The 72,089-nt window shown below is 36.7% G+C and overlaps 3 protein-coding genes and 1 non-coding gene across 4 annotated transcripts; all 4 read right to left on the bottom strand.

Moving 5' to 3' along the window:
• Window positions 1–7,102: 7,102 nt before the first annotated feature.
• Window positions 7,103–7,675, bottom strand: LOC107820541 (large ribosomal subunit protein P2-like). The gene has a single exon (XM_016646839.2). The coding sequence runs from the start codon at window positions 7,611–7,613 to the stop codon at window positions 7,275–7,277; it is 339 nt and encodes a 112-aa protein (XP_016502325.1). The 5' UTR covers window positions 7,614–7,675; the 3' UTR covers window positions 7,103–7,274.
• Window positions 7,676–36,896: 29,221 nt separating this feature from the next.
• LOC107771680 (protein MULTIPOLAR SPINDLE 1-like) lies at window positions 36,897–45,503 on the bottom strand. The gene is made up of 11 exons (XM_016591111.2): window positions 45,292–45,503; window positions 45,120–45,177; window positions 44,457–44,603; window positions 44,296–44,355; window positions 43,928–44,013; window positions 43,767–43,821; window positions 43,070–43,183; window positions 40,632–40,824; window positions 39,276–39,346; window positions 38,802–39,016; window positions 36,897–37,124 (listed from the first exon to the last, which is right to left on the bottom strand). The coding sequence occupies exons 1-10, from the start codon at window positions 45,481–45,483 to the stop codon at window positions 38,832–38,834; spliced, it is 1,161 nt and encodes a 386-aa protein (XP_016446597.2). The 5' UTR covers window positions 45,484–45,503; the 3' UTR covers window positions 36,897–37,124; window positions 38,802–38,831.
• A 1,866-nt stretch (window positions 45,504–47,369) lies between these two features.
• LOC107771688 (eukaryotic translation initiation factor-like) lies at window positions 47,370–54,987 on the bottom strand. Its single transcript, XM_016591120.2, has 9 exons — window positions 54,590–54,987; window positions 51,676–51,747; window positions 51,416–51,511; window positions 51,001–51,183; window positions 50,405–50,502; window positions 49,735–49,822; window positions 49,275–49,625; window positions 48,924–49,166; window positions 47,370–48,835 (listed from the first exon to the last, which is right to left on the bottom strand). Exons 1-9 carry the CDS (start codon window positions 54,743–54,745, stop codon window positions 47,783–47,785), a joined length of 2,340 nt encoding a protein of 779 aa, XP_016446606.1. The 5' UTR covers window positions 54,746–54,987; the 3' UTR covers window positions 47,370–47,782.
• LOC142173169 (small nucleolar RNA snoR103) lies at window positions 52,588–52,694 on the bottom strand. Its single transcript, XR_012702600.1, has one exon. It is a non-coding gene; the product is annotated as a small nucleolar RNA snoR103 (small nucleolar RNA).
• Window positions 54,988–72,089: the final 17,102 nt, after the last annotated feature.

The following is a 72,089-nucleotide window of genomic DNA, read 5'->3' as shown; positions in this document are numbered from 1 at the left end:
GCGATGCTTCCTTATGGTTGCCTCTATTATGACTGCTTAAATCTATCTTTCCTTCTCCATTTTAATAGTTAAACTTAGTATTTACCGACAGTTCTATTTAATTTAATAGTTTATCCAAGAGTTACTTAATGAATCGGTTTGGATAGATATTACTAATGATGAAGCAATTTCTTTCATATGTCTGTCATCAAAGCTTGCTTTTGTAATCCATATTTATGTATTATTTTTTAACTTGAAGTAGTTGTATGACCACATCTTTTTTCAGTGGAAGTAGCTCTTTATTTGCTTTTTCATTTCAACTTATTTTCCTTCACTGAGTATCTTCAATTGATTTTGCTTAAGACTCAGAAGAACTCTTGCATTTGATAAACTAATGTCCTTTCTTAGAAGCATTTTTGGAAGTAACAAATATTACTTTGAGTAGTTTCAAATCTGATTTAACTTGAATAATTTTTTGAACGCTAAAAGTCTGTTTTGTGTGATCTAAATGAAAAAAATTAGTGTTTCTCCTTACAGTTACATGTAATGCACTTTTTCAGTTAGCCAGAGTAACAAAATAAAATACTTTTAGATAAGCCCTTAATATATATTTGACTAAGAGAATCATGTATTTACCTCTTCTCTACCCAAAGATATATGTATAAATATATTTTAAACTGAACATTTTGCTTAAATATTTTTCTATTTCTTCTTTTCCGAAAGAATTTTTGATAGTGTAAAATGTTATTTATCCAAGCTTCAATTTTTGTATTGTGATTTCTTCAAACATAGATAATTAATTTTTATTGCATAAGTGAAGTGTTTTAACCTCTTCTGTGTCAGCTTATAGGACAATTCTAATTATGTTTTTCGCGATCGCGTGAAGCGCGTCATTTTCACTAGTTTATTAGTAATCAAGAGCCTTTAAATAGGTAGAAAGATGGTAAATTTGTTAATGTTATGAAACATTTATTTTACCAACCAAACAAATAATTGGTCAATGACAGAAATCTCATCAATTGATAAATGATGATGAACGATTACAATTATAGATTTATTAGTACAGAAGTTGCACAAATCTACAATGTCACTCGTCTTTTTTACTCTTTAAAAAAAATCGCAATGGACAAATATGTAATTTAAGTTACTTTTCCAATATTTAGGACTTTAAAATCAAGTAATTTTTTTTTTTATTATTGCCTAATATTAGGAGTTCGAGATCAACTAAATAAGGATAAAATATATTAAGAAAAAAGAAGAGAATATAAAAAGTAAAAAGTGAGTTTTTTTTTCAATGGACAAAAAATATTATATATTCGTGTAAATTTTTGTGCCTATATCGTACAAGGAGAATTTTTTCGTGCAAGATCAATTTTGATCCTTTATTTTCCTTTCCATACAAAAATATTCTCTTGGTTGTTTAAATTATATTTTATTAAATTGTTTCAAACCTATAATTATTTCATGTGTTAATTTTCCTAATATTTACCTATTTAGGATTTTCAAATCAGTTTTATTTATCGAATATGTATTATCTGAACCATGTCGGAAGTCTTAATATGTAAAATTTAAAATTAATTAAAATTTTAATAATCTTTTACAAATATCCTTAAGCAAATATTTAATTTATTTTGATATAAATTTCTATTTTTTAATAATTTATTCTTCTTATATATAAATATATTTATTAATTGACGCGACACACATGCAACGCACGTACACTAAAACTAGTTAAAATAAAAGTATGAGATAGTCACAAAACACAAACCGAAGCTTTAAAAAAAACACAATAAAAATAAAACCGGAAGAAAAAAAAAGTGCATTCAACATGACGATAGAATTGGAACGATGCACAAAAGATTAAAATGACCATGTACAAGGATGACTCGTGCAAATCAAAAAGTAGTCCAAAACTTTTATAATAAAAAGAAATCCAACATGAACAGATAGTAAATCTAAATAAGAACTAAATAAAAATTACCATTATAGAAAAAAGTTAAACCCTAATTTTGATTCTAATCCCCGACAAATTCAGCCCATCCCGCCTATTTGTCAACCCTAGTCACACCCTAAAAGCAGATTTTTGTTTGGTAAATCTACAGTAATTAGAGCCCGTTTGACCATAAAAAAAAATTTACTTTTTTTCAAAAAATTTTACTTTTTTTTTCGAAATTAGTGTTTGGCCATACAATTTTTATTTGTCACTTGAAGATAAATTTTGGAATTTTTTTAAAAATTTTAAAAACTTCAAAAAGCTATTTTTTCAAAATTTTCAGTCAAATCACAAAAATTCAATAACAACCTAAAATTATATTCATGTCCAAACACAATTCTAATTTTCAAATACCATTTTCACTTATAAAAAAAAATCACTTTTTTCCAGAATTTTACAATTCTCATGTCCAAACCCCACTAAATTACATATGGTATGAGCTGAACTAACATATATATGGTACTTGAATGATGTAACTGAAAACATGTACGTTGTTCTTGCCAATGGAATTTATATCATGAATACTCAAAATCTTTTCTTTTTTAATCTGTTTTTTAAGCTTTATACTGCGACATTATCAAAATACACACCAAAAACGAAAACAAAGAAAAAGTAAAACAGAAGTACGATAAACAGGAATAGCATGCATTATATATCATATTAAAGTCATGACTCTCAAGCAAGGAAGATATTAAAATAATTAGTACTACTATGCGAAGGTGCTATTATGGAGTAATATAGAATTACTCGTATCCTTTCGATTAAAAGAGAAGAAAAGTATGAAATAATCACAGAAGACAAACCCAGAAAACACACACACACACGCAGTAAAAATAAAAAGAGAAGAAAACAATTCAGGGGCGAAATCAACTGTTGAAATTTATGAGTTTGGAATTAATACTGAATTCTAATTTATTAATTTGTATATAATTAAATGGATTTCTTGAGGTTTGGACCAAAAAGATCGGCAAATTATTAAGTGGCAGCTCTTTCTACGGATTCATCTGCTGACGAGGATTCTGATGTTTCGAGTGGAGATAGTTATGCTGATGATATAAGGTTCGGCTGAACCCACAACAGAAAGATAACGATATAAAAAGAAAAGTAGCATAACCATACGCAAGGATAACACACATAAATCCAAAAATAGTCAAACTTTTATTTAAAAGAAACATCGATCCAACATAAACAGATTATAAACCTAAACATAACATCAAATCAAAATTACTACTTAGAGAAAAGAAAATCATACTAAATTTGATTCTAATCCAAAAATAAACAAAGGATCAACTTCACCAACAATATATCAATTCTTCTATCCAAAGATATCAAAAACAAACTCCTCCTCAGACTCTTCTTTCTCTTCCACTTTCTTTTCCTCCATCTCTTCCGCCACCGCCGCAGCAGCGGCAGCAGCAGCACCACCACCACCACCAGCGGCAACCGCAACACCACCACCACCGGAAGGCACCGAAGCAACCATCTCTCTACCAGAAGCAATAAGTTCAGCAAGGTTTTTTCCTTTAACTTGAGATTAGAAAAGTTCGATTTTTTCATTATCAGCTTCTGCACCAACAGAAGAGAGAATTGCCTTCAAATCCTCCGCCGTGGGACTGGCGTTTCCGCCCAATGCTGCGATCACCTTCATATTTTTTCTCTGAGAAGAAAAGAATGGTTACGTGAGTTACATTAGAGCGGATTACTAGGACAATTGAGATTCTTGTTATACTCTTCCACTATAGACTTAACTCATATGTACACACTAATAATGTAAAAGCTATCGGCATGTACTTTAACCTATTGTATCAAGTTATGTATACTTGTGTGCAGAACCTTTTACACTCAAGATATGTAGAAATTAAACTCAATATCTATCTAGCAAATTGTATAGCCGTCAAAATATAAAAAAATAAACTCATCAGAAGTCAAGAAGTAAAAGGGGTGTCATTATATAATATATATATATACATATTTTAAAAACCTTACCGAGCTAAACATTATAATTTTCGGACGATGGGTATTACTTTCTTACACTATACTCTTTCTATTGCCACAATGGGTACAGAAGCAAATGAATATAATGGGCAAGAATAACTTAGCTCACACTTTGCAAAAACTCAAATGTCTAGGGCTAATTCTAAATCTAATGCTTTTCGTATTGTTTCTCGAACACGTAAGCTTTAAATTAAGAACTACCCTTGATCGGGAGACATTTGAGTTCTTGCAAACTGTGAGCTAAGTTGTTCTTGCCCATTATTGCTTGGATAAATAACTAAAATAACAACATTCCCTCTCTTTTTCCTTGTGCGGGTGTAGAGTATGTTGTAGGTGAGGGTTTTGCTTTCATCACATAAATTAGAAAGGGAAAATACAACTTTTTTTATTGAGATACTCACATTGGTATTAGCACAATCTTTATTAGAATCTTCATCAAATAGTTCAGCTTCAACTTCTAGTTTGAGTTTAAGAATATTGTCCCTCAGTTCCAGCAGCTGATCTCCAGTCTACATTGATAAAAGAAGAGTCAAGAAACATATCTTACAAAAATTAGTTTTTAAATTCAATCTCAATAAAAACGAGGCATTATCAAGTAGTAAACGTTACAAGCATCAAGAACACATACATATTTAAGAAAACGTCCAAATAAAGAGAGTTGGTCATCAAAAAGATAGTTGAAGATGAAATGCAAAAGCCCAAATATGAAAGAGAATGGTGTAATTAATAAAGATTAAGAATTTGACAGCTGATCTTAATAGACTCCAAAATAGTTTTTTCATTAGCGACATAGTAGAATCCTGTAGGTGTTAGTTGATCTCAATCACAAGAAACAGCAGCTCCCTTTTGAGCATATTTCTGAGATATAAATAATAATGCAAAGAAAAGGAAAGGTTTTGCTTCTGCCTCGAGCTCTTAAACAGCAAGTGGCATTTACAGCAAATTCACCTGGAAAAATGAAAAGGCAACAGGTCTCGTTCTTTTCCCATTCCATATTTAATGTGTATATGCTTCTACTAATTAATGGTAAAGTTGCTGATTATGGCCAATATTTTGGTCAGTCGAGTACATCTCACGTAAGAATACGCCTTAGACTTTGTTGACAATATTCTTTGAGACCCAAAAATATTGTATTATGTGGTGGATATTATTTACACAAGTTGTATCTTTATTTTTACAACTAAGAGGCCAAGACTTTTTTTGCCTATAAAAGGAAAGGTCATTAGTTCATTTTATACACACCAACAAGACTTGAGTCTTCATTTCTTATTTCTTCTCCTCCTTCAGTAATTGAGATTATTTTGTAAGAGAGTTGAGTGTTCGGAAACACTTGTGTGATCCCCTTTCTTTGGAGTGATCTTATGAGATTATTCTCCCGGGGGTATTTGAGATTAATTAGAGTATTTACTCTAATTTTGTACGCTCTTTTGTACTCTTGTTGCTATAGTGAATTTGTTACTCTCCGCTTGTGGACGTAAGGTAACACTGACCGAACCACGTTAAATTAGTGTCTTTTTTATATGCTTTAATTGTCGTTGTTATTAACTAGCATTGTCTTTGTTATTGTCATTATAATATTGTTTGGCTAAATTCCGCACTACCCGAGTTCCCGATCCTAACACCATGCCATGTGACCAGAAGGTCACGGGTTCGAGCCATAGAAATAGTCTTGCAGAATGAAGAGTAAGGCTGCATACAACAAACCATTTGTGGCCCGACCCTTCTCCGGACCATTGCCCATGCTTATATCAATTAATGGAGAAAAGAAACGGCAGAATCAGCTGGTTAATCCTTTGTACGTGACTGTTCAATATGTGGTGTTATACCATTCATAATATGGTTTAGTGATGGGTTTGTTTAACATCAAACACCGATCTGTGCCTAAGTTTTATTTTTCTTGGTTTACCTATTGGGCATGTTATTATAATGTACATGCTTCAAATGTCCAGTTTTTAGTGTATTAATATTGGAGTCAATTTCTAGTTCCAATAAATCGCACTTACTAACTACTATTTATAGATAAAATGTGAATTATAAGTAGCATTCTGGAAATGCGTTTATCTTCTGAACAATATTTGACTCACTTTCGGATAATTCATTGCCTCCTTTTTCTTAGTCCTCAACAATCCTAAAAAGATAACTTTTGTATTTATGTTGAGCTTTTAAAAAAAAAAAAATTCTGAGTTACTCAGATAAAAGGTTAAATTTTGGTGCTAGCTCATCAAGCTAGCTATTAGTACTATTTTACAGCTTACAAAGACTGTAGAAAAAAACATGTAGAGGGAGTTAGCATTAATACAGTAATACCTCCTACACACTCGGTATTTATTTGAAATCTTCATTTGGTAGGAAAGGGTCGTCTGTATTTTATGCCATGATTGAAAACTAATTTAAGACAAAATCAAAAACAGGGTGTAGCTTATTTGAAAGTTTGTTAAGTATCGTTTCATAATGTATTTTATTGTATTATTTTGATGAATATACAACGTTTGAATATATTGTTTGTTGTCGTTGTTGTTGTCGTTTATGATACCACGCTTAGTAATATGAAAAATAAACTTACAATATTACAAAGAAAAAGTATGTACATGATAGAATTATTATATAAAAAGGTAGAATAAAGGATAAAATAAGTTTATTTAATAATAAAAAAAGAGCAATATGGAAAGAAAAAAAGTAAGGTAACAACACGACCACACCAAATCATCAATTGTTACATAAAGTGACACTAACGATGGACGTTTTTAACAAGATGATATAATAAATTTTAAGTAAGAATTAAAACATTATATGTAAAGTAACAATATGATATGATACAATACTAACACAATAGATAACAACCATCCAAACTAGTTGCAGACAGTAAAAACTAGGGCGGCATTTGCTACTTGCATGATTGACTTGTCATGTTCAATACTCAATAGCTATGTTACTCGGACTCTCCAAAAGTGATCCCGTATCCGTGCTGGATCCTCCAAAAATGCACTAAATTTGGAGGATCTGACAGGCACCCAACAATATTTTTGAAGAGTTCGAGTAACATAGCTCATCAGTGTCCATGTCCAACATGACAAGATAAAATTAGAACGACACATAAAAAGTAGCATAACCATACGCAAGGATAACACACAAAAATTGAAAAATAGTCAAATTTTTATTTAAAAGAAACATCCAACATAAACAGATTGTAAACCTAAACATAACATCAAATCAAAATTACTACTTAGAGAAAAGAAAATCATACTAAATTTAATTCCAATTCAATAATAAACAAAGGATCAACTTCACCAACAATATATCAATTCATCTAACCAAAGAGATCAAAACCAAACTCCTCCTCAGACTCTTCTTTCTCTTCCACTTTCTTTTCCTCCTTCGCTTCCGCCACCGCAGCAGCAGCGGCACCACCTCCACCACCAGCGGCAACCGCAACACCACCGCCACCAGAAGGCACCGAAGCAATCATCTCTCTACCGGCGGCAATAAGTTCAGCAAGGTCTTTTCCTTTAACTTGTGATAATAACAGTTCAATTTTTTCATTATCAGCTTCTGCACCAACAGAAGAGAGAATTGCCTTCAAATCCTCCGCCGTGGGACTGGCGTTTCCGCCCAGTGCGCCCAACAAGTAGGCGGCGATCACCTTCATCTTTTTTTCTATGAGAAGAAAAGAATGGTTTTCTAGGGTTTTGAGTTTGGAAAATATGAAGTATAGGCTCTTGTAGTTTCTTTATATACACGTAATAACGTAAGGGGTATTAATAATAATTAAAATAAAATCCGAATATAACTAGGTTAGGAGAGAGGTTTTCCTTTTTCTTTGTTCCTTCCAGGACAAGTAATAAGAAATTGCTACTTTTTTACCAAATTAACGCAAGAAATTTTATAAAATTTAATCATTAGTCCATCATATATAAAAAAAATTAATTAAAGGAGCACATAAAATAAGGAAAATAGTACTAGCTTTATTTGTTCAAACGATTTTGCCAGTATTTAGTTGTCAAGGTATAAATTAATTATTTGGTCATTTTTAGTACCAAAGTTATTTCTTGGAAAATAAAAGGACAGAACATATAAATATAGGTTAAAAGTATTTATAGTATGCAGTGATCTTTAATTGATGCCACATCCAGTCCTTACATGAGAAATACGTATTTGATCTTTGTTAAATTGGCCTTTAACAACATACACCATGAACTTTTACGTTGGAGTTTTAGCTTTACTAGTTTTAATGTACGCGCGTTGTGCGTGTACCTATATCAATAATTATATAATTTAAAAATAATACATTATTAAATAATATAATTGAGTTATAAAATAAAATTTTAAAAAGTGTACGTTTTTGAAAAATAAATCATGTTAATGACATATAGATAGATAAAGAAAAAAGTCTTGATTTTGAATAAGAAATTCATAATCAATTTGAATACGAAAAATATTGTCCATCACTGATTTTATCAAAATGTTAAGTGACACGACTCTGGTTTGTTCAAAGCTCACTATAAACTAACATCTAAACATTAGTAGAATTAATGAGATAGTCTTAATTACTTTTCCTCGCCTAATAATTATACAAAGCTTTTCAAATATACTTTTATATTAATTGTGATTAATGAACTATTATAGTCATTCAATCTTTGAGCTTGTCACCTATATCTTAATCAAACTTTTAAGAATAGATTATATCTCCGTATTTAAATATCTGGCATTTGACCAAAATCTTATAGTATTTTTTTCTCTTACTATTAAATATTCCCTCAAGTATTTCTTCATATCAAAGTTCCAAAAAGATATGTTCCTTTTTCTTCTCCTTTCAAAAAAAATTGTCACGACCCGAAATTTCCACCTTTGGACCGTGATGGCGCCTAACATTTTATTTGCTAGGTAAGCCAACGTTAGAATAATATTAACCATTTTTAAATAATTTTTAAATTTATTAATAACAAAGAAACAAATGTGAATGTAAGGTTTGAAATATAGTGAATAATCCATAAAAATAACGGTGTCTAAATACCATCCCAGAATTTGGTGTCACAAGTGTATGAACTTCTAGAATAATACAAATAAGGGTCTGAATAAAATAAAGCTGTCTGAAAAAAACCACACAGCTAAAGTAAAGTAGACGGGGACTTCAGAACTGCGGATGCCGTGCAGTTATACCTCAAGTCTCCTTTGATAGCTGAAATCCAAGCAAGTCTATGGTACGCCGTTGGGACCAACTCCGTAATATACACAAGAAGTGCAGAGTGTAGTATCAGTACAACCAACCCCATGTACTGGTAAGTGCTGAGCCTAACCTCGATGAAGTGGTGACGAGGCTAAGGCGGTTCACTTACATTAACTTGTACGCAATATTAGTAACAACAATAAATAATAGAAATAAATCAGATAACTCATTTATAATAATTGAAGCCAACTTAGCAGTCATAATTCATTTATCATTTTCATCAATTTTCGTTGCAGCGTGCAACCCGCTCTCACAATATATTCATATTCAATTCTGTTGCGGCGTGCAATCCGCTCCTCCAATATATTCATTTTAATCAAGTATATTGCGGCGTGCAATTCGATCCTCCAATATGGACTTTTAATAAGTCTGTTGCGGCGTGCAATTCGATCCTCCAATATGGACTTTTAATAAATCTGTTGCGGCGTGCAACCCGATCTTTCAATATGAACTTTTAATAAGTCTGTTGCGGCGTGCAACCCGATCCTCCAATATATTCATTTACTAATTCTTATAGAAGAAATTTTCTCAATAAATACAATAATTAATATAAAATTATAAGACAACAAGAATACAATAATTATGATTTAATTATGAAACAAACAATGACAAATAGCAAGTTATTATGAAAATCAGGGAGAAAATAGGCAGTTTAATACTTAATATGTTAAATGTCAAATAACAATTAAGACACATAATTCAAATAGCATGTAACAATTAATGCAGGAATTCAAGAATTAATATTTGACAAACAATAGGAGAGAAATAATTATTATAATAATTAATTCATAATTTAAAACGATTTATGATTTTTCAAGTAATTATGCAAACAATTAATTTGACGACGTATAGACACTCGTCACATCGCCTATACATCATTCACATGCATTTCACATAACAAATAGTTTAAGGGTTCTATTCCCTCAAGTAAAGGTTAACCACGGCACTTACCTCGCTTTGCAAATTCCAATCAATTACTCGACCACGGATTTTTCTTTTAAATTTGTCTCCAAAAGCTTCAAATCTATTCATAAAAATTTCAATATACTCAATACGAATCACAGGAATTAATTCCATATGAATTTACTAATTTTCCGGATAAAAATCTAAAATTCATTAAAATATTCAATAGTGGGACCCACATCTCAAATCTAGGAAAAACTTACGAAATCCGAACATCCGTTCCGATACGAGTCCAACCATACGAAATTTATCAAATTCCGATGTCATATAAATCCGAAATAAATGATGAATATAGACTTAGATTTATGAAATACAATCACTATATGATAAAGAACACTTACCCAGTTCGAAATCGTGAAAAACTCCTTTGAAATTGCCCCTAAACCGAGTTCTAATTGAGGGTTTGTGAAAAATAGGAAAAATACTGTTTTGGTTCTATTTTAAGTCACAGGCGTCAGGCCTTCTTCGCATTCACGAAGGGCCTGTCGCGTTCGCGATGAGTAGTAGCCCATGGCTTTCGCGTTCGCGAAGGCTTTTTCCCCCTGGCCTTCGCGTTCGCGTGCCAGTGCCCGCGCTCACGTAGAAGGACGATTGACCCCTCCTCCAGGCCTCTAAAGCTTCGCGTTCGCGTTGAGCTGGTCGTGTTCGCAAAGGGTAAAGTCCCCATAGCTTCGCGTTCGCGACCCAATCTTCACGTTCGCGAAGAAGGAAAATTCAGCCAGCCCAGTTTGCTCTTCGCGTTCGCGAGACTACATTCGCGAACACGATGAAGGAAATACCAGAAGCCTAAAGTTGCAGAAAACCAGATTTTTCTAAGTTCAAAATCATCCTGTATCCTATCTGAAACTCACCCGAGCCCTCGGGGATCCAAACCAAACATGCACACAAATCCTAAAACATCATACAAACTTGCTCGCGATATCAAATCGCCAAAACAACACCTAGAACTACGAATCGGACGCCAAATCAAAGGAAATTTTCAAGAAAACTTTAAAACTTATATTTTTACAACCGGACGTCCGAATCACGTCAAATCAACTCCGATTATCACCAAATTCGGAAGACAAGTCATAAATATTATTATGGACCTTTACCGGGCTCCGGAACCAAAATATGGACCAGGGGTCAATAAATCCAACATCAGTAATTTCTTAAAAATCATTAAGCTTTCAAGCTTTTAAGTTTTCATCAAAATTCTATATCTCGGGTTAGGGACCTCGGAATTCGATTTCGGGCATACGCCCAAGTCCCAAATCACTATACGGACCTACCGTAACTGTCAAAATACGGATCCGGGTTTGTTTGCTCAAAATGTTGACCAAAGTCAACTCAATTGAGTTTTAAAGCTCTATTTCACATTTTAATCTATTTTTCACGTAAAAACTTTCCGGAAAATTATACTGACTACGCACGTAAGTCGAGGAATGATAAATGGTGCTTTTTGAGGTCTTAGAATACAGAATTACTTATTAAATTTAAAGATGATATTTTGGATCATCACATTCTTCACCTCTAAAACAAACGTTCGTCCTCGAACGGAGTTAGAAAAAAATACCTGAGCTGGTGAATAAGTGTGGATATTTACTCCACATGTCCGACTCGGACTCACAAGTAGATGCCTTTACCGGCTGACCTCTCCATTGTATCCGAACTGAAGGATAACTCTTAGACCTTAACTGTCGGACCTGCCGGGCTAGAATAGCCACCGGCTCCTCCTCTTAAGTCAAATCTTTGTCCAATTGGACTGAGCTGAAATCTAACACATGGGACGGATCACCATGATATTTCCGGAGCATAGACACATGGAACACCGAATGAACCACTAATAAACTAGGTGGTAATGCAAGCATGTAGGCTACTTCACCCACCCTTTCAAGAATTTCAAAGGGTCCGATATACCTAGGGCTCAACTTGCCCTTCTTTCCGAACCTCATTACACCTTTCATAGGTGAAACTCGGAGCAATATTCTTTCTCCAACCATGAATGCAATATCACGAACTTTATGGTCGGCATAACTCTTTTGCCTAGACTGATCTGTGTGAAGTCGATCCTGAATAATCTTGACCTTATCCAAGGCATCAATTACCAAATTGGTACCCAATAACCGACCCTCTCCCGGTTTAAACCAGACAACTGGCGAACGGCATCGCCTTCCATATAATGCCTCATATGGCTCGACTGGTAGCTATTATTATAAGCAAACTCCACAAGTGGAAGAAATGATCCCAAGAACCTCCAAAGTCTATAACACAAGCGCGAAGCATATTCTCCAATATCGGAATAGTGCGCTCTAACTGTCCATCTATCTGTGGATGAAATGTTGTACTCAATTCCACCTGCGTGCCTAACTCACGCTGTACAGCCCTCCATAAATATGAGGTAAACTGCGTACCTCGATCTGAAATAATAGACACGGGCACACCGTGAAGGCGGACAATCTCACGAATGTAAATTTTAGTTAACCTTTCTGAAGAATAGGTAACTGCCACTGGAATGAAATATGCTGATTTGGTTAACCTGTCCACAATGACCCAAATTGCGTCAAATTTTCTCTGAGTCCGTGGGAGTCCAACAACAAAATCCATAGTGATACGCTCCCATTTCCATTCAGGAATTTCTAACTTCTGAAGCAAACCACCAGGTCTCTGATGCTCGTACTTAACTTGCTGACAATTCAGACACCGAGCTACATGTGCAACTATATCCTTTTTCATTCTCCTCCACCAATAATGTTGCCGCAAATCTTGATACATTTTGGCGGTACCTGGATGAATAGAATACCTGGAACTGTGTGCCTCTTCAAGAATTAATTCACGAAGCCCATCCACATTAGGCACACAAATACGACCCTGTATTCTCAAAACTCCATCTTCCCCCACAGTAACCTGTTTGGCATCACCGTGCCGCACCGTGTCCTTAAGGACAAGTAAATGAGGATCATCATACTACCTCTTGCTGATGCGCTCATATAAAGAAGATCGAGCTACTGTGCAAGCTAGAACCCGACTAGGTTCTGAAATATCTAACCTCACGAACTGATTAGCCAAAGTCTGAACATATGCAGCTAAAGGCCTCTCACCAACTGGAATATACGCAAGACTGCCCATACTCACAGCCTTTCTACTCAAAGCATCGGCCACCACATTGGCCTTTCCGGGGTGATATAAAATGGTGATATCATAGTCTTTCAACAACTCCAACCATCTTCATCTGCCTCAAACTAAGATCTTTTTGTTTGAACAGGTACTGAAGGCTACGATGATCAGTAAATACCTCACACGAGACACCGTAGAGGTAATGCCTCCAAATCTTCAGCGCATGAACAATGGCTGCCAGTTCTAAGTCATGAACAGGATAATTCTTCTCGTGAACCTTCAACTGTCGCGACGCATATGCAATTACCCTGCCATCTTGCATTAATACTGCACCAAGCCCAATGTGAGATGCATTACAATATACTGTATACGATCCTAAACCTGTGGGTAATACCAATATTGGCGCCGTAGTCAAAGCAGTCTTGAGCTTCTAAAAGCTCAACTCACACTCGTCTGACCATCTGAATAGGACACCCTTCTGGGTTAGTCTGGTCAATATGCTTGCTATAGATGAAAACCCTTCCACGAATCGACGATAACAACCTGCCAAACCCAGGAAACTACGGATCTCTGTAACTGAAGTAGGTCTAGGCCAATTCTGAACAACCTCTATCTTCTTAGGATCCACCTTTATGCCTTCTGCTGATACAACATGCCCCAAAAAGGCAACTGAGTCTAACCAAAAATCACATTTTGAAAATTTGGCATATAACTAATTATTCTTCAAAGTCTGAAGCACACTCCGAAGATGCTGCTCATGTTCCTCTCAACTGCTAGAGTAAATCAAGATATCATCAATGAATACAACCACAAAAGAATCCAAATAGGGCTTGAACACCTGATTCATCAGATCCATAAATGCTGCTCGGGCATTTGTTAACCCAAATGACATCACTAGGAATTCGTAATGCCCACATTGAGTCCTAAAAGCTATCTTAGGGATATCATATGCCCTAATCTTCAACTGATGGTAACCAGACCTCAAATCAATCTTCGAAAATACCTTGGCACCCTGAAGCCGATCAAATAAGTCATTAATTCTTGGCAACGGATATTTGTTTTTGATAGTGGTCTTATTCAACTACCGATAATCTATACACATCCGCATAGAGTCATCTTTCTTCTTTATAAATAATATTGGTGCACCCCAGGGCGAGATACTGGGTCTAATAAATCCCTGATCAAGAAAGTCTTGTAACTGCTCTTTCAATTCTTTTAACTCCGGCGGGGCCATACGGTATGGTGGAATAGAAATGGGCTGAGTGCCCGGAGCCAAATCAATACAGAAGTCAAGAGTGCCCGGAGCCAAATCAATACAGAAGTCAATATCTCTGTCGGGTGGCATCCCCGGCAGATCTGCAGGAAATACTTCTGGAAATTCACGAACAACTGGTACTAAGTCCATAGAAGGAACATTCGCACTGGGATCGCGAATATAAGCCAAATAGGCTAGACACTCTTTCTCTACCATACGCCGAGCTTTCATATAAGAAATAACCCTGCTAGCAGAATGACCAGGAGTTCCTTTCCACTCTAACCAAGGTAACCCCGGCATAGCTAGGGTCACTGTCTTGGCATGACAATCCAATATAGCATGATAAGGGGACAACCAATCCATACCCAAGATGACATCAAAATCTACCATATCAAAAAGTAGAAGATCCATACTAGTCTCAACATTACCAATAGTAACCACACACGAACGATAGACATGATCTACTACAACAGAATCTCCCACCGGTGTAGATACACATACAGAAGCACTCAGAGAATCACAAGGCACAACCAAATATGAAGCAAAATAGGAGGACACATAGGAATAAGTAGATCTTGGATCAAATAAAACTGAAGCATCTCTATGGCAAACTGGAATAATACCTTTGATCACAGCATCAGATGACTCGGCCTCAGGTCTAGCTGGAAAAGCATAAAATCGGGGCTGGGCCCCACCACTCTGAACTGCGTCCCTGGGACGGGCTCTAAATGGCTGGCCTCCACCTCTAATGATCTGACCTCCACCTCTAATGGCCTGACCTCTACCTCTAATGGCCAGACCTTCACCTCTAGCTGCCTGACCCCTACCTCTAGCTAGCTGAACAGTCGGGGAAACAACTGGTGCCGGTATGATGGCACGAGAATCTTGCCGAGATCTGTTACTCGCCAATCTAGGGCAATACCTCATGTTGTGACCAATGTTTCCACACTCATAACACTCATCCTGATGCCGTGGCTGCTGAAGCTAAAGCTGACCCAAATGGGACGGATAACCGCTGTAGCAACTGTGGAGTGGTGATGCACTGATAGGAGCTGAATGTGCATTGAATGCTAGCTGCCGATAGTAAGGCATAATAGGACTGTGACTGCCTGAAACACCGGGAGATGCATGAAGTGCTGAATGAAATGATCTGGGAGGATGACCCCTACCAAAATTACCCATGCCTCCAAACGAGGCACCACTGAAACCACCGAACTGACGAGGACTCTTATTAGACTTTTGCCCTTTCTCCTGTGCAAGAACCATCTCGATCCTTCTCGCGACATTAGCAGCCTCCTGAAAAGAAATCTAACTTCCGGTCTCCTGCTATCTGAAGCCTAATAGGGTGAGTGAGTCCCTCAATAAACCTCCTCACTCTCTCTCCCTTAGTAGGTAGTAAAAGGAGAGCATGACGGGCCAAATACACAAGACGGGACTCATACTGAGTAACAGGCATACTGCCCTGCTGTAGACGCTCGAATTGCTTGCGGAATTCCTCTCTCAGTGTGATAGGAAGGAACTTCTCCAGAAATAGCTGAGAGAACTGCTCCCTAGTAAGTGTAGGCGATCCAACTGGTCTGGTCAATGTATAATCTCTCCACCACCTCTTGGCGGAACCCGTCATCTGAAATACAGCAAAATCAACCCCATTGGTCTCAACTATACCCATGTTCTGCAGCACCTCGTGACAGCGTTCAAGATAATCATGTGGGTCCTCAGAAGGTGTACCACTAAAGTGAACTGGAAAGAGCTTAGTAAACTTATCCAGTCTCAATAAGGCCTCAAAAGACATGACGGGCCTATCATCGGTCTGTGCCGCAACAACTGGCTGAACTATCCCAACTGGCGGGGCTGCTGGAGCCTGATTCTGGGGAGCCACCTACTCCGGAGTGGGAGTAGTGGGAGTTTGTGCTCCTCCCCCAGCCTGTGAGACGGCCGGTGCCACTGGAAATGTACCATTCTGGGCCACGCCCTCCATAAGACTTACCAAACGGACTAGAGCGTCCTGAAGTACTGGAGTGGCTATGAATCCTTCCGGGACCTGAACTGGTCCAACTGGTACATTCTGAATAGGAACCTCCTCCTGAAGGTCCACCTGAGGTTCTATAACAGGTGCAGTTGCTCGAGCTCTGGACTGAGCTCTACCTCGGCCTCTAGCACGACCTCGGCCTCGACCTCTACCCTTGGCCATAGTTGCCACCGGGGGCTCTGGTCCTTGTCCATCGGTAGAGGTATTACGTGTTCTCACCATCTACGAGAGAATAAGAGTAGAATGATTCAATCATCGATGATAGAATAAAATCGCACGACAGAATAAGAAAGAAGTGATATTGTTCCTAAACTTCATAGCCTCTGAGAGATAAGTACAGACGTCTCCGTACCGATCCTTCAGACTCTACTAAGCTTGCTCGTGACTCGTGAGACCTATGTAACCTAGTGCTCTGATACCAACTGTCACGACCCGAAATTCCCACCTTCAGACCGTGATAGCGCCTAATATTTCATTTGCTAGGCAAGCCAACGTTAGAATAATATTAGCTATTTTTAAACAATTTTTAAATTTATTAATAACAAAGAAACAAATACGAAAGTAAAGTTTAAAATATAGTGAATAATCCATAAAAATAACGGTGTCTAAATACCATCCCAGAATTTGGTGTCACAAGTGCACAAGCTTCTAAAATAACATAAATAAGGGTCTGAAAAAAAATAAAGCTGTCTGAAAATAAACACACGGCTAAAGTAAAGTAGACGGGGACTTTAGAACTACGGACGCCTTGCAGTTATACCTTAAGTCTTCTCTGATAGCTAAAATCCGAGCAAGTCTATGGTACGTCGCTGAGACCAACTCCGTAATCTGCACAAGAAGTGCAGAGTGTAGTATCAGTACAACCGACCCCATGTACTGGTAAGTGCTGAGCCTAACCTCGACGAAGTAGTGACGAAGCTAAGGTGATTCACTTACATTAACTTGTACGCAATATTAGTAACAACAAAAAGTAATAGAACTAAATCAGATAACTCATTTATAATAATTGAAGCCAACTCAGCAGTCATCCATTTATCATTTCCATCAATTTCCGTTGCAGCGTGCAACCCGCTCTCACAATATACTCATATTCAATTCTGTTGCGGCGTGCAACTCGCTCCTCAAATATATTCATTTTAATCAAGTATGTTGCGGCGTGTAACCCGATCCCCCAATATCAACTTTTAAATAAGTGTGTTGCGGCGTACAACCCGATCCTCCAATATGGACTTTTAATAAGTCTCTTGCGGCGTGCAACCCGATCCTCCAATATGGACTTTTAATAAGTCTGTTGCGGCGTACAACCCGATCCTCCAATATGGACTTTTAATAAGTCTGTTGCGGCTTGCAACCCGATCCTTCAATATATTCATTTCAATCAATTCTGTTGCGGCGTGCAACCCGCTCCTCCAATATATTCATTTACCAATTCTTATAGAAGAAATTTTCTCAATAAATGCAATAATTAATATAAAATTATAAGACAACAAGCATACAATAATTATGATTTAATTATGAAACAAAAAATGATAAATAGCAAGTTATTATGGAAATCACGGAGAAAATAGGCAGTTTAATATTTAATATGCTAAATGTCAAATAACAATTAATACACATAATTCAAATAGCATGTAACAATTAATGCAGGAATTCAAAAATTAATATTTGACAAACAATAGGAGAGAAACAATTATTATAATAATTAATTCATAATTTAAAACGATTTATGATTTTTCAAGTAATTATGCAAACAATTAATTTGACGACGTATAGACACTCGTCACCTCGCCTATACGTCGTTCACATGCATTTCAAGTAACAAATAGTTTAAGGGTTCTATTCCCTCAAGTCAAGGTTAACCACGATATTTACCTCGCTTTGTAAATTCCAATAAATTACTCGACCACAGTTTTTCCTTTTAAATTTCTCTCCAAAAACTTCAAATATATTCATAAACAATTCAATATACTCAATACGAATCATAGGCATTAATTCCGTATGAATTTACTAATTTTTCGGATAAAAATCTGAAATTTATTAAAATATTTGACAGTAGGACCCACGTCTCAAATAGTGGAAAAACTTACGAAATCCGAATACCCATTCTGATACGAGTCCAACCATACAAAATTAATCAAATTCCGATGTCAAATGGACCTTCAAATCATAAATTTTCGTTTTTGGAAGATTTTATAAAAATTCCAATTTCTTCCATCTAAATTCGAAATAAATGATGAATATAGACTTAGATTTATGAAATACAATCACTATATGATAAAGAATACTTACCTAGTTCGAAATCGTGAAAAACTCCTTTGAAATTGCCCCTAAACCGAGTTCTAATTGAGGTTTTGTGAAAAAAAGGAAAAATCCTGTTTTGGTTCTGTTTTAAGTCAGAGACGTTAGGCCTTTGGCCTGTCGCGTTCGCGATGAATAGTAGCCCGTGGCTTTCGCGTTCATGAAGGCTTTTTCCCCCTGGCCTTCGCGTTCGCGTGCCAGTGCTCGCGCTCGCGTAGAAGGACGACTGACCCCTCCTCCGGGCCTCTAAAGCTTCGCGTTCGCGAAGGGTAAAGTCCCCATAGCTTCGCGTTCGTGACCCAATCTTCGCGTTCGCGAAGAAGGAAAATTCAGCCATCCCAGTTTGTTCTTCGCGCTCACGAGAGTACATTCGCAAACGCGATGAAGGAAATACGAGAAGCCTGAAGTTGCAGAAAACGAGATTTTTCTAAGTTCAAAATCATCTTGTATCCTATCCGAAACTCACTCGAACCCTCGAGGCTCCAAACCAAACATGCACACAAGTCCTAAAATATCATATGAACTTGCTCGCGCGATCAAATCGCCAAAATAACACCTGAAACTACGAATCAAACGCCAAATCAAAGGAAATTTTCAAAAAAAATTTAAAACTTATATTTTTACAACCGTACGTCTGAATCATGTCAAATCAACTCCGATCCTCACCAAATTTGACAGACAAGTCATAAATATTATGTTGGACCTTTACCGGGATCCGAAACCAAAATACGGACCCGGGGTCAATAAATCCAACATTAGTAATTTCTTAAAAATCATTAAGCTTTCAAGCTTTTAATTTTTCATCAAAATTCCATATCTCGGGTAAGGGACATCGGAATTAGATTTTGGGCATACGTCCAAGTCCCAAATTATGATACGGACCTACAAAAATTATCAAAATAATGATATGTATCTGTTTGCTCAAAATATTGACCAAAGTCAACTCAATTGAGTTTTAAAGCTCTATTTCACATTTTAATCTATTTTTCACATAAAAACTTTTCGAAAAATTATACGGACTGTGCACGCAAGTCGAAGAATGATAAATGATATTTTTCAAGGTCTTAGAACACAAAATTACTTATTAAATGTAAAAATAACATTTTGGGTCATCACAAAAATACAAATTCTCTTTTGTGTTTTTGGTTATTAACTAATATTGTAGTAATAAATTTTAAATTGTTAACGCTAATGATAGTAATATCTAAAAAGAGATCTATATACCGTATATATTTACAAAGAAAATGGCACAGATCCTGAGAACCTAAAATATCATCAAATGTAGAAGGAGTGTCGACTGATATATCGATTTTAGTAACAATTAGTCCTTACTTATTTTTGTGTAAACTTTCTCATTTGAAGTATTCTTGTTCATTATTATATCCAAACTCATTTATCTCGTTTGAATCGGCAATATAGTACTTTTGATTGGATTTATCATTCGAAACATGAGATAATATACCTTAACATTCCCATTCTTTAATTCAAAAAAATATTGTTAAAATAGGATGCAACTTAGTTCATTTGTATTTAATATTCATGATTGTTATAGCAATATTTTTTTTGTTAATTTTAGAGTGATAAATATTAAAAAATAACTAAATGACAAAATTATATTTAACGTGTATGATATAATATACATGTTATCCATCATTAATTATTTAACTTTTATATTAAAATTATAAATCACCTTAAGACTTTCTGCGCATGTGAAATATTCAAATTCAATACTCAAGATGGTTCAAACAAAATCGGAAAAGAATTGACATGTTTGATGATTCTCACGTGGTTAGTAGTTAGTACTACAACATTAAAATGAAGAAAAAATTTCTAAAGTGTTAAAAACTTGAAAACATTTAAGGAAAATACTTACACAATTTAAATATGAAAAACAATTATATAAGTAAAATAAAACTCAATTTTAGATTCCTTAATATTAAGAGTTTCTACCTAGTTCAAATAAGGAAGAATTTAATAAATAAAAATTAGTTGATTTTTAAAGTCTTAAATATTAGGAATATAAGTAAATTACAATTATAAATTTGTCCAATTTAAAATCTATTTTTAAAGGGCAAAAAGGCGAACGACATTTCGCTAAGGGCCTTCGTGCTTTTAATATAGTACTAGTCTTACACTATCTCAATAAGAAAGAATTTTAAAATACTATATAAATAATATATTAAAATATTATATTTGGGTGATAAAATAAAAGTTAATTTTTTCTAAAATGATGAATCTTCATATAAGTTCTCAATCATGTGTCAATATATTCAACTAAAAATTTATTTTAATTTTTAATTCAATCATTTTAAATTCATAAGTTATCATGCTTCTTTTCAAATTCAGCAGTCACATATAATCCTTCAAAACTTAAGAATTTTTTGATTTTCTTTTTTCGAAAAGTTATTCCCTTATTCATTTTTTATTTAATAATAACTATTATATGAATTATTTCCAACAAATTAGAAAAAAATAAATTATTGTATCTCATGGTATAATCAAATTACATAAATTATACGAAGAAAAGGAATTCAGAAAAAGAAAAGAAAATAAACAATAATAAACCTAAAACTTTTTAACCAAAAAAAAAAAAAAAAAAAAACTCCTCAAGCACTCTTACACAAAAAGTTTTATAACAAAAAGATAATTATATGATTTTCCATATCAAAGTCCTAATATTAGGCTATTAATTAAATGATTGTCCCTAAATATTAAAAAAATAATTAATGACTATTCCTACATATTAGGAAAATAACTAAAATTACTACCCTGGCCAATATAAAATATACTCTTAAAGGGTAAAAAAGGCGAATGACATTTCGCTAAGGACCTTCATGCTTTTAATATAGTATAGATATAGATATATGGAATAAATATATAAGATTTCTTTATTCCTAGGATTTTAAATAATATTAACAAAAACTCTACTAATTTGTTAATGATCCTCTTGACTTTCATCAATGACAATCAAACTACAGTCACACTTCTCTATTACAGCATCCTTATATAACAGCACTTCACTATAAAAGCCAAGTTTTTTCTAAACCAAATTTCATGTTCTGTTATACTATATGTTTAACAGCAATTCGCTATACATTCTAAAAATATCTGGAAAAAATGATGTTATAGAGAGATTTGACTGTATTTACATAAAGGTAAGGTAGATAGGACCCACGCATGGTTTTAAGATAATAGATAAAAACAAAAATAAATAAACAAGAACCGGCAAAAATTCAAGTAAAATGAAATATATGCAAGAGGGAAAGTTGAGAACATGATTTTACGCTTGTGATATACTGTAGTAAACGGATGGCTTTACTCTTGCAATATATTTTAGTAATCCATTCAAAACTCAAAGAAGAGTATTTACCACATGATACCAACATTATATACATCCACTTTTCCTCTTTCTCAATACCGTTTTAGCGTCTACAAATATTCTCAAAATAAGTTTTTCTCGACAACAACAACAGTGAGGGTAGTGTGTACGCAGACCTTACCCTATCCTGGGATAGAGAGACTGTTTCCGATAGACCACTGGCTCCCTCCCTCCAAAAACTCCTCACCTTGCTCTTGAGGTAACTCGAACTCACAACCTCTTGATTGGAAGTGGAGGGTGCTCACCACTAGAGCAATTCATTCTTGTCATTGATTGATAGTACTAAAGGGTGATCAATTTAATCTGGAACCACAAGCATCAATACTCAATAGTGTCTCTAGTTGAATGAACATAACTAAGAAAACAAGAAGAAAAACAAAAAGAAGAATTAACCCAAATAGCAGCCCATCCAATCGATTAAACTAAAAATAGTCCGTGGAGGTATAATGTATTTATAGTTTATGTATTATATGTGTATAATTATGTATAAACAATATATAATCTATGTATATGACTAGAAAAAGTAAACAATAAATATGACTGGCTATTTAGGTAAATAGATAGAAATAGATGAGACTTTTTGGGCTTGTAAAGTGGCAAAATATAGCTCTAATTATAAAACTAAAAAAATCATTTCTTTTAATTTATTTTGATATTCAAAAAGGGCAAAATACTACTTGCACTTTGTACGAGCCTCCTCTTTTGTAGGGGATATTAACTGGTCCTACTAATCCGAGTTCGCTCCATAGAAAACTTAGTAGTGTGGAAGGTTTTAATGCTTACAACTAAAAGGGAACCTTTACTATTCCACCACATCCACCATCGGTATTCAGTGATCAATGTTACATTGTTACTTTCAATATAATATTTATTTTGATTGTTACTTAAATTTTATTATATTGTATCGTTAAATCCGTCGAAATTACTATTTTTTATAACGAGGGATTTGGTGTGATGACATCGTTACCTTGCTTTTTTCTCTATCTTGCCCTTCCTTATTATTAAATAATTACATTTTATCTTTTACCCTACTTTTTTATATAATAATTTTATTCTATATCCTATTTTTTCTTAGTAATGTTGCAAGTTTATTCTTCATATTGTTGGTGCATGGCATCATGAAACGTCGACAAACGATACAATCTATTCAAACGTTGCATTCATCAATTAATACAATACAATACAGTATAGTACATTATGAAACGACATGTAACAACCACCCAAACATGCTGTAACATTTGAAGACGCTCTGCTATGGGACGAAGGAACCTAATTTTGTGGTTTTTGGTGGGAATAGTTTTACTATGTGGGGCTCATATTGAAGAAAGCAAAAAAAGAAAAGAAGAAAAATGGGACGGGAGGTGCCTAACTTTGTTGACAACTTTGTTGAAGAAAAATGGGATAGGTGCCTAACTTTATTGAAAAACTATAGGACTAAATCAACAACAAGCCATCTTCTTTGTAGTAGTTAGATGGAAACTCTTACTATAAATAGAGGCATTCATTCTTCATTTCAATCACACCAAATAAAAGAGAAGCAATAGAAGTTAGAGAGAGTAATCCACATATTGTAGTCTGTGAGATATATAGGGAGTGTGAATAATATTGTACTAAGGTGTTTTTAAATAAAAAGTGTTATTTCTTTAAAAATTATAGTAGTCTCTTGACACTACTAAGTTGTAATATTATAGTGGTTATATTGCTCCGCTCGGGTATTGTGTTTTACCCATTAAAAGAGTTAGCGTCGTTGTTACTCTCTTGTGTTATTATTATTTGTCGTGGATATTATTCCTGGGCGGGATTATTATTCTTCTCAATAACATGGTATCAGAGCCATGGCGAATAATGGTCCGCTATCTTTTCAGTTCTCCCGTCTCACAAAAGATAATTATGAGAAATGGTGTCTACGTATGAAAGCCATTCTTGGCTATCAGGATGTATGGAAAATCGTAGACAGAGGATATGCAAAACCCGATAATGAGGAAGTTCTGCCTCAAAATAAAAAGGAGGTCTTGGCAAAGACGAGGAAGAAGGATCAACAAGCCCTCACGCTCATCCACCAATGTTTGGATGATGCCATATTTGAGAAGGTGGCAGATGCTACCACCTCAAAGGAAGCTTGAGGGATTTTACAAACTTCTCTTTAAGGAGTTGACAAGGTGAGGAAGGTAAAACTTCAAACTCTAAGGGCTAATTTTGAAGTTTTAAAAATGAAAGAATCTGAATGCATTTCGGATTATTGTTCAAAAATGAAGGCTGTTGTAAATCAACTAAGAAGATACGGGGAGGACATACAAGATGTCCGTGTGGTAGAAAAGATCCTTCGCACTTTAACACCTAAATTTGATTTTGTGGTGTGTGCTATTGAGGAGTCTAACGATTTAGACTCTATGATGGTAGAGCAATTGGAGGGATCTTTACAGGCCCATGAAGAAAAGATCAAAAGGAGACAAGAAGTACTATTGAAGCAACTTCTTAAAACTCAAGCATCCTTCAAGGATTATGGAGGTGAAAAGAGCTATCGAGGGAATAGACGGGGACGAGGCCGTGGCGGTCATGGTAGAGGAAGAAGTAATGGTAAAAACTTCAAAACATTCAGAGGTCGTGGTCGTGGACATATTGGAGGAAGATGATGTAGCTACTACCAAGAAAATAATGAAAAAAGGTATGACAAATCAAAAATTGAGTGTTATAATTATCATAAATTTGGCCATTACTCTTGGAAATGTCGTAGCAATGCTGAAGAAAAAGCTAACCTTGTTGACGACAACAAAGAAGAAGTTGAGTCAACGTTGTTGATGGCACTCAAGAAAGAAGACAGGGATGATTGTAACTCATGGTATTTGGACAATGGAGCAAGCAATCATATGTGTGGATGCAAAGAGAAGTTTGTGGAGATCAATAAAATGGTGAGAGGTAATGTGTTCTTTGGAGATACCTCAAAGATTCAAATCGAAGTGATAGATACGATTCATCTCCTATAAAAATGGTGACCACAAGTTAATCCAAGATGTTTATTATGTCCCAAAATTAAAAAGTAATATTTTGAGTCTGTGCAAACTTCTTGAAAAGGAATATGACATCCACATGAAAAATATGCATCTTTGGCTTAGATATTCAAGTGGAATTCTAATTGCTAAAGTGCATATGGCAAAGAATAGATTATTTTCTCTGAACTTTAAAACAATTGATGTAAAGTGTTTGAAGGCTAATGTGCAAGATGAATCATGGTGTTCGGCACATGCGATTTGGGCACTTGAATTTTGAAGCGCTCAAATCAATGGGAGAAAAGAACATGATGCATGGGATACCATCAATCAACCATCACAATCAATTGTGTGAAGCTTGTCTTCTTGAAAAACATGCAAGGAGGAATTTTCCGAAGGAGTCCATGTCAAGAGCAATCATGATACTCCAACTTGTTCATACTGATGTGTGTGAATCAATCAATCCACCTTCTTTTGGTAAAAGTAAATATTTTCTTCTCTTCATTGATGACTTTAGTAGAAATACTTGGGTTTATTTATTGAACCAAAAATCTGAAGCTTTTGCTACTTTTAAAAATTTTAAAGTAATTGTGGGAAAAGAAGGCCATGAAATAAAAGCTTTACGACCCGATAAAGGAGGCGAATTCACTTCAAAAGAATTTAATAACTTTTGTCAGTCTCATGGAATTTCTCGTCCTCTAACGGTACCTTATTCACCCCAACAAAATAGAGTTGCAGAGAGAAAGAATCGAACGATTCTTAATATGACTAGATATATGTTGAAAGCTAAAAGTATACGTAAGGAATTTTGGGCCGAAGCTGTTTCTTGTGCAGTTTATTTGAACAACAGGTCTCCAACAAGGAATGTTAGAGATCAAACCCCTCAAGAAGTATGGAGTGGAAGAGAGCCAAGTGTCAAGCACTTGAGAATCTTTGGGAGCATAGCCTATGCTCATGTGCCACATCAAGGGAGAGCGAAACTTGACGATCGAAGTGTCAAGCATGTGTTTGTTGACTATGATACGAGTTAGAAAGGCTACAAGTTATACAACCCAAGCAGCGGCAAGGTGGTGGTAAGTGGCGATGTTGAATTTGATGATGAATTGCCATGGAACTACGAATCTCAGGAAGAAACTTTATATGATTTTATTCCATACTTTGGTGATGAAGAAGAACCAGAGACCGTGGAACCTGTGCAGGATACAATTCCACCTCCTTCTCCAACTAATGTTACATCTCCCTCTTCTCAAGAAAGTTCAAACGAACAGCCGCAAAGGACAAAGAGTATTCAAGAACTCTATGAGGACACAGAAGAAGTTACTAATTTTAATTTTTTATATTGTCTCTTTGCTGACAGTGAAGCAATGAACTTTGAAACAGACAAAAAGTGGAGACAATCCATTGAGGAGGAGATCAAGTCAATAGAGATGAACAACACTTGGGAGTTAACAACTCTTCCCAAGGGTCATCGAGAAATTAGAGTTAAATGGGTATACAAGACAAAGAAGAATGGTGATGGAGATGTGGAGAAACACAAAGCATAACGTGTGGCTAAGGGCTACAAGTAAAGGCAAGGCATTGACTATGAAGAAGTTTATGCACATGTTGCCCGCATGGAGACGATTCATTTGCTCATCTCTTTGGTGGCGCAAATGAAGTGGAAGATCCATCAGCTAGATGTCAAGTCAGCTTTTTTGAATAGCTATCTTGAAGAAGAAGTCTATATTGAACAACCATTGGGCTTTGTGGTCAAAAACCATGTAGATAAAGTGTTGCGGTTGAAGAAAGCTTTATATGGATTAAAGCAAGCCCCACGAGCATGGAATAGTTGCATCGACAAGTATTTTCAAGACAATGGGTTTACTTGTTGTCTCCATGAATATGCTCTTTACCTTAAAGTTCATACTAATGGAGATGTCTTACTTGTTTGTCTTTATGTTGATGATCTTATTTTCACGGGTAATAACCCAAGTTTGTTTGAAGCTTTTAAGAAAGATATGTCTCGTGAGTTCGAGATGACATACGTAGGGCTCATGTCATACTACTTGGGCCTAGAAGTGAAGCAGATTGAGGATGAAATTTTTATCTCTCAAGAAAGCTATACAAAAGAGATATTGAAGAAATTCAACATGCTCGATTACAATCCCGTGAACACACCGATGGAGAGTAGGACAAAATTGTCCAAGTTTGATGAAGGAGAAAAAGTAGATCCCATATTTTTCAAAAGTCTTGTGGGAAATTTGAGGTACTTGTCTTGTACTAGGCCAGATATACTCTTTGGGTTGAAGTAGTGAGTCGTTTCATGTAAGCTCCTACCTCCACTCACTTGAAGGTCACTAGAAGAATTCTTCGTTACCTAAAAGGTACGGTTGACTTTGGGTTATTTATTCTTCTTCTAATGATTTCAACCTTATGGGATTTTGTGACAGTGATTATGCGTGAGATATTGATGATAGAAAAAGCACAACTGACTTTGTGTTTTTCTTGGGTGATTCTGTTATTTCTTGGAGTTCAAAAAAATAGTCCATAGTTACTCTCGACTTATGAAGCTGAATATATAGCAGCAGCATCATGTACCTGTCATATTATTTGGTTATTTGGCTAAGAAGATTATTGAAGGAGCTCAATTTGCCACAAATTAAAGCTACAGAGATTTGTATTGATAACAAATCTGCACAGGCACTCGCCAAGAATCCGGCGTATCATGATCGAAACAAGCATATAGATACAAGATATCACTTCATCAGAGAGTGCATTGCCAAGAAGGAAGTCAAACTCAAATATGTGAAATCTCATGATCAAGCTGCATATATCTTTACAAAGCCTCTTAAGTCTGAGGATTTTCAGAGATTGAGATCAAGTTTTGGAATGAAAAAGAAAAAGAAAAATTGAGGAAAAGATTTGTGGGGCTCATATTGAAGGAAAAAAAAATGGGATGGGAGGTGCCTAACTTTGTTGACAACTTTGTTGAAGAAAAAATGGGATAGGTGCCTAACTTTGTTGAAATATTATAGGACTAAATCAACAACAAGTCATCTTCTTTGTAGTAGTTGGATGGCAACTCTTACTATAAATAGAGACATCCATTCTTCATTTCAATCACACCAAATAAGAGAGAAGCAATAGAAGTTAGAGAGAGTAATCCACAGATTGTAGTCTGTGAGATAAATAGTGAGTGTGAGTTATATTGTAGTGAGGGATTTTTAAATAAAGAGTGTTATTTCTTTCAAAATTGTAGTAGTCTTTTGACACTACTAAGTTGTAATATTATAGTGGTTATATTGCTCTGCTCGTGTATTGTATTTTACTTCATTAAAAGAGTTGGTGTCGTTGTTACTTTCTTGTGTTATTATTATTTGCCGTGGATATTATTCCTGGGCGAGATTATTATTTTTCCCAACATACTATTGGATTCAAAGTTCAAAAAAGGCTTGTCTCACACCTGCTGTGTTCTCCTCTATTGCCTTTTTCTTCGACTCCAAACAATTCAAGGGTTTGAAACGGGTAACCAGGTCCTCTGAAAGACTTTCTGTCTCTCTTCCTTTTTAACTTCTTGGTTTGAGTTCTAAATCCATTTTACCATATGGTGTAATGTACTCGTTTTGAGTTGGATATGATGGCAAAAGGAAAGGCAATAGCTTCCATAAGTTTGTTGAAAAAGCCGAGGCAATAGCTTCCATAAGTTTGTTTTAATTTGCTGACTTGTCCTAATCTTAAGCAATTATTGAACATTACTGGACCAAGAGTTACTGGAGGAGATCCTTTCCCCTTTATCGCAGAGATGTGACCTTCAACAGTGGTTTTCTCGACTTTGCTACATGTGACTCTGTATCAAGTGTAACATACCAAAATAAGGGCGCGTTATCGTTGCCTAAAGACTTCAATATTTTTTTGCATCACGATTTATGTTGATTATAGAGCAACAATAATTGTCCATATGAGCGAATTGCCAACAATCAATTCACAATTTGTTATTTGCATAGAAAATATGTAGATATTCGTTTGAATATGAGTTTCTTGCATAATAATGGATCAAAAACAACAATCCGGTAAAATCCTAGGGTAGAGTGTATGCAGACATTACCCGTCCCAGAGGAGTAACATGCTGTTTTCGGAAGACCCTCGGTTCAAAAAGAAGAAAAGATAATAATGGATCATAGATTAACAAAATTAATTAATCTGCAAACTAGTAAAACAAAGCGCTAAATTATGGTTTACGGTGTCTCTTTTCTTTTTTACTGGAAATGGATACGACTGTAATGAAGCTCATTATTTATTTTTATCAAAAATCAACTATGCTGATATACAGTTCTGATTCTCCATTCTTTTCGCTTTTCCTTCTTGGCTCCACTTCGGTCAAAGAGTTAAAAACGTGGACCAAAGAAGAACTTATGTGCCAAAACCGAAAAAAGATACGTTTCTGTGTACTGTCAGAACCGATTGAGTCAGTCGTACGGACTGATCGAGACGGCAATACTTCAATCGGAAAGTATCTACGTAAAGTCAGGTCGAGGTCCGAAGAAAGGGCTTCAGGATTCGAGCTCCAAGTCCGATCAAGGATCAGTTCGGTATCATTATCGGGCCCATGACCAAATCGAACCACGAGGCAAAAGGTTGTCGGAGATGCACAGACCGACTAACACCCACCCCGAATATCAAGACTCCGAGTCAGGATCGAGCTCGAGTCAAGGCCAATGGCTCGACCCGATATCGAGTTCGAGTCAGTATCGAAGCTCACAGACAAGGTCGTTACAGCCGCACTAAGGGAGAGAATCCTGACGGAAAGTAGGGAAAAGACAATACATCATGGGCTCTCCACTACATATTTTTTTATTGTATATAAAGTAAGATCCCTCTACTATAAGATGGGGATGGATTGTAAGCAGAGACACATTGTAACAAAAGATTTCTTCTCATATTGAAAGATATCCCCTTGTGTTTATTTCCCTTTATCTTATTCGTTCTTCTCCTCACTATTCTCATTCTCATAGTCAAGAATACACATATTTCTATTTCTCTATACGACTTGTATCAAATTATATTACATATCCTTAGAACCATACATAAATTTAACTCTATCCAATTTTTCGGGTAAACAGTTTGGCGCTCACTGTGGGGCTAAGGGTAACAATGGTTGTTTGATATAAATCTGCAATACACACCAGTTTACAATTTCAAATCAACAATGGCAAACCCTCGATTGATGGCTTTACCTACCGACCACGAAGCTGGCCTTCAAGATGAAACCAACAACTTGACACCCAGGGCCGGAAGGGGAATTAACGATGTCACCGAAGCTCGAGTCGAAGTACCGCTAGATATCAATTCACAAGTGGCTCTTGAGGCGAACCAACGTTCCGAACCGGAAAAAAGCATTCAGGGCGGTACTCGATCCATAGCTCGAGACACCCATAACATGGAGGAGATCGGAGTCAGCTTACGGATGATCTTCGAGATGTTACAAGCCCAGCAAATAGCGATAGCTTAGTTGCAGAGCCAAACTCAGATACAAAGCAGGCCGGAGCCCAATCCACTTCGAGAAATCACCCACAGAACGGAACCAGCCATAGTGAAGCAAGAATCGGGGACTACTCCCGAAATTACTAAATTACTCAACGAACTCACAAAACGAGTCGAAGCCAACGATAAAAAAGTAGAAACATATAATTCCAGGGTCGATCAGATCCCGGGAGTTCCACCAATGATAAAAGGGCTAGATTCGAAAAAATTCATTCAAAAACATTTTCCCTCGAGTGCAGCCCCAAAACCAATCCCCAAAAAATTCTGTATACCCGAAATACCCAAATACAACGGAACGATTGACCCCAACGAGCACGTCACTTCTTACACGTGTGCCATCAAGGGCAATGATTTGGAAGATGATGAGATCGAATCTGTATTATTGAAAAAATTCGGTGAAACCCTATCAAAAGGGGCAATGATATGGTATCATAATTTACCATCTAACTCTATTGATTCTTTTGCTATGCTTGCAGATTGCTTCGTAAAAGTACATGCCGGAGCCATAAAGATCGAAACCAGAAAGTTGGACATGTTCAAGGTAATACAAAAGGATAACGAGATACTAAGGGAATTTGTATCTCGTTTTCAAATGGAACGAATGGATCTGCCGCCAGTCACAGACGATTGGGTTGTTCAAGCTTTCACTCAAGTCTAAACGAGCAGAGCTCGATGGCTTCACGGTGGCTGAAGCAAAATCTGATCAAGTACCCAGCTATTACTTGGACCGATGTGCACAATCGATATCAATCCAAAATAAGAGTCGAAGATGACCAATTGATTTCTAGGTCCGTTACGAAAAGAACTACCAAGCAAAGGTCGACCAGAGATCGATACCAGCCATATAGCGGAAATGATACAACTGCTGAGTATCTGAGGCCTCTTTAAAATCAACCTCGTATACTGGGGGGCTTTATCATTGAACGCATCTGTGATGATTATCATGTTCGGTGCAAAGGAAGTTACTTCGTTATTTCATGACAAACAGTCTCTAAACAGGAAACGTTATAAGAGCCAAATGGTCAAAACGAACCATGTTTATATAGTTGGCCCGAGCCCTGACGCAAAACATGAACACATGTATAATGACTTGCAAAGAAAGCCCTCTTCTTTACCGATATTCTATGTTCAAGATTTATTATGCAAACAAGATCGAGTTCGACTGTTAGGCCTACGGGCTACTTTTATTTCGAGTTCGAGCAAGCACTCACTCGACCATTAAGCCTACGGGCTACTTTGACCATTACGCCTACGGGCTACTTTTATTTTGTATTCGAGCAAGCACTCACTCGACTATTATGCCTATGGGCTACATTGCACCGAGTTCGAATCATTCACTCGACTGCTAAGCCTACGGGCTACTTTTATTTTCGAGTTCGAGCAAGCACTCACTCGACCATTACGCCTATGGGCTACATTACTTCGAGGTCGAAGCACTCACTCGACTATTACGCCTACGGGCTACATTGCATCGAGTTCGAATCATTCACTCGACTGCTAAGCCTACGGGCTACTTTTATTTCGAGTTCGAGCAAGCACTCACTCGACCATTAAGCCTACGGGCTACTTTGACCATTACGCCTAGGGGCTACATTATTTCGAGTTCGAATCATTCACTTGACTACTAAGACTACGGGCTACTTTTATTTCGAGTTCGAGCAAGCACTCACTCGACTATTACGCCTACGGGCTACATTGCATCGAGTTCGAATCATTCACTCGACTGCTAAGCCTACGGGCTACTTTTATTTCGAGTTCGAGCAAGCACTCACTCGACCATTACGCCTACGGGCTACATTACATCGAGTTCGAATCATTTACTCGACTACGAAGCCTACGGGCTACTTTTATATCGAGTTCGAGCAAGCACTCACTCGACTATTATGCCTACGGGCTACATTGCATCGAGTTCAAATCATTCACTCGACTGCTAAGCCTACGGGCTACTTTTATTTTGAGTTCGAGCAAGCACTCACTCGACCATTAAGCCTACGGGCTACTTTGACCATTATGCCTATGGGCTACATTATTTCGAGTTCGAATCATTCACTCGACTACTAAGCCTACGGGCTACTTTTATTTCGAGTTTGAGCAAGCACTCACTCAACCATTATGCCTACGGGCTACAATATTTCGAGTTCGAATCATTCACTCGACTACTAAGCCTACGGGCTACTTTTATTTCGAGTTCGAACAAGCACTCACTCGACCATTACGCCTACGGGCTACATTATTTCGAGTAAAACTACTCGTTTCTTCGAATTCAAACGAACACTTGACTATTTAAAGCTGAAGAATGTTCGAGCCCGATAAAGCAAAGGGGACTACCCACAAGGCCCGAAGGCAACAGAGATTAAAATTCAAACTATATATTTAGCTTGAAAGGCTATTTTGCTTCAAAAGGAAGAAAGATTTATATTTACAATTTTTTGTACAGAGGCGGCTACTCTGCCAAAAGGAAGTTCTTTATACAAAAATCGAAAGCGGTATCGAAAGAACGCAGCAAACGACCTAAGGCCCTAAATGACTCAATCTTCATCGGAGGTGGTATTCTCGGCATCGTCCTCATCTTCCGACTCCCCCGAGTCATCGGAGTCCTCCTCAGGAAAGGCCAACCTCCGAGCTTTGTTCTCCTCTGCCCTGGCGACTTCAATCTCGACCCTAATATCGAAGCCCTGAGCTCTGACCTCTCGAGAGCCTCTCTCCGAGCTTGCCATTTTGCATGTTCGACCATGCTCTAAGCTTTGGCTTAGTTAACCTCGACATCGATCCTGAACTGAGCCACTTTGGCATTAGCTCTTTTATTGACCTCAATCACCTCAGATCTGGCCACTTCAAGTTCTTTGGCCAAATCTGCTTTATCTGAAGTGGCCAAATCCAACTGATGCTGAAGCTTTTTCATCTTTTCGATCAGCCCCAAAGCATTTTCTTTCGCAGATCGAAGTTGGACATCGGACAGCTCCAACTGAGCTTCAACGGCTTCCTTTTTCGAGGCAAGGATATCCATACACTTTTTAAATTCTTCTGCCTCGGCCACTAGCGCATCTACCTGTGAGTTAAGCCGTCCAATCTGCTCGATCCTCTGCCGAACCTGCAGAATCGGATCATTAGTGGTTATCTCTTTTTCATCTTCACTATCATGGAACATTCGGAATACCTGCTCAACTATCTCCTCATGCTCTTCCAAAGCCGCTGTCAAATCCGCTTGAAGTTTTTCACTAAGGAGCTTGTACGAGTCACTTTTCTCAGTGAGGCTTCGAACCTCGGCATCATGCTCCTCCCGGATTCGAAGAAAGGCCTCGTGATACAACACCGAAGCCTGCAAACAAAAGAAGAAACATTAGAATTACCTACAACTCTATGTGTAAAAGAAGCAGCGAAAACGCCATCAAAGTTACCCGATTCAAAGCATGTTGGGCCTCGTTGAAGAGACAGGCGGGCCCCACCGCATTCATCACTGATTGATCTTCTTCGGTCACCAAGGACCGAAGGTAGCTGGCAATTCCCACAGGGGAAGAAAAAATTCGGGTATCCGCAGGTACGGAGAGTACTATCTTCCGCCTTCGGTCGAGATCGATACTCGGGGCCGAAAATCGGTCCACTAGTTTATGAATCGATGAAGGCTCAGTAGAACCCGACCATGACGCTTTTTTAGGTACCGGCATTCCACCAAAATCGGTAACCTCCTCTGAGGCACTGACTCGAGCCCCTCCAGAAAACCATGGATATCGGTCGACTCCTGAATACCCTCATAGGACCGATCCTCCAACATGACGGCCTCTCGAATCATGGCATTCAAAATCTGAGGGGATCCGCCAATGTCAACTATCTCGAACTCATCCCTTGAAATATCTTCTACTGCCCGAGAAGATCCACCCTTGGTGTCCCTTTCAATCATCTTAATTCGAGAAGGGATAATCTCAGCTTCTGGGATTATGGCCAAGGTTCCCTGATTTGCTTCCACCAAATTGGAAGACTGTTGAATCACAACATTAGCCCGTACGCAGGCTAAATTCTCCCCTCCTTCTTCGAGCTCGTCCCTTAAATGGCGGGCCACTTCCGAAGACATAACACCAAGCCCCCCTTCGGCTTTCGAGATCTCTTAGCCGGTTTCTTCTTTTCCGAGCTCGGGGAGCCCGATACGTCTTTTCTCTTCCTTTCTTTTACCTGCTTCAGGACAGGAGCTTCTTCGCCACCAGATGGAGGCCTCATGGCTACATCTTTCCTGAGTCCTACAAAAGGGAAAAGGGAGATTTACCATACAAACCGATAAAGAGATAAATCGACAAAAAGATTTACCATGACTGCGGGCCTCCCATCGACCCTTTGATAATTCGACCCAAGCACGCTTGGAGTACGGTCTCTGCAACACCAGACTTTCGACCCATTGTCATCGGTTCCGGCAATCGAGCTACGGCTGTGATAAGGAAAGAAAAATGGATCAACAAAATAAAAGGCAATCACAAAATCAAAACGGGCAAAGAGAAACGTTCACTCACGGCTCATATTCCATTTCTCGGGAGATGGCAAGTCATCGGTAGGGATCAGGTCCGAGGTTTTGATTCGAACAAAACGGCCCATCCAACCCCGATCTCGGGTCTCGTCTATGCTCGAGAATGGCGTTTTGATTACTCGGCGAGCAAGCTTGATCAACCCTCCTCGATAAAGTCGGGGACTGTAAAGGCGCATAAGATAATCAAGGGTGAAGATACGCCCCTCGGCCTTGCTCGAGAAAAATCGAAGAAGAATCACTATCCTCCAAAAGGAAGGGTGGATTTGGCCGAGGGTCACATCGTACCTCTTACAAAAGGCAACGATGACAGGGTCTAAAGGTCCCAACGTTAAAGGATAAGTGTAAACACTTAAGAACCCTTCGACGTGGGTAGTAATTAATTCATCAGGCGATGTGATTACTACGAGTTTATTATCCAGTTGCATTCTTGTATGACTTTATCGAGAACTTTTTCGGTAATTGAACATTGATACCTCGACATCGGCTCACACCGACCCGATATTGGAGAAGGCTTTTCAATTTTAAAATCACCTACAGTCGAACACCCTACCAGAACAAATTCCTTAGAGCGGGGCTCTTCCACATCCTCGCCGCCAGCAGGTTGAGATGAAGAAGCGGTCTCTTTTTGCGGAACAGTTTTAGACCTTTTTGCCATTTAAAATTTCGTGAACAAAGAACGAAAGTATTTGGTATTTTAAGAAAGAGTTTGCAGTAAAACTCACAGATTTACAGGAAGAAAACTCAGAAGAGACGAAAAAGAACTTAGAAAATTTGGAAGATTGAAGACGTAAAAGTATGAATGATGGAAGGAAAGGCTATTTATAGATTGGAGCAATGACAATTCAATATCAGAGGTGGCCGACCACCGTCTGACACATTAAATGCCTTGGTAAAACCGAACCGATGGGACAGCTATCACATACGTCATGGTCGGGATCGATGTAAACGTCAGTATATATCTGATCGAGCTGTTGGGAAATCATATCGTTTCTCGCCACGTCCTTTTCCGAGAAACGAAGGGACTATCTGTGTACGGTCAGAACCGATTGAATCAGTCGTACGAACTGATCGAGACGGCAATACTTCGATCGGAAGGTATCTACGTAAAGTCAGGTCGAGGTCCGAAGAAAGGGCTTCAGGATTCGAGCTCCAAGTCCGATCAAGGATCAGTTCGGTATCATTATCGGGCCCATGACCAAATCGAACCACGAGGCAAAAGGTTGTCGGAGATGCACAGACCGACTAACACCCACCCCGAATATCAAGACTCCGAGTCAGGATCGAGCTCGAGTCAAGGCCAATGGCTCGACCCGATATCGAGTTCGAGTCAGTATCGAAGCTCACAGACAAGGTCGTTACAGCCGCACTAAGGGAGAGAATCCTGACGGAAAGTAGGGAAAAGACAATACATCATGGGCTCTCCACTACATATTTTTTATTGTATATAAAGTAAGATCCCTCTACTATAAGATGGGGATGGATTGTAAGCAGAGACACATTGTAACAAAAGATTTCTTCTCATATTGAAAGATATCCCCTTGTGTTTATTTCCCTTTATCTTATTCGTTCTTCTCCTCACTATTCTCATTCTCATAGTCAAGAATACACGTATTTCTATTTCTCTATACGACTTGTATCAAATTATATCACATATCTTTAGAACCATACACAAATTTAACTCTATCCAATTTTTCGGATAAACAGTTTCATATTTTGAAACCAATACAGCTAGGTATTATTTACTAGCATTTGCCAAAAAACATAGGCAATGCAAGGGAAGCATCTTATAATACCATTTGCTAATACAAGAGAAAAAGTTGCACCAAGTATTACAACTTACACGTAAAAAGCATCAGCTCCTTTGATGCCTTGAATATAAAGCCATACTTTATCCTAGAGCAAAAAGAAGGATAGATGAATAATCCATTCAAGCTCAATGCCGAAGTCCGAAGATACAGTAGTAGAAAAGTTAAAAAGAAAAAAGAAAAAAAAAAGAACTGATCAACTTATATTCCTAATAAGATAACATCAACTGCCTTTTCTTTTTGTTTCTATTTTTTTCTTTTATTGGGTTGTCCGGGCAAGTAGGCCTTCACCATATTTCTGCTCTAGCATGACTGCTAGAACAAGGAGAAACAAAGTGAAAGGAGATAAAACAGAGGTGAATACACTTGAAATGAAGATATTTGTTTTCCAATAGTGGATGATGACCTTGATCTTGGACGAGCACCCATGTTTGGGACAGCCGTAGCTGGAACAAATCGTGCTCTCCTCTTAAGCTGGACGTTAATATCTTGAGTTTTAGGGCAACATGGTTGCCCCTTCTCCAGCGCCAGAGTTTGGGTTGCAGGTTTGGAAGTGGATGGCAAAATGTCATTAGAAGCTGAGGTTTTGTTGTATTGGGACAGTAAGAGAGTTGCGAATAATGAGATAAACAGTATAAATTTGGCTTTAATCATGTCTACTAAGCAAGATTTAGATACAGAGATGATATACAGTATACTAGAAACTATGAAAGATGAGAAGTGAAGTACTATGCTAGGAGCAAGTTTGGTTAGGTGGAAGTTAGGGAGGACATTATATATCAAGCAAAAAGCAGAAGTGTATACAATACATACACCTTTTTTTGCATCTTTCGAATATAATGAACTTTTCGGTACGAGTAAACCATCATAAAAGCAGAACAAAATTTAAGGACTCTGTAATAACTCTTCAAAATGTAGTTAGAAAGATAAACAAGGTGGGGACAGGAGACAACTCTAAAGTTGGGAAAGACAAAAGGTTGTACATGACTAGGAATTCTTGGTATATAAGTAAACTAATCAGATTCCCACCCCCTATTTCACCAAGAAAATTACATTAAAATGAGAAAAGAACATGTCTAGATTAAACTACAAAGAGCCAAAAGTCAAACCGTCCAACAACCTCCTTTATGCAAGATCTCAATTACTTGGTATGTTGAGGATTACCATTAAATTGAGCAATTTAAAGTTAATGAAAATTAGTGATGCCAAGGGAAATCAAAGATTTGCTTGCGCCGACTGATTTTGTTGCGGGATATATTTCAACCTGGAATCAGGTTCAGTATAAAGATATGTGGGATTTTGCTCTGGCTTTCGGCACATGAGCTGTGTTATGTCATGTGGATTTTGTCCACGAGATAGATTCCTCTCTACATACTGTTTCATCTTTTCACATTAAAGAGCATCTTTCACTTTAAATAACTATGTTTCTCTAACCAAGAACCCACTTGTGGGATCGCATTTGGTACATTGTTGTTATTGTTGGCAAGAGAGAGAGAGTGGAAAAACATGTGGAACAAATGACAATTATAAAATGGTAAATAAGTGCTGTCATCATGAAGTTCCTTATAAGTATCGAGAATACTGAGGTCGACTTACAAGGTGAAATTAAGTTCCTAAGAATTTAGCATTTAGTTGATGATCTTTGATTTTCAGCGAATCAATTGATAAGAATTCTTGAATTTTAAGTAGAAAAGCATTTGCGATGAAACAACTGAAATTTCTATCCACAAGAAAAGAAGAATTGTGTTGAAAGCAAGTTACTTACAATTCAAAAGGAAAAGCTGCAGGTCAGTGCTTAGCTAAACAAGTTCTCAAGAATCTGTGGGTTTAGCTTCTGCAGAAATGACAACTGCCCCACTTGCTTGGCCACAACTCCAATCACACGATCTATGTACAGTACATAAAGAGAATTCCTGTTCTCCAGTAGTTCCAATGCTTTTCTTCCGTGGAGAATTGATACAACCCATTCTTCAAAGAGCCCTACAGAGTAAATACAACATATGGATATTTTAGTTCCATTCATCATAACAGTATGAAAAATATACTTCACCAGATAGGTCATTTCCTACTAATTATCCTTGTGGGCATGTAACATGCAATATGTTTAGGACCGAGAGCCTATTAATTTGAATTTCCCTCGGTCAGTGGCAGAACTGCCTTGTATCCGAGGGAAGGAGGGAAAATAGGTTATGAACAGTGCAAATGCATTATTGTATCTAAGTGATTAAAAGAAGCTCACTTATGTCAAAATCTCCAGCGTTTGACCAGGTTAGCAAATAATCAGAAACCAGAAATTCAATAAGCTGAATCCTGCAATTGAGAACATATAACATGCAAAAACTATTTTAGAAACGATGAAAGCTATGCATTTTAACTAAATTTTCTCCTTTTATTGTCACAGTTTCAGGAAGATTCATGAAAATTTTAAAAAAATAAAAATAACTCAAAAACAAAAGGAAACCGAAGTTTCGCAGCAGTAAAAACAAATAACAAATAGTAAATTGTATGCCACATCATTTTGACAGCCCTTGTTACCAACTAAGTCTAGCGAGCCCAAGCTTTTGTTTTAAATGTGAAGCTTAAACATAATTCCGATGATAAATCTTGAGGTGCATGTATATCTCCATATTGAGTGAGTAAATGATTTTGCAATGACTGGGCAGAATGCAGTACTTCGTTCATGTATCTTTTTTTTAAAAAAAACATCTAATTTTGAATCTGAAGCAGGCACTGCTTCTATAATTAGGAGAGAATGACATGACTGGGATCCCAGGCACCTCTGATCACTTAATCATGACAGTGTTTTAAGTAATGATAACTATACACCAAAAACAAAAACACGTACCAAGCAATCCTGCACTAAAACCACCATTTACAATAAATAAGATTGTCAAGATGACATTAAGAATACAGTAGCAATCACTCCACTAGAGGATGCTAGAAAAAATGAAAAAGATGATTATACCACATACAAATTTAACCAATTTAAACTTTATATTAGCTGAACTGACAAAAGAAGGAATGAAATAACCAACTCGAATTAAATGCTGTCCCTGTAGAAAATCCACATCCAAAAGAACAAATTCTAACTCCTCAGCCTAAATACGGAGTGTTTTAAAAGTCACATTTCTTTCAAATCGGGAAAGTCTGGATGGATTATTGGTCCAAAACAGATGTAAATAATACACTGTTCCTTTCAAACCTCCAAACTGAAAACAGAAATAAAAACAAAAAAAAAACATGATAAAATATCAAACCATAGGAAAATGTGAAATCGAAGATAGTGCCAAATTAATGTGTGTCTATCACCAACAAAGAAACAAATATCAACAAATAAAGGAAGACCACATTAACAAACAAGAAGCGTACAATCCTGGCTTACAGCTTAGAACTACCAGTGGGAATCTCCCGCACAACATGGGTGGGTTTGACTCCCACTGTCCCCCTTCTCCCTTCCCCTTCCCCTTCCCCTTCCCCTTCTACGGCCCCCCTAATATGCATATGAATTTTTTTTTTTAAAAACAGAAGCATAATTAAAAGAATTAAGCCAGATAAAGATTAGTTCATAGACAATATACAAGCTGGTGGCACTTACATCATGTACATAGAGTTATGCATACTTGAAAAGGAGTCATCAAATGGATCCATGAAAAGCAAAGTCTCTGCCACTACAGAAATTCTTTGAGAAACCGCAAATATTAGACGCTGACCGACAAAAGCCTCATTTCCAACCTTACGCATCAAATGTTGAATATAGAACTGAACAGCAGTGTCAAAGTGATGAGATTCTGAAACATATCATTATGGAATCAAGAGTTAAGAAGCTTTGCCGAAGGAAATATAAGTAATTTACATTGATGAATTTAATATTAATAATTCTGCTGTCCAAGAGAGACAAAAATTACTTTAATTTGCTCTGAACTTCAGACTCATGATCCAACTAAACTAACAATCAGTTCGATGATATCAGGGCCATAAGGGTCTGTCCCTCTTTTGATTTGAATGGTCTTTGCTTCTAACTATTCGTTATGGCCTGTCCATCTTTTGATTTCAGTGGTCTTTGCTTCTAACTATTCGATACGATACATACTACTTTGAACTAATATGAATTAGATCAAATGAAGCTTTTTGAAATCATCTTCACAAAAGTTGGTTCCTTCAAAGATAACTAAATTGTTCATAAATATTGTTCAGCATCCGTCCAAAATAATTAGAAGCATTTTACATAATCTCTGTTGTGTGAGAACAATCATTTTTTAGTTTCTACAGGAACAAAAAAATCAAGGGGTATTTCTATACCAAGCAGATAGTTTAATCGCAAATATTACTCCCCTCCATTCGAATTTACGATACTATATTTATTTTGAAATGTCCAAAAACTTTCTACACCTTTCTACCAGTAGTATCTTTTACACAACTATCATAAATTTTAAGAATTCAAATTAGTTTAACAATTTGGCCACTGCTTTAATATTTTATTCACACTATTTACAATTTGTAAGTCAACTTAACATCTTAAACTCAAACCTAATGGAGTGGTATTGCATAAAATGGGAAGATCAGAGTATACAACAATAATAACAACCCAGTGGAATCCCACAAGTGGGGTATGGAGAGGGTCGTATGTACGCAGACCTTACCCCTACCTATGAGGGTAGAGAGGATGTTTCCGAAAGACCCTCAACTCAAGAACGTTAAAATGGAGCAATAAAGAAACAATAGCAACAACAATGTAATAAGACAGTGTAAGCAAATAATACAACGAGTAATGATAGAGATCCAGGGATATGAAACTACAAGAATAGTGTCAATCCTAGTGCTAATACTGACATATCGTATAGAAACAAGGGACCAGGAATAGGAAGGTACCCGACTAGTACTACTATTACTACTGGTAAGACAAGGCGAAACTCTAGACTGTCTATCAACCCATCACCCTAATTTTCGACCTCTACACCTTTCTATCGAGGGTCATGTCCTCGATAAGTTGGAGCAGAGTCATTTCCTGCCTAATCACCTCACCCCAGTTCTTCTCAGGCCTCCCTCTACCCCCGGGAAGATCAGAGTCTAATAAACCAAAAATCAATTATTATATGAAAACTGATTTGTTTCAATTAAATACGTATCAAACCAAAGAACCTGTACTTTGCCAATTCTCAGTATCATGACAAACCATTTCTTAGTTCTGTATATGCATATACTGGGACATATCTACCAAAATCTTTTGAATGCCTGCTGCCAGAATCTCGGAGCTCAATTAAGAACTTCATGGTGTCATTTCCAAGTATGGACACTCAGAAAATTTATGGGTATAAAATGTACTACTCGGTACTCCCTCCGTTCCATTTTATGTAAACCTATTTCCTTTTTTAACCGTTCCAAAAAGAATGACCCCTTTCTAAATTTGGAAATAATTTAACTTAAACTTCCAATTCTACCTTTAATGAAAAACTTTTATAGCCACACAAATACTTTAGTATATTACCACAAGTTTCAAAAAATTATAGCCACACAAATGTCATAACCTATTTTGGACCACAGGTTTTAAAAGTCTTCATTTCTTTCTTAAACTCCGTGGTCAGTCAAACAAGTTCACATAAATTGGAACAGAGGAAGTAGTTCTTTCATAGCTCTAGCACATTAAGATTCTGAAATATTTTCTGCTGAGAATGTTTAAATTTCAAGTCTTCATGCTCTAACACACAACCTTCTGTACTCAAATATTGTAGATATTACTACACCTCATGGAAGTCCATAGAAATGAAGTCTATTAGGTCTGCATTTGCATCAAGAATCTATTTTCTCTTCCTCAATCTAAATTAAGGAAATACTTCTAATTCTACAGCTTGCATGTAGGCAAGGATTGACAAGCTTTCAGAGTACAACACTACAACATATAAGCAGTGTAATGAATTGAAGATGCTGATTACACCATTACCAAATGTAGGTGAAAATATACTTTCTCAATCTGCTAAAAGGTGAAGATAGTCTTAAGAAAACTAGTACGAATAAAAAACAAGATCACATAATTACCATCTCCTTCCAAAGCGCTGAACGTTCTTCTCAATAAACGCATGATTAAGCTGTTAATAATGCCTTCTACGGGTTCTGCATTCCTTTCAGTTGGTGACATTGTCGCAAGTGTACCTTTAAGTAGTAAAATATAAATACTGCTGAATCTGAAAGTCATCAAAGAAAGAAGACTAGATCGTAATTGATGAACCCATCTGGTGCTATCTTATCATTAAAACTGAAAGCTCAGAAATTTAGGCATTCTATGCAGTGAAACCGTTCATTACTTGCATATAAGGAGTTGATAAAGAAGAAAAATTGTGAACCTTTTGCATTTTTTAGTAAAGATTAGAAGGCTTCATTTAAATGCTGTACAAACCATGAAGATAGTTCTCAAAATGCAGTCTTTTACAATAATCTTTCTTTTAAAACTCAAATCTTAGGATGAACCTTCAGTAGCAGTCATCTTTTTCCATTTAAGTTTCAGAACAGATAGTATATTCACTAATCAGCCCCTTGATTTCAGCTTCTACTACATTCCTCAACACTAAAAATAGAAAATAGCAGTAAACCTGCGTAATTTAAAATTAAAAAAGAAATGGCCTGTGTATTAAAAAAATTATATATATCAGGAACTCAAGTTTAAAATTTCCAGATGAGCCCAAGGAGAAATTCCACAGAGAAAGGCAAATGGAAACGGAAAGGATTGTGTCGTTACCAAGAATAAAGTCCACGGCTTGGTGGCACCAGTTCTTAAAGTTACCCTTCTCCAACTGCAACACATTTGTTATAAAAGCAAAGTGAGATGAGACATGGAAATCATATTTAACATAAGACAAAGTATCATTAGCTAAAAGCAGGTTAATTGAAACCACATACACTTTGAGGAGAAACACTATCACAAAGCTCCACAAGAAAATCAACTGAAGCGCTCAGTTGTTCAACATTATTTTCATTGTCACGTTCTGCCATTTAAGAAAAGACAAAAAATTCATACTTCTCATCTAAAGCAGAAAATTCATCTTCAGCAAAATTTGCCAAACAGGACCTAGAATTTTCCAGATATCAAATTATGGCACAAGTAAGAAATGATATACATCATAGCATGAAGATATATCATAGCATGACTGAGATATGATGTATCCCAACTCAAAGTAACTTTCAAAAAGTCACGACTTTGCAAGTTAACCATCCAAAGTGAAGACAATTGTTTACATCCGTGAGAACATCCTTAAATGGATTTTCACCTGAAATCCGATGAAGCAAGGAACCATCTGTTCTTCTCCGCTTTCTCTCCTTAATCCTCACTGAGAAAATCATACAATTCAATAAATCCAGCTAATGTATACAGTGAACCTAAATTGACAACTTTACACCAACAAATACAACAGAAATCCTAAAAATGAACCTTGTCTGAGAAATCTTCTCCGCAGCACCTCACTGAAACGTTGGTCAGAACCATCTCCAATTCTCTTAGGGCTCAATAACCCCAACTTATCAAAGAAATAACACTTGCATGATGCACTTTTTGGAAATATATCACACTGCGAACCATCTTAGGTTTAAAAAAAAAGAGAGAAATATAAGAAAAAAATTCCCATTCGAAACGAATCTATCTATACAGACAACACATTGCTAAGTCAAAATAAAACTCAGAGAAACTCTTGTTGTCATTGCAATTTTGATTTAAAAACGAAACAAACAATTAAGTCACAAAATTCTGAGGCCGGAATACAGAAAAAATGCCGTTCAAATAAATTAACTTATACAGACAGCATTGCTAAATTTAAATCAAAACATTTAGCAAAAATTCCTCAGAAAATTACTATTATTATCATTGCAATATTGATTAAAAAACAAAAACATAATTAAATAAAAAAAATTGAGGTCGGAATATATCAAAATAATCAGATAATTAGAAGCTAGATCGACATTTGACAATCGAAATCGAATATATAACAACAGATCCTCAGGAAAATTTCCGCAGTCGTCAAATTTTCATTATAAACATTAACATGACAAGTAAGCTGAATTTTTTACTTTAAAATATTACGGAAATGAAAAATCTAACCTTCGGCTACTTTGAGGTCCTCCTTGAGTCTGAGAATCTCTAATTTACGCTCTTTTGCCTAAGAAAAATAATTCAAAATTTTACAATTAATTCAAATTCAAATTCGTCACACGCAACTTCTACGAGATAAGTGAAAGTAAAAGGAAGAAAAATTAAAGGAAATTGATCGAACTTTTCGTTTCCATTTAAAAGCATCATCGGAGTAAGGAGGAGGAGCGGCAGCAGGTTGAGGAACGGCAGCAGAGGAAGAAGATGGCGGTGCCGGAGGTTTTTGGAGGAACTTTGATCGGACGAGTGCCATTGCGATCGCCAGTTTTAGGGATTCATCTGAGGAGCTTTTCGGTTGCTCTCTCACAATCTCCATTTCTCTCTCGCACTGTGGAAATGGCGGGAGTAAGCTTGTTATAAAATGGAACTATTGGAGGTTTTATACTCCCTGTTAAAATAGAGAAAAATATTAAATGCAGCATAAAATAAAACATTGTTTAGTTAAATGGACTAAAAAAATAATTTTGTGAAACTAATGAAGCTTTTAGTTAGAATAAATATTTAATGCAATATTTAATTATCGAATATTATACAATACTCGATTCATATTACGTTATGCATAAATCTATGCAATACTTTGTACTAGATAGATGTGGAATAAGTTATTCGATGAGTAGTACAAAGATAAAAATAAACTTTAAATAAGTAATATTTGATTATTCATCCATAACAATTCATTTATTATTATTGACTATAAAAGCTGGTCCAAGGGAAGTTAGAAGTAGGCATAAAAAGTAATTGGGAGAGGTTACGGGGCACGACATGACATCAGCCATTATTTTTTCCAAGGGTGTTCAAACTTGAAATAAGTAAAAAAAAACAAATCTGATAAAGGGTGTTCAATATATGCTATGTACCTCTAAAACGTAATATTTTACTTATATACGCAGTGTAATTTTCTGATAAAGGGTGGTCAATTGACCACCTTAACCATAGTGTGGCTTCGCTCATGCATGACACAATTTCAGTTTAACGAGGACATGACCCTTGATGGTAAGGTGTGGAGGGCGAGGATTAGGATAGATGACTAGTAGGTAGTCGAGCGTTTCTCTTTGCCACACCAGTAGCTTTAGTACGTATTTCTCACCCTTAGATTTCTATTATTACATGTTGTTTCTTTTGTTTTTGTTATCTTATAATCTTGTTGTTGATACTACTTCTCTTTCATGGCTTTTTCACTACTGTATTTCTTTTTAAAATTGCTATGAATGTGCTTTACTTGAGCGGTGGTCTATCGAAAACAGCTATTCAATATTCGTAGTAAGGGTAAGTTTGCATATACTCTACCCTAATCCCACTTGTGGGGTTACACTGGATTGTTGTTATTGTTATTGTATTATTATTAACCGCCCAAACAATCCTTGTATTATAATACGAAATTGATCATATAATCGTATGCTTTTTTTAAAACAAAATGTACATAATACATATATAGAAAGTACAAAACATTTTACAGGATGTATTTAACTTGTATTCAAAGGTGCGTGTGTACATTCTTCTTATTTACTTAAATATTGTCATTTAACCACTCATTGACTCGCAAAGGTGAAATAGGACGGCAATTTTAGGATGTTCTTAGTAAATACAAAGGTGCAATTTTTAGGCATGTATAGAACTACTCCAATATCTCCAAATAGAGAAGGATATTTCTTCATGCGTCTAAGCTCATTACTAAAATTTAAATTACTTGTAAGTTCTTTTCCGTTTGTCAATAAGTTTTTCTTTTATTAAGTGTCTTGCATTTGCCATGGAAAGCCACTAATACTTGTATCAGAAAGCGTAGGTTGTCTATATCACTTCTGGATACGGCCATTATCCGGATCCTGCATGAATGCAGGATGTTTTGTGCACCGGCTTGCCCTCTCTTTTTTAACTCATTCCATATCCATCGAGCACCTCCAAATAATCGATTTTTTTTTTCGAAAATGTAATTGTTCATGAAATTTTGCAATTTTCGGAAATGAACTTTTCCGCACTCACAAAATTGCAACACTTTTTCAAGTGAAATGTATGTCCAAACATAATTTTAAATTTCAAATATTACTTTTTTCAACAATTACAATTTTTATGTCAAAACGCGTACCAATATAGAAGAAAGATATGATGGAGAATTTATTCACAAGAAGCAATTTGGGACACAACGTACTCTGGAGACGAACAAAGAGCATAGCAATGTACAGAAAATATAAAAGCACCAACAAATGACAGAATTATGATTTCGATTCCTTCAAAAATGGTATATAAAGGCTTAGGCAGTTGCAGATTGCAGTATGAACTCACAAGTTTGACAAAACTTTTAATTTAACTAGTCAAAAGGGAAAAATAAATAAATAACTAATGGAATACAAAATGAGGGCTTCTTTGCCTAGAGCAATTATGGAAGACAATTAACCAATCTCAAAAGGCAAAATCTTTCTTTGAACACACTACTTTCACCTTGGAAAAATATACAACTCACTTGACATCAACCTGGTCTTGCCTGCACCAACTTCAACGATAATCAGCGATTCAGTTGGCTCTACTCCGGGCATAAACAAGAAAGGCTGAAAAGTGAGTTTGAGTACATTCCATCTACTGAGGTTACAGAAAATTGCTCTTCATGAAGAGTTGAGCTTTTATTGGAAAAGTGTTTTGCACACCTCAACATCAGGTGCTTGTGAATCCAACACGGCTTGGCCTGTAGGACTAGAGCTAATAGCTCCCATTGTAGCTGTAAATACGTCTTTCTGGTATAAATCATCGGTTACCTTCTTCAGGATCTCATTGACCACCTTGAAGTCCAATGCTCCCGCCAAAACTAGTCTAGCAATTATCTCCCCAAAATTGGCCGGTGCTTTTGGTAAATCCATGGCAAGGTCATCCAGCAGAGAGGCAAAGTTCAGCAATCCGGTGCCCAAGTCCCCAGCGGTAAAAACCTTCTTAACAAACAAATATTCAAGAAGCTGTGCAACTGGTTCAACACGTGGCGGGCTTTTGTCTAGACCAATTGATATAGCTTCTTTGACAACCTCAGGATGATAGGCTGGGGATTTGAGTTCCTCAACACACTGCAAAGCTTCATCAAGAAGCCGAACACTGAAATATTCCTCCAGAAGAGATGCTGTTTTTCTCTTTAGTTCATCAGGATTCGACCTTGCCGCAGGAGCCTGGGGTGCCTTTTCGGCAACTGGAGAAACAGTTGCTGGAGGTCTAACTGGTCCAGGAACCTGTGATGCAGCAGGCTCTGTGCCAAAACCATAGCCCAATGGGCGAGCAGGAGGTGCACCACTACTACCTTGCAAGAGGGCACTAGGCCTACCACTCACGAAACCACCACTACCCTGAGGCAGAAGCCTTGGGTTCAATGAGGGCGACTTGCCGACCAGTTGTGGAGGACCACGTCCGCCAGGCTGCACCACTGAGCCATTACCTCTCGGCATCGACCGGGATCTAGGAACCTCCCAGTTGTCATTATCCATCCCAGGCATGCCCGGCATCTTCCTAGCTCCCGGCATTCCAGGCATCATACCACCAGTCCCTGGCCGATTCATGGGATAGCCGCCAGGACTCATGCTGCCTTGAGGACCCGGAGGACCACGAGAATTTCTCATGCTTGCAGTGGCACCAGGACGTAACCCCAAGGTCTTCTCCGCTTCTGTATGAATCTCAGTGATGGTTTTTGCTTTCACCTGTGCAAAAAGGAAAGAATATTACTACGTCAAGAGATAATTCTATGACATGAACAGGCAACAAATACATGATAGAATGATGTGTCACCTCTTCCCGCCTAGGGACCCAGTTATTGGAACGTAAATCCAGCACATCACGAACCATAAACCTTAAACGTGGAGCCAACTGAGGGTTTGTAGATAGTTCCTTCATCTGGTTAAAGTACACATCGTTGATGCGCCTTGACTTTTGGTTCTCATCAAGCTGCTTGCCAATGGTGTTGAAGAACTGGCAAATGGCTTCAACATTCTCTTCTTCCGGACAACTTTTGGGATCTTGTCCTAATAGTTCCTGTTGAATAAAACCAGCAAAGACAACAATTAGTAAATTTCAAGGTATTAAAGACAGCAATCAGCATGGAAACAAATAGACCCAAGCAAAAGGCAAGAAATTAACAACCTGAACGATGTGATGAACAATCTTTTCAGGGACCATCTTTTGCTTCAAAAGCTCTCCGATAAGCCGTATATTGCCAAGAGTCCGCAATTTTATCAACCTTTCTTTGTCCTTACGTTCTGACTCCTGCTCCGGGGCAGTCATTTGCCTAGCCTCTTCTCGCAGATTGGCAGCACCTTCAAATGCCTCCTGACAATTATTCAATAGAACACGCTTGAATGTAATCTCTTTGCCACCAGGCTCATCAGAAGGAAATGGAGGAAGCTTTTCATTGAGATCAGAACACAGCTGGGCATACATCGGGCAAAATGTAGGTTCCAATACAGCCTTGTCAAATATCAAGGAAATAACACCCTGGAGTGAAGATAAAAACACATTAAATTTCCGCGGCAGAAAAAGGAAAATTTAAGTGGGCAAAAAACACAACGAAAGAGAGGGGTATCCTGGAGAAGGGAAGACAGACCTTTAGAATGTCTGCACTTGTTATCCCTGAATCTATCAATTGACCTTTGAGGAGATCAAACTTCTCTGGAGTCAGCTTGTTGAGTATACTGCAAATCAATATTAGTTGGAATCAACGAGTCAGACAAAATCCATATCTTCAAATAATGTCGTAAGTTTTTCTCGAATAATCAAACTTTTGAAACCAAGAACCTCATGTATCCTTCCTTCCTTGTCACTCACACACACAAAAGAGAAAGAATGAACCTCATGCATAAAACATCCAGAATAAGTACATATTAACATCTTCTCTCTGCAATTATAGTGCACTGATGAAGTAGTTTAATGGGCAAGTGACAGCATATCAATGGAAGTTTTGTGTGGTGTTCTAAATGTAAGAGATGCCGAGACAATAACAAAATAAGGCAATAAAGCAGTGAATATGGGAGACCAAGAGATGGACAGCGAGACAGAGAAAGAAAGATGAACCACGAATAAGCAAATATGTATTGTTAAATGCATAACTATTACAGAGAGAAAATTACCCCTTCACAGTACAATAACAAAATAAGGCAATAAAGCAGTGAATATGGGAGACCAAGAGATGGACAGCGAGACAGAGAAAGAAAGATGAACCACGAATAAGCAAATATGTAATGTTAAATGCATAACTATTACAGAGAGAAAATTACCCCTTCACTGTCTTCAAGACGCGATCTTTGTCAGAGAGATTGCCTCTTCGAGCTGACCATGGCAGCTCAGCTTTGGTTAGTGTAGGAGCAGGTCCTCCCTGATTTACAAGCAAAATAAAGGTTTCTGAGATCAAGAACTGAAGATAGCTTCATATCATATAATATAGTTCATTCAAAATCATGACAACAACAATGCCCTTGCTATTATTACTAAAAGAAAATTATGCGAAGAAATAGACATATCTTCATCCAAGTAACTGTCTTTTAAATTATTATAATAATTGAATAATAGACGATATTACTGCATCCCTTACACCTAATTCTACATACATCAGTAAACTGCAAAGAAATAGTATAGCCCAATTACTGAAGTTCCTGATCCACCGCTACATTTGAGCAAGGTATTGTATAATGATTAACTAAGAACTCTTCATTTTCTCAACTCTCATTTTCAGACAGAACTTTAGAAAGCATGGAAAATGTGTCTATCGGTTTGTGGTAACAAAAAAGCCAGATTGTTTTCCTATCAGAGGTTCTTAAGATAGATAATGGATGTGTTCTGGAAACAATGCAAAAGGCAATAGATTAAGATTTACCGCTCGGTTGGGAGAAATTTGAGTTCTTGCAAACTGTGAGCTAAGTTGTTCTTGCCGGCCACCAAATTCTCTGTTTTCTCGGAGAGCGTCCCATGATCTGTCATCCAGGGCGGCAGGAAATTGTGCTGACTTGCTACGCCAATCACGACTGTCTGGCTCAGAATAACGAGTCTGAGACTGGACCTGCATAGAAACATAAATGAGACAACTTGTGGCAACAGAATATTGCATACTGAAAGTGACAAAAGAGAGACATTATTTAAATGAAAAAAGGGAAAGTATTTCTGTGTGGACAAACAACTAAACAAACAGCATGCCCACTCTGTTTCATTGTGCATGTGCTGTGTGGGTGGGGGTGTCCGTGTCATCAGAAAAATCAGAAGGGTAAAATATAACCTTTTTAACAGATACTCACATTAGTGTCTGCACGACCTCGACTGGCATCTTCACCAAACAGTTCAGATTCAACTTCATGTTTCACTCTAAGAATATCATCTGAAATGTCAACCACCTAGACGGGAACAATCAACCCAAAGGGAAAACCATAAGGAGATGCACATACAGGATACCATATAACATAAAATGATCATCCTTTTTTCCACATCTAACTAGCAAAAGCTAAAGCCCAATAACAACATCAGCAATCAGCCAAAACTAAAAAGATATGAATATTACCTCCCTCAGTTGCAGCAGCTGATCTCGAGTATACCTAACCCGTTCACGGCCCTCAAAACGAGAGTCTCCAGTCTACAAAGATAGAAGGATGGTCAAGACATGTATCATAAAGGGAGTTTTTAAGTTGAATCTCAACAATGAAAGAAAAGGGATTATCAAGTAAATGCATGCACAATTAAAACATCCAGGTAAGGAGAGCTGGTTAACAAAAGATACTTCAACATCAACTGCAAAAGCCAGAATATGCAAGAAAATGGTGTAATTTAAGGTAAAATCAAGCAAAAGAATTTGACAGCAGATCTTAATAGCATACTGAATTTGCACACTAGCTACATAGCCGAATCAGTCATGGGTCAGAGGTCACACACTGCCAGATTCAACAACGAGCAGATCTCTATATTGACAAGGGACTAGACAATTATGGTTATGCAAAAAAGGAATAAGGTATCAAATACTGGTCACAATTCAATAAACAAGCTCATTACAAAGAGCTCCTTAAGTATCAATCTCAGCGAAAGACTAAATAATTCTCAATCACAAGCAGCTGCTTCCTTTTGAGCATTTATGAGATATAAAGAAAAGGAAACATTGCTTCTTCCTCAAGCTCTTAAGCGGCAAGTAGAATTTAATGCAAATAACCAGGTGGTCCACTTTGTCTGCGATTCTGTCTTCCTAAATCAACCTTCCTTCAAAGCATCTACATTAAACTCTCTATATAAAGATAACCTTCCTTCAAAGCATCTACATTAAACTCCTATATAAAGATATCCAAAGGCCACGCAGCATTTCTACTACTCTATGACTGGCACCAATTTTACCAGAAAAAAAAAGGCAACCAAATGATGACTAGAGTGCATATATACAGCATAGCTTCTCTGGACTTCTTTCTTTGGGTCACAATTAATAAGAATTCAATATTAGTAGGGTCTTTATGGGCAATCCAATACTCTCCTTAGTTGCCCACCTAAAGCCTACAAATTTTTCTCCGTCCATATTTACAGCAGAAACACATCTTAAGTGAGCTGCCAAGAATTAGGACGTTAAGAAACAAGAATAACTGCAGAAATAATACGTATTGGTGCACGGACATTTCTACACTATCTACAGGCCCCAATTCCACAACTTTAAAAACAAGGTAAAATAGACATTCTAGAACACAATTTAATCCCAATAAGTAAAAGAACTATTTTTTTGAGAAAGAAGTAACAAGAACCATTTTTTACACGGAGACACAACCAAGAATGAATTGGAGCTATAAATTATGCCAATTTCCAAACCAAGACATGAGCTGTCACACTCTCCTCAACACATAACAGGAAACACCATTACCAGCAAGAAACAGATAAAAAATTGTGCATGTAAAATTCCAAATTTTACTCACCCTACATAAAAAAAGAACCCATAAAATGTAAAATAATCAAGATCATACGACTAATATGTATTGGTAACTGTTGCTGTAACAACAGATACCAATATTATCATCAAGAAAATGAAAATCCACGAATAAAAACAAAACTTTTATTTGTTACAACAAAACTAGCATGTAAACATCCAATTTTAGTAACTCTACCGCCAAACGGACCCATAAAAACATGAGACAAAGTTTAACCAATGCATACCACCATAATCATCAAGAATCAGAACACACATGAATAAACCACAACTCATCAATTTTTACGTCAATTTATCCCAAAGATGTACATGTAAAACTTACCTTTTAATCATTCTGCCAATAAACAGACATAAAAGAACAAAAACCGAGAACATTAGACAACGTTTTTTATGACCAAGAAATCGATCTGGGCCAACTCTTAGCACCAACCGCAGCCAAACTAGGGGATAATGGGCCCCATCCCTCTACCCTTCTACGCAAACCGGTGTCCTAAGTCACAAATCCCTCAACCTTTGCCACTTGAGGCGAATAAGACAGCTTATATTGACAAATAAGACTTAACACAAGCTACACAAAAACTATATTAGATTGAAAAAAATCAAAGCTTCACAACAACAAAAAAAACAAAGCAAAGCGCAAACCAAAAGCAGCTGAAGACACCCAATAAAGCCATATATCTTAAAAAAACATTACTCGGATTTTTAAGTATTTAGCCGCATTAAACAGACCTTTTTCTTTTTTCATATCCGAGATATCCCCGAGGCTAGTGGAGCTCAATTCTAAACTGGGTGGATAATTAACCCGCCCCTCTACCCTTCTTCACTTAATATCAGTCTTTTGTTATGCGGAGGGGTCCAAACGTTATATTGGTTAACAAAACTTAACACAAGCTACACAAAAACAATATCAGATTCAAAAAAATCAAAGCTTCACCAAAAAAGGCAACAAACAACACAAAGCAAAGCCATCAAGCAAACCAAAAGCAACTGAAAACACCCAATAAAGCCATATATCCAAATAAAAAAATTACTCAGATTTTTAATCATTCTGCCAGTCAGACCCTTTCCTTTTTGATATCCGAGAAATCCCCAAGGCTAGTGGGGCTCAATTCTAAACTCGGTGGATAATTAGCCCGCCCCTTTACCTTTCTTCACTTAATACCAGTCTTTTGTTAAGCGGCAGGGTTCGAACCTTACATTGGTAAATAAAGCTTAACACAAGATACAAAAAAACAATATCAGATTCAAAAAAAATTAACCAAAAAAACAACAAACAACACAAAAACAATGCAATCAAGTTAACAAAAAGAGCTGAAAACACACAATAAAAAAGCCACATAAGCTATACAAAACAAAATCAGATTCAAAAATATCAAGATTAACCACACAAAAAAACACCAAAAGAAAACCATTAAGAAAACAAAAGGAGCTGAAAACACTCAATAAAGGCATACCCAAATACAAACTACACAAAACAATATCAAATTTTAAGAAAATACACAGATCTGAGAAAAGATTGAACCTTGAAATAGGGAAGAGAGGAAGAACCGCCGCCATGTGGACGAAGCAAAGGGAGATCAGAATTAGTAGATGAATGGCCCACAAGCACTCTGCTTCTGTTACCACCTCCACCACCACCACCTGGTCTCAAACTTATCACCGTCTGATCAGCCTGCATACCTCAATTAATTCTCCACCGTCCGATTAATTCGAAAACTTCTTTCAAATAAAAATCTTAAATCCTCCACCCAAAAACAAGAATACCCAAACTGATATAAAAAGGTGTAATTATACAGAATGTGAATATAGAGATAGATTTATATATATAAAGGGATGAGCTTTTTAGAGAGAGAAAAGGAAAGAGTATTTCCTCTCTCTGCTAGGAGAAGGAATGAGGGGAAGAGAAGGTGAGGCTGTTTATGAGAAGAAAGAAAGGAAACCCTTGCGTAAGGGTATTTTGGGTATTTTGGGTATTTTTTATGGACATTATTTGGGATTATTCGACTACTTTTTAGGAAATATGTGTAGAGTTTGACTATTTTGTCCTTGGGCTATGTTCCAAGTTCGTTTTTGGGCCAATGAAGCTTTTGACATAATTGAGTATAGCCCCATGAGTCCCTGACTGACTATAAGGATACTTTTTGGCAGGTCAAAAAATATAAATAATTTAAATTTTAACTATATATTGTAATTTGTATATTGTGGAAAGAATTGATGATAGTAATCAATTTATCTTGCAAAAGATATTATTATCAATCGTCTTTTCTAAATTTTGTCACTTATTTTGTCATTAACTTTCTATTAAAAAAATTATGGTACTTGAAATTATTATAAGTAAAACGGCAAGAGCGATAGTATAGATAAAGTTAGAAAGTTTGTTATTTTACGTGTAAATTAAATATAAGATGACTTTGTTAAGGTAGTATCAGTATACAATAAACTACCAATATTTTAACAATTTCGATTGTCTTTTTTAAATTGTCACTTAATTTATTGTTAACTTTTTATAAAGATTGTGACACTTGAAATTACAAGTAAAACGACAAAAGCTAAGGTATAAGACCGGATAGTTTGTTATTCCACGTGCACATCAAATATAAAATAACTTACTTAAGGTAGTTCCAGTACTATACATGCTATATAATCTACCTATATTTTGACAATTTCGATTGTCTTTCTAAATTATCACTTATTTTATTCTTAACTTTCTATATAAAGATTGTGGTATTTGAAATTACAAGTAAAACAAACGACAAAAGCGACAGTATAGATAAGACTAGATAGTTTGTTATTTCACGCGCACATCAAATATAAAATGTCTTACTTAATGTAATATCAGTATACATGCATGTTTAATTTAACATAATCTACCTATATTTTAACATTTTTCGATTGTCTTTTCTAAATTGTCACTTTCTATATAAAGATTATGGCACTTGAAATTACAAGTAAAACGAAAAGTAGAAAGTTTGTTATTCTTTCTATATAAAGATTATGGTATTTGAAATTACAAGTACGACAAAAGCGACGGTATAGATAAGACTAGATAGTTTGTTATTCCACGCGCACATCACATATAAGATAACTTACTTAATGTAATATCATTATACATGCATGTTTAATTTAACATAATCTACCTATATTTTAACATTTCGATTGTCTTTTCTAAATTGTCACTTTCTATATAAAGATTATGGCACTTGAAATTACAGGTAAAACAAAAACTAGAAAGTTTGATATTCCAAGTTTACATCAAATATAAGATGACTTACTTAATGTAATATTAGTATACATATATCTTTTAACATAATCTACATATATTGTGTAAAAGTGACATCAGACATTTAATAATTTTACCTGTATTGGTAGGGCTCAATTTGGATTCAGTCAATTCATCTTTTATTTTTGCTCCTCTAATATTATTTAGTATTAATTTTGTCCTACGTATTTATATTTGTCATGGTGATAAGTTTTTCTAAAATTATACTATCAAAGTTTATATATAACGTCAAATGTAGTGTAGAGAAGTCTTTCTCTTTTAGTAACTAAGTGAAAATTTTAAAATTGATAATTTTGTACTTTTGGTATATAGGAATTTAAGGATTAACTCCAACTTGATAGAATGATTTAAAGGAAAGAAAACTAAGAATTTGGTTTTAGAAGAAAAGTTGAAAAATCTATGATGTGCATTCGACTTGAGAGCTCTAAGTCGATAATCGGTGTTATTTGTACATTATGCCCATTTCTAATTTTGAATTTAAGAAAATGACCTTTTTAGATCTTTTATGTGTAAAAGACGGATCCCTTACGTGTAAAGGTAAATATTACATGTGTAAAAAAAGTAATAAAATAATAAAACTAAAAACAAGTTTGTAAAGAGTCAAAAAACCAATTGACCCCGATAATCGAATATTGGTATATCATAAGGACACAAATAACATTTCCTTCTCTTAAACGACATTTGGCAAGGAAATCATTCCCACCCTTAAAATTTCTAAATAGTCTTTATCTACATCTGTAAGACATTCTATGCAAGCTTAATCACAAGAATCATGTTATAGTTCCTCTTTGGCATAATAATTGAGTTATTCATAGAAAGCAAGTGAGAAAAAAAAAGTCTAAAGAAAGAAGAGATCTTTACATAAATAACCAATCGAATTCATTATTTACTTGTGTTTTCGGTATGGACAAATTCTATTTGGATTATATATGGCTATACACATATTATACATGCATTATGCATATATTATATATCTGCCGACTATTTTTAATTTAAGCAATTGAATCGACAGTTATTTTAAGCTAATTCCTCCATGGAAAAAGAAAAGAAAAAAGCGTAGGGATGCTATATATGCCTGGAGAGAGTAGGATTTTCTTTTACAGCTTGTTTGGATGGTTGTTACATATCGTTTCATAATGTATTGTATCGTATTATATTGTCTTGTACTGTATCGTTTGATGAATATAATGTTTGGATAGATTGTATCGTTTGCCGTTGTTTCATGATACCATGCACTAGCAATATGAAGAATAAACTTGCACTATTATAAAGAAAAATTATGATACTTGGTAAAATTATTATATAAAAAGTAGGATAAATAATGAAATAAAATTATTAATAACAATGAAGGGTGAGATGAGAGAAAGAGACAAGATAACCAGGCGACCACACCAAATCGGTCGTTACATAAAGTGACACATTTCGTCGTTACGTAACGACGGATTTAACGATACGATACAATAAAATTTAAGTAACAATCAAAACAAATATCGTATTTAAAGTAACAATAAGATACAATACAATAGGTAACAACCATCCAAACAAGCTGTTAACGAATCCAATGATCGTTGTTCTCTCTTTATGAAGTGTACCTCGAGCTAATATAAGTACTAATACTTAGAGATGTTCGAACCAAACCGAAAAATCGCATCAAATCGAAAAGTCAAACCAAATCGATTAAAAAATTCGATTACAATTTTTGACTTGGTTTGATATTGAGTAAAAAAAACTTAGAACCAATCTCACATATAAATATATAATTTTTATATATACTTTTAAGACTTAATATAGAATTTTCTTCAAAAAAAAATATCTAAGAATATTTGGGATACTCCCACGCGATATATATTTTATAGAACTATGAAGTGCATTTATTTTTATTTACTTTAAATAGTGGGTTATTGTTGCTCCCAAACGCACACGCAAGTATACATGGTCGACGAGTAATATAAGATTGTAAGTCCAGATATCGTACCCACATGGACTTATGATTAACTATCAACTAAATTAAACCAAAGAATTAATCTATTCAAGCAAATCCTAACGTATGAATATTTAACTAAAATTAATCTAGAGTAACAAATTAAGAGATTAAAGAAAATAACGACAAGCTTAAAGACGAATTCAATGTGAGTGAATATTCTAGAGCTATGGGTTCGTGTCACGACCCAAAATCCCACCACATGCGTCATGATGGCACCTAGTCTCTAAGACTAGGTAAGCCGATTTCTATTACATTTTGAAGCCATTTTTTTTTTAATTAAATAAGTAATCAAAACTAACAGCGGAATAAATATGAATATACAACCTCCCAAGACTGGTAGTACTGAGTCACGAACTCTAACTGAATACATGGAATGATCACGAAGACCGAATATACAATACTGTTTGATTACAAATTAACAGTACAATGAAATGAAAAGACTCCAAGGGACTGCGACGACCAAGAAGCTCTACCTTGAATCCTTATGATCGCACTTTAACTCTGCTCAAGTTTGATATCTCCAATACCTGGCTCTGCACAAAAATGTGCAGAAGTGTAGTATGAGTACACCACGGTCGGTACCCAGTAAGTATCAAGACTAACCTCAATGGAGTAGAGACGAGGTACAGTCAAGACACTCATTAGTCTAATAACCTGTGTGATATAATATACAAAATAATAGAAAATAAATAATAATAAGGGCAACATAAAACAACCAATGATATGCACAGTAAGACAATAAAATCACCATTTAATATCGCTCAACAATTAATAAATATAATTACACCCAGTTAACTCAAGTTCTTCAATTAAATATCTTTCACATATAATTCTTACGAATAAAATTCTTTTTCAAATATATTTTCGTAGAATAAATATTTTTCAAATATAATTTTTTTCATATAATTCTTCTTGAATAAAAATCCTTTCAAATAAATATTTTGAATATAATTCTTTCGATTAAAGAGTCACCATGTGACACCTCATTTCAAAATTATAAAAATACGGGTCTCATCCCATTTTCATATTTTTCGTAAACACGGGTCTCAACCCATTTTTCATATTTCCACGGCACCTAGTGCCCATAATTAAATCATCATATTTTTCCAACACCTCGTGCCCTCATTTCATATCACAACTGCGCGAACAATTCACGTGCCAAATATCATTATCATTTTATCACAGCACCTCGTGCCCCCATTTCATATCATAACTGCACGGACAATTCACGTGCCAAATATCCTCATTATTTACTCACGGCACCTCGTACCCACAATTCATTTTAAAATCTGCATGGCAATAGCCGCAGACTCTCAATTTCAACATAAATCATATTGTTATCAATTTACCAACAACAAGACAAATTGCACAATGTATAAAATAAACACAAGAAAATCACAACATCACATGAAAATTATCAACGCCACAACCCCACATCATCACATATCGTCCCTGACAATAGCCACCCTTATCGCTCTTATTGCCACCCTTATCGCTCCTATAGCAACCCTTATCGCTCTGCCCAGACAATATCAATAGCCACCCTTATCGCTCCTATTGCCACCCTTATCGCTCCTATAGCCACCCTTATCGCTCCGTCCAGACAATATTCCAACAACACAACAACAGTGAATGCCACCCTTATCTCCTCAAAATAATAATTCACACAACACAACAATTTACACGGCAACATAACAAAATCAATTCACATCACAGTTTGCCCAATGGCCACAACAAATTCCAAGGATATAACAAAATCAATTAATTTCACAACAAATAGTCAAAAATTCCACACAATGTGTACAACACCCAAAAACAACCAATAGAGATAGAAATTACTCAACATAAAGCAAAGTCTTCATTAAATTCAAATTTTCAATAATTATATAAACACCTCTTCTTAAGCTCATTTAATTAATTATTTGCATAGGAAAAATCCATAATAAAATTAAATTACAATAATTATCAAACCAACAAATTCACGGAATTACATAAGTAATCAAGTAACAATCACATCAAATTATCATATAACAACAGATTCAACAACAACAAAGATTTAGGCATGACAAACAGATGATTTAATACTTATCCATGATTACCTAATTTACTACACAATAATGCCTAAGACTTTAATCCAATAAAAATTTGCACATATAAGCCCGAGTACGTACTCGTCACTTCGCGTACACGACTTTTCATATTTCACAAATGGCACATAAGACTCTATGCCTAAGGGGTAATTCCCCCACTCGAGGATAAGCAAGATACTTACCTCTTTGAAGTTATGCCGATATTCCAAAATCGCCTTCTTGCTTGAATTGACCTCCGGACAGCTCAAATTCCAAACACCCACGCAAGAATCTCTCCAAAAATCGCCTTCTACCGAGCTCCAAATTTGATTTTGAGTTATAAACTCAACCCCCCATTTTTGGGACTTTTATTTCTGCCAAGATAGGCTTTCTTCGCGTTCGCGACCATTACTTCGCGTTCGCGAAGGCCAAAACCCAACTGCCTCAAATCATTCATCGCGTTCGCACTGACCACCTCCTTCGCGTTCGCGTTCGCGTCCCACGCTTCGCGTTCGCGAAGGCCAAACGACCTCAGGCCTTACTCTTCCTTTCTTCTTCGCGTTGCCTTGGCCGCGTTCGCGAAGGCTTGCCCAGCTCCTTCTTCGCGTTCGCGTCCCCTACTTCGCGTTCGCGAAGGCCAAACCAACAGCCCCTCAAATTCCTCTTCGCGAACGCGGGACTCCCTTCGCGTTCACGAAGAAGGAAACCAGATGACAGAAAATAGCAGTTCAAAAATAGAAGAAAATGGCCCGTAGCCCATCCGAAACACATCCGAGACCCCCGGGACCCCGTCTAAACATACCAACAAGTTTCATAACCTAATACGGACTCGGTCGAGGTTTCAAATCACATCAAATAACACTGAAAATACAAATCGCACCACGAATCGAACTTATGAACTTCCAAAACTTCCAACTTCTAAAACTCGTGTCGAAACCTATCAAACCAACCCAGAATGACGTCAAATTTTGCAGGCAAGTCCCAAATAAACATAACGGAGCTGTTCCAACTCTCGGAATCGCATTCCGACCCTGATATCAAAAGGTCAACCCCTCGGTCAAACTTCCCAAAAATTTGACTTTCGCCATTTCAAGCCTAAATTGGCTACAGACCTCAGATTCACAGTCCGGACACGCTCTTAAGTCCAAAATAATCCAACGGAGATAACAGAACCGACAGAACTATATTTCGGAGTCGTCTTCACACAGTTTCAACTACGGTAAAATTTCTAAGACTTAAGCTTCTATCTCAGGGACTAAGTGTCCCAAATCTCTCCGAATCATCCGTAAATCAAACTCGACCACACACGCGGGTCATAATACATATTACGAGGCTTCTCGAGACCTTAAGTCATTAAATGGGGCGTAAATTCTTAAAATGATGAGTTGGGTCGTTACATTCTCCACCTCTTAAACAAACGTTCGTCCTCGAACGTGCTAAGAATTATTCTGCGGTTACCAAATTGATGATTTTACTTTTACACATATACTCACAGTTGATTCCACGCTACCGCATTTGAGATAAGCGTGACAACATTATCTCATTTGAGATTATTTCTTTTATCCATACTTGAAAACTTTAAGGCCATTTTCTTACGCTCCAATATTTTCAAAGGCCTGATTTCTCACAACAACGCACAGTATTAGTCCCAATTGGCTATAGCAACTCGTGCCTATGCACACATCAATTTTTTCGATAGTGTTTAAGTAATTCAAAACTTTCTCTGGGGTGCTACATTATTCCCCGCTTAGATCATTCGCCCTCAAACACATAACATATTTATCTCTTCTTTTGAAATTCTCAGTCCTTCAAATTTTACTAACTCCCAAATTAATTTTTTTTTCAGAAATTTCGGCAGAGTCTCCCCTGTAATTGGGCCTATCTACCTGCCAGAGTAACACCAAAATAACTCCTAATAACACATCCACAACCCGATAAAATACCTCAAGGTATATATGAATAATACTAATCTCAGCATTACAAGCACTGCATTATCATTGTGATATTAGGACTTGAAGCACATCATATGCATGCTCATCACCACATTTTAGATCTTAAAAGTTGTTCATAATTAATTCCAGCATCATCAATTAATCTCATATTAACCACCACTTTTTTCGAATTTTTCACAAAACTGACAACAGAACGTGAGGCATGAAGACCTCATGATTACAAACTCAGATTAATGAGTCACATTTAACGCTATCTGGGCACTCATCTCATAGGCTAAAACTCAATGTTTTCGGCACGAAAATGGCTGAATATGCACAGAAAAATATACAAGAATTATAAAATAAGCCTAACAAGCATGACTTCCTATTAATATTATTGTACAAATTAAATTTCACACACGGAAAATTTAAACTCATAAATATTTCACCACAAGGATCTCGTCCTTATATAACTTTCACCATGACTTGTAGCCCGATTTAAATATTTCACATCATGTATAAAATGCGAGGATCTCGTCCTCAACTCCGAATCACACGTATTTTGCACAAATTGCCAACTGAAATTTCAATTTTTCCTTTCTTTCTTCTTTTCAATATATTTCATAAACAATTTTCACAACACATAATGAACTCTCATACCGGTAGGGCGTATAATTCATAAAAATTGGAATCAATTATTCCGAAATATATTAAACCTACTGTAATGATTAATAAAAATTACTTTTGGACTTATAGCCCTCAATGGTGTACAAAAATAAATGACATACACTGACTCACACCCCCAAATCTCCCAATAGGGATAAACATATAAGTGGGTTATAAATTTACAAAGCTCACCCATGATTGGAGCATAATAAGAGGACTCACCTCAATATTCATAACCGAATCAAGTTAAGGAAAAACATCCCTTTATAATAAAAATCAGGATCGTACCTGTAACGACACCATTTGGTGTATTGGCCTGAGCCAAATCATAGTGATTAAATCAACGGGTCGGGCCTCCACCTCTTAGGCACCCACTACCCACCTGTCCTCCACCTCTAACTGACTGTGCATGTGGAGTATCAAATAGAATAAAACTTGTAGCTTGAGTGTTCTGATGAAATCCACCCCTCTCAAGTCTGGGACAATCTCTCATGATATGCCTAGTATCACCACACTCATAACAACCCCTCTGAGGTTGCGGCTGCTCGTACTGAGTCTGTGCCGGATAACTAGAATAACCACTGTAAGAATCTCGTGTCGGTGGTGCACTGTAAACTGGAGCACCCCGAATAATCTGATGTGTTGAGATGACCGGCTACTCGAGCCTCCGCTATAATGGGTTCTAGCTGAAGAGTAAAATCCACTAAACCCTTCAGATCTTCGAGACCTTTTGGCCTCCCTAGACTACCTTTCCTCGCCTAAAACACCCTCAATCTTCCTTGCAATCTCCACTACTCGTTGAAATAGAGCATCAGTTTGCAACTCTCGAGCCATAAATGTTGGCTGCCCCGAGTAAGTCATAATAGGTCCGTGACTCCCTGAAGCATCGGGAGATGCCTGAAGTGTTGAATGAAACGGTCTAGGAGGATGACCCCTACCAAAATTATCCCTGCCTCCAGACGAGGCACCACTGAAACCACCGAACTGACGAGGCCTCTTATCATACCTCTGCCCTCTCTCCTGTGCAAGAACCATATCGATCCTCCTCGCGACATTAGCAACCACCTGAAAGGAAATCTCACTTCCGATCTCCTTGGCCATCTGAAGCCTGATAGGGTGAGTGAGTCCCTCAATAAACCTCCTCACTCTCTCTCCCTCAGTAGGTAGTAAAAGGCGAGGATGATGGGCTAAATCCATAAAACATGACTCATACTGAGTAACAGTCATATTGCCCTGCTGTAGACGCTCAAATTGCCTGCGATAATCCTCTCTCAATGTGATAGGGAGGAATTTCTCTAGAAATAGCCGTGAAAAGTGCTCCCAGGTCAATGCAGGTGATCCAACTAATTTGGCCAATGTATAATCTCTCCACCACCTCTTGGCGGAACCCGTCATTTGATGTACAACAAAATCGAACCCAGTTGTGTCAACTATACCCATGTTCCGCAGCACCTCATGGCAACGGTCAAGATAATCTTGTGGGTCCTCAGAAGGTGTACCACTGAAGTGAACTGGAAAGATCTTAGTAAACATATCTAGTCTCAATAAGGCCTCAGAATACATGGCGTGCCTATCACCGGCTTGTGCCGCAAAAACTGGCTGAACTACCCAACTGGCGGGACTGCTGGAGCCTGATTCTGGGGAGCCATCTGTTTCGGAGCGGGAGTAGTGGGAGTTTGTGCTCCTCCTCTAGCCTGTGAGACAGCTGGTGCCACTGAAAATGTACCATTCTGGGCCACGCCCTTCATAATACTCACCAAACAGACTAGAGCATCCTGAAGCACTAGAGTAGCTATGAATCCTTCCGGGACATGAACTGGTCTAACTGGTACATTCTGAACTGGAACTTCCTCCTGAAGATCCACCTGAGGTTCTATAACAGGTGTTGTTGCTCGAGCTCTAGACTGAGCTCTACCTCTGCCTTGGCCTCTAGCACGATCTCGGCCTCGACCTCTACCCTTGGCCATAGTTTCCACCAGGGGCTCTGGTCCCTGTCCGTCGGTAGATGTATTACGTGTCCTCCCCATCTGCGAGAGAATAAGAATAGAATGGTTCAATCATTGATGATAGAATAAAATCGCACGGCAAGATAAGAAATAAGTGATATTGTTCCGAAACTTAATAGCCTTTGGGAGATAAGTACATACGTCTCCGTACCGATCTTCCAGACTCTACTAAGCCTGCTCGTGACTCGTGAGACCTATGTAACCTAGTGCTTTGATACCAACTGTCACGACCCAAAATTCTCACCTTCGGAATCGTGATGGCGCCTAATATTTCACTTGCCAGGCAAGCCAACGTTAGAAAATAATTAGCCATTTAAAAAAAAAAATTAAATTAATTAATACCAAGTAAACAAATACAGAAATAATGTATGAAATAATTCGTAATAATCGCGATATCTAAATACCATCCCAGAACTGAAGTCACGAGTGCACGAGCTTCTAGAATGATACAAATTAGGGCCTGAATAAAATAAAGTTGTCTGAAAGCAAACACATAACTAAAATAAAGTAGACGGGGACTTCAAAACTGCGGACGCTGTGCATTTATACCTCAAGTCTCCTCTAGGTAGATGAAATTCGAACAAGTCTATGGTGCGTCGCTTGGACCAGCTCCGAAATCTGCACAAAAAGTGCATAATATAGTATCAGTACAACTGACCCCATGTACTGGTAAGTGTCGAGCCTAACCTCGACGAAGTAGTGACGAGGCTAATGAAGGTCACTTACATTCATCTGTACGCAATAATAATAACAACAACAACAATAAAAATAAAACAGGTATCTTTTTTCAACAATTGAAGCCAACTCGGCAGTCATAACCAATTATTATTTCAATGAGTTTCTGTTGCGGCGTGCAACCCGATCCCACAATATATTCACATTAAATCATATTACGGCGTGCAACCCGATCCTCCAATATATTCATTTCAATTAATTATATTGCGGAGTGCAACCCGTTCCTCCAATATATTCATTTCAATCACTTCTGTTGCAACGTGCAACCCGCCCCAAAAATATAATTCCGCAATAATATATATTTTCTCAACCTCAACATCATCAACAAAAGCATGGTCTAATAATTGGTATTCTCGTTTTAGCTCCTCAATTTGACCTAGAAGATCTTTTTTAACTTTACACAACTCATCACTAAATTGTGAATCTCAATCTTATGAGTGGAATTTTTGTAATGTGTATGGTTGTCAAGGTGGCCATTAGGATGGTTGTCCTAATTCTTATTATACTTCTCGAAGCTCTTATTATGATATTTCTAATAATGTTTATGAGTTTGATAGGAGCAATGAAGTAGAGAATGAGAAACACGCTGCCCGTATTATGGACATGATGAGGCAAGTAGCCAAGCAACAAGATGAAAATCAAAAGGCTATACAAAGAATTAGTGCAACAATCATGAGAATGAAGGCCGAGGCGGACGAAGTGGCTAAAGAGAGCGAGTTCCCACCAGAAGATAATTTTGAAAAAGTAGATATAGTGAGCCAATCTTGTCTAGAGGAACAAACTCAACTGATAAAATCTCATGAGTTTCTTCGTGATGGTCTTTCAAATATGACAGAACAACTGATAGAAGGAAGAACTAAGCTCAGGCAAGAGATAGAGCAATTTAGCTCAGATTTCCATGACTTGCATGCTAAATTAAATAAAAAGATTGAGACGTCTGATGCCCTACAATCAATTGTTGTGGATACTGGCCAGTTTGTGGAGCAAAAAGAGGAAATTCAACTATTCGACCAAAACTTTGTTGATGATGCCAAGTTGAACAAAGATAATAAAATATTAAACTAAGATAAAATAAATAAATAAAACTTGAATAGACAAAAAGTAAAAATCTAATCTAGTAGAATAGTTAATTTCTAAGTCCCCGGCAACGGCGCCAAAAACTTGTTGCTCCCAAACGCACACGCAAGTATACGTGGTCAACAAGTAATAGAGGATTGTAAGTTCAGATATCGTACCCACATGGACTATGATTAACTATCAACTAAATTAAACCAAAGAATTAATCTATTCAAGCAAATCCTAACGTATGAATATTTAACTAAAATTAATCTAGAGTAACAAATTAAGAGATTAAAGAAAATAACGACAAGCTTAAAGATGAATTCAATGTGAGTGAATATTCTAGAGATATGGGTTAGCTAACAATCCCATTTAGACTTGCTTTTATACGAATTGAGAGGATTCTTGGGCCAAAATAACTTTGTCCCGGGCAAAGTAGGAAAAATCGCGCACCACAGCGTCCAGACCAGCGCTAGGCGCTGGAGGCAGTATACTTTTTTATGTTGCTATTTCAATTTTGCTTTGAATTGTAACTTTCTCTTTTGTTGCCTTCCACTTGGGGGGACAAAACCCAAATGGTGCCCCTCTATTTTTCTCCTTTTTATATTATTTTATTTTTTTTCTTTTTTCTTCCGCGTTTTATCAATTTTGCTCCAAATTTCTTCATCTTCACACCTCTTCATTCCTACACAATTAAAATATAATATTAAGCGCAAAGTAATATGATTAATACTCAAAAGACGATTAAAAATACTAAAATGTGAGGCAACAACGATTAAATATATGCATTTTTCACCAAACATCAGTTGCATCACTTTCCTATCAAGTGTTATTGAAAGAAATGGCCAATCATTTCTTTATTCTTCCATATTCATAGGTCAAGATTTCTTATATTTTTTTCGAATTTGGAATGGTATTTTGATAATTTAAAATTAAATAGAACATATAAATATTTGAGTATTAGATTGATTTTTGTGTTTATTTATTAAATTCGGTTAACCTTGAAAGAGTACATCAATGAAAAATTATTGTTAGACGACTAATAAAATAACATTATGTGTTACTTAAAAATTCTCCCATAAGAATATTTTAAAAGATCATATGTTTGTCAATTTTTTATAACTTTTACTAAATATATATTCACTTATCAAAACTTATCTATAACTTTAACAAAGTAAGATTGAAATAATATTTATGTAATGAAAAAACCTGAAAAATTCGAACTAATCCAAATCGATATAATTGGTTTAGTTTGGTTTTGATAAAACCCGAACCAATATGGTTCATGTACACCCCTACAAATACTAAAGAAGGATGATGATAATACTGTTAAGTAAAGCACATATAATTATGAGCTAAACTTATTCTTTCTCTTTTAGGTTTATTCTAGTATCGATTTGGATAGTTTATTAGTATATTCCCAATGGGATTCTCATCATTTACCTTTTTTTTTTTTTTTGTGTGTGTGTATATTTTCAGTTATTAGCTGTCAGGAAAAAAGAATTATTTGTTTTGTGCTTTATGAAACTTGGAATTATCCTACATCAACAAAGATCAGGAAGAGCCTCATTGGTCCCAAAATATAGGACGAAGTTTACAATTGTGCTAAACTAAGGCATGAATGTATGTTTCTTGATATACCCCTGCCTTCATTTATATAGCCAAACATTGTTTTTGTCACTGAGTGTTATACTTAAAGCAGAAACTCTCAATTCAAATGTTGATACTGTTTGTGAAGCTTATGTATATGATAGTACGAAACTTTTTCTTTTGGGTTAACTGGATACTTTTATATATATACAAACATTCACAAAATTAAATCATTATAGGGGAGGGATGGGGTCCCCTGTGGATTGTCATCAATGTCTATCATTGTGTTAATATTACAAACATTAGTTTTCCCTTCAAATACAGTTCCTAAGATGTTTGCCCACACTACATCGTTTGCAAACACCGGAGGAACTGCCAGAAATTGGGTCCTATCAAAAACTTCCTTCCTAGCTCCTTCCTTTGCGAGGAGGTCCGCCACTTGATTCTGCTCCCTGTAGCTATGGTCTATGACTGGGCTCCCCAGCTGCTCCATCAGATATCTGCATTCAGAAATTATGGGATTTTGAGTCAAATTACCTTGTTTCAACATTCTCAGCACCATTTCAGAGTCAGTGTCTATCACAAGAGGTGACAAGCTTGAGTGTTATTTTTAGCCCCATCCATAGGGCTTGAAATTCTGCCCTTAGACTATCAGTGATTGGGAGCCCCCTCCCCCCCCCCCCCCATGAATCCTTAAACCCAGTCACCCTTGTTGTTTCTGAATACCTCCCCCCAAATACCCCATCTTCTTGTATTAAGGCATGCAACCCCATTAGTGTTCAACTTATAAAAGCCCATATCCGGTGGTTGCCACTTCAGGTATAAAGTGCCAGTGGTTATAGCATGTCTATGTATGGCAGCAACATGATGGTATTCAACAGCTTTAACAATTGTTTGGTGCACATTAATGTGATTCCTTTTCTTTTCAAAGTCATTAGAGTTTCTGGTGAGCCAGATGGGCCAAAGGCAGAAGGGCAATAGTTGTTTCCAACTGATGCAAGCATTGTAATAAATATTTTGAAGCTTATGCCATGTGTCTTCCAATTTGCCATAGAAAAGGGAGGTACAATAAGGTTTGGCCTATGGTTGCACAGGCCAGAACTCCTTAGCATTTATACATTCAAAGAAGATATGGTTTATGTCTTCTACTCTAGAATCACAGAAATAGCAGTTTGGATTTATTCTCAGGCCTATGTGGTATAAGTGGTTCCATGTAGGTAGTATGTTCTGTTGCATGAGTCATATAAAGAACTTAATCTTATTTGGGATCTTATATTTTCAAATTCAACAGAAGTAGTCTTCATGTAAAGTGTCATTGTGCATGTGTGCATCAATAAAGGAGTAGGCAGATTTGACACTAAACAACCCATTGGAGCTAAGGTTCCAGATGAGTTTGTCCTCAGGTGAGGTAGAAGTGGGGATGAAATGAGGGATTGGGTAGTGAATGGAGGTGAAATCCCAAACCCCATTGGAGTACACTGCATTTATCTTGGTGTTCATATCATTATGGTGCCATGGACCTCTAAGGATTGTATCTAATGGTTGCATTTTGGGAAGCCATGTGTTAGTAAGGAATCTAACCATATCCCATTTGTGAACCACCCATCTAGTGCAATTAATGCATATCTTCCAGCCCTCCTAGACACATTTTCATGTTCTAGTTTTAACCTTAGCCATGTTTCCTCATCCACTGCAGTGATTTCCCATAAGCACCCTAGCCCAGATGGAGTTAGTGTTATTATAGAGTCTCCAATCTAGGCTGGTATGGCAAGTTTTGTTCTTTAGATGGGCCTGTTGAAGGCCTAGTCCTCCCATTTTCTTTGGTTTGGTGACAGCGACCCACTTAACCATGTGGAGTTTCCTTTTGGCAGGGGTTGTTCTTCAAAGAAAGTTTCTTTGAATTTTGTCAATTTGGTTGGTAATATGGGAAGGCAATTGGATGTATTGCATCACATGGTTGGGAATACTACTTAGGGAAGATTTGGCCAGAGTGGTACGTCCGGCCATGTTAAGGAACTTGGTTTTCCAACCCGCCATCCTACTGTTGAGATTATCCAGAATGAATTGGAAGTCACTATTTGTAGGCCTTTTATGGAAAATGGAAAAATCTAGATATTTACCAAAGTCTCTGGCACTATTGATAACTAGAATGGTACTGCAAGTTGTGGTACACTCCTCCTTACAGTTGGAAGAAAAGATCACCTTAGATTTTTGAAAGTTGACTTTCTGCCCAGAAGCAGCATTGAAATTATCCAGGATGGATAAGATTGTCTCACAATTTCTCCTATTGGTCTGGCAAACATAGTGAGGTCATCAGTAAAGAATAGGTGGGAGATCCTTGGCCCTCCCATGCTGATGCTGATAGGGAACCATTCCTTGTCAACAACAACACTGTCAATATTTCTGGAAAGCCTTTCCATACATATGATGAATAAGTAGGGTGAGATGGGATCCCCCTGCTTAATGCCTCTACTAGGCTGGAAGTATTTAGTCTGAGTACCATTGACAAGAATGAAGATGGTGCTTATAGTAAGGCAAGACATGATTAAAATGGTTAATTTGGTGGGGAATTTGAAAAACAATGAGGGATTCTCTAATGAAAGACCACTCCAACATGTCAAAGGCCTTTTCTAAGTCCACTTTTAGGATCATATTGGCATTCTTTCCTTTCATATTTTGGAAATGGGTAATGTACTCTTGTACCACAATGGCATTGTCAGCACCCCTTCTATTAGCTAAGAAAATGGATCGAGTTGGGCCAATGATATTCTGCAGTAAAGGTTTGATTCTATTGACAATGATCTTGGTGATCAACTTATACATAGTGTTGCACCAACCTATTAGCCTGAAGTGTTTTAGCATTGTGGCATTAGGGCACTTACGAATGAGGCAGATGTTGGTTTTGTTTATTCCAAGAGGGATTGTACAAGTGGAGAAGACATTGTAGTAGTATTGGATGACTTTACCAGAAAGAGTGTGCCAGCACTTCTGGTAGAAAAGAGGGTGAAGTCCATTAGGCCCAGATGCCTTCATGGCCTTAAAAGAGAACAAGGCACACTTGATCTTAGAGAGCCTAAGGGGAGAGTCAATGATGTCCTGCTCCCTGGTAGACAGGGCATTAGCTCTACCAGTAACGTGGTTATTGTTCAAATTAGAGCATTGAAGGTCAATATCATAGATCTTAGTGAAGTAGTTAAGGGTTGTGTCTTTAATATCTTAGAGGTCCTGGATACTGTTCCCCGACTCATCTTTTAAATACATGATCATGTTCCTCTTTCTCTTGTTAAGTGTGGATATGTGGAAGAATTTAGTATTGGCATCACCCTCACTTAACCAATTGATTCTGGATTTAAGCTTCCAGAAGTTCTCTTCACTCTTAAGAATGGTAGAGAAATCCTGTTGAGCTTGGCTTCTAAGTCTTGAAGGAAGGTACTAAAGGGATATGCATCTGACCTCTGGATGCCAGCTAGTATAGCAAGGATCTGCCTTTTTCTATGGAAGATGTTGCCAAATACATGTTTATTCCAATCAACCACCCTATTAGTAAAAACAGTAGTAGCTCTCAGGATATTAGTATTGGTTGCAAAGTTATCTTGCCCAATCGGAAGGAAATCAGGGTGATTGCACCATATAGACTCAAACTTAAAAGGCTTATTGGCCATGTTCTGACTTTGATAGATTAAGCTCAAGAGAAGAGGACAG

Source organism: Nicotiana tabacum, chromosome 18 (assembly GCF_000715075.1).
Source record: "Nicotiana tabacum cultivar K326 chromosome 18, ASM71507v2, whole genome shotgun sequence".
NCBI lineage: Eukaryota > Viridiplantae > Streptophyta > Magnoliopsida > Solanales > Solanaceae > Nicotiana > Nicotiana tabacum.
Note: the sequence above shows the minus strand (reverse complement) of the source record. Positions and strands in the feature narration are given on the sequence as shown.

Excerpts from the sequence above, each read along its gene's own strand:
- LOC107820541 (XM_016646839.2), bottom strand. The coding sequence starts at position 7,613 with ATGAAGGTGATCGCCGCCTACTTGTTGGGCGCACTGGGCGGAAACGCC.
- LOC107771680 (XM_016591111.2), bottom strand. The coding sequence starts at position 45,483 with ATGGAGATTGTGAGAGAGCAACCGAAAAGCTCCTCAGATGAATCCCTA. Across the intron at positions 44,356-44,456 it reads GAGAAGATTTCTCAGACAAG|TGAGGATTAAGGAGAGAAAG; the intron begins GTTCATTTTTAG and ends TGATTTTCTCAG. Across the intron at positions 40,825-43,069 it reads CAGCGCTTTGGAAGGAGATG|AATCTCATCACTTTGACACT; the intron begins GTAATTATGTGA and ends GATATGTTTCAG.
- LOC107771688 (XM_016591120.2), bottom strand. The coding sequence starts at position 54,745 with ATGCAGGCTGATCAGACGGTGATAAGTTTGAGACCAGGTGGTGGTGGT. Across the intron at positions 51,748-54,589 it reads CCTCTCTTCCCTATTTCAAG|ACTGGAGACTCTCGTTTTGA; the intron begins GTTCAATCTTTT and ends CTATCTTTGTAG. Across the intron at positions 49,626-49,734 it reads CAAGTGCAGACATTCTAAAG|GGTGTTATTTCCTTGATATT; the intron begins GTCTGTCTTCCC and ends TCTTCACTCCAG.